The sequence below is a fragment of the Megascapheus bottae genome, chromosome 7 (genome assembly GCF_031878675.1).
Source record: "Megascapheus bottae isolate mThoBot1 chromosome 7, mThoBot2.hap1, whole genome shotgun sequence".
Classification (NCBI taxonomy): Eukaryota; Metazoa; Chordata; class Mammalia; order Rodentia; family Geomyidae; genus Megascapheus; species Megascapheus bottae.
Genome location: NC_143515.1, coordinates 20,186,258 through 20,258,346, shown reverse-complemented (window position 1 = coordinate 20,258,346; position 72,089 = coordinate 20,186,258). Strand labels below are relative to the sequence as shown.

Genomic DNA, 72,089 nt, shown 5'->3' with positions numbered 1-72,089 from the left:
ATTATGACAAATGAGGGAAACCATTGAGGCTATGTTTCTTTGGGTCTGGCTTACTTCACTTAATATGATTTTTCAGAAATACAAATTTGAAGTCATCATTTTTTATTTATAGTTAAGTTACCAAAGAAACATTTATTCCACTATATTTTCAAGGGTTTGGATCATTCATTTGAGAAATAATTATGAACATGGACTTTAATATGTCTGAACAAATATAATTGTTTATCAGACAAATATGTTGATGTTCTGCCTACAATTTGTCTTAAAAGGTTTTATTTGCTGAATTCTCAAAGCATAGACTCTAAAACATTCCCTCAACACTTGTTACCTAGACAAAACACAGCACATCATTCCTTAGCCACAAGTAGATCTGCAATTTTGCTTTTGTAACAAGTGATTAGAGATGATGAGGCTATTTTTGGTTTCAGAAGGCAATGAGCAGCTAAGTATATTTTAAATATATATTTAATTAAATAAGGATTACACAGTTATTTTAAGTATGTGTATTTACATATGTATATATTTTCTACAAAGATTTTCCACGACTTGTCCAATGTTGGCTGAAAATGTTCAATGTAATTTCTCATTTTTCATCAATATATTACAATGAAATTTTGTTGCTATGACCTTAGGCTCAATAATAATATCTGGAAATACCTATAAGTGACCTCCAGACCCATCACTCAATTGGCAAAATACCTAGATGGAAAGTGGTGACTATCAGTCACTGAGCATCAGAACTGCGTTGGATGTACAGGTATGCATTTATGTTACTATGATCTTACACTCAGTATCAGGAAATTCCTCCAAAGTATACTGCAGGCCCACTGCTCAATTGGAAAAAGTCTTAGATGGGAAAAAGTGATAAAACTCTAGCAACATTCATGCAGTAACAACACTTTCCTAGAGGCACAGTGATAATGTACTCTTTTTCCTGCTGACTTGTACTATGAGGGGCCTGGGCAAGAATTAGAAATCAGAATGTTATCCTGTCTACCGTGGTAAAATGCCCAGACAGGTGAGAACTCAGACAAAACTCTGATTTGTTTCTGCATTTTCTTCTACAGAATGCTACAGTTGTGGCTAAATTTTGCATTAACTTTGCATTAAATTTTCATGTGACTTAAGCTATTCTACTCGTTAATATACATTCCAAACCTCTATTTCTCTTATGAATGATACCTTAATGAGCTCAGATCATTTCTAACTTCACTCTCTTTTTTTTCCCAGATGGCTTTGAAAGCATCATGATGACACAGTTTATACCATCAGAGCCAGATGCAAACTGGACACTGGTGGAAGTTAGAGATTCCCCTGAGCCCGGGGCTGTACAATTTCATAGTTCCAGGCCTCTGAAAGGCCCATTACAAGGAAACAACAAATGCTTAAGGTGATAGAAGTGGATGAGAGATACCCTTAAGTATTAATGATGCCTTTCTGACATGGTTTTCATATAAAGTCACAGAGGTTCACCAGGTTGGATTGTGAATGCTGTGGCCATTGATCAGAGCTCAGTCTCAGACTTCTGGGACTTACAAACTACATTGCATGGCTCTACCACACTCCACTGTCCTAAGAAGGTCCAGAGATCCAGGACACAAAAGGCAGAGACCACTGTACCCTGTGCAATTTTGTGTCTTCCCCAGATTGATGGAGCTAAGGGACAGTGATCAAACTCTGCAAAAGTCTTGATGGTCAGGCAGAGTGTGTAGAACACACAGAGCAGAAGCTAGAAAAGACTCACTGGGCTTCCAGCTCCTGAACACAAAGCCTCTCATAAGGTTGGAGGCAAGGATGAGCTTGATGGAAGTATTGTAAGTTTCATTGGAAAGGAAAAAAAATCACAGAAGTCATTTGATTCTTAGATTGTTAGTTGGCTATAGTATTACTGAAGAGAGAAGTAAATTAAAAATATATCCCTCATGTTTTAATTGAAGTCTCCTGGTCTCTGTATTCAGATAATTGTTCTCCTGGTCTTCATACATTGTATTTTACCATATTGCAACATACTCTTCATTTCCAGTCACTCTCACATGGACCACAATATCTTCCTGCTAGGCAGACTCACACAATGTGCTCTGCTGCTCTGCAGACCAGTGGCCCCTGAAGCCGCTCAGCCCTCCAGACTGAGGAGAGGTTTTAGATTAGGGCTGTATCACTGTGGGAGGAAAATATGAACCTTGCCCACAGTAATAAACTCCAACATCCTCAGGCTCCACCCTGCTGATTTTCAGTGTGAAATCTGTGCCTGACCCACTGCCACTGAATCTGTCTGGGACCCCAGTAAATCGATTAGATATCTTAGAGATCAGGAGTTGTGGAGACTGGCCTGGCTTCTGAAGGTACCACTCCAAATATGTGTTTCCACTACTAAGCAGAAGGCTCTGACTAGGCCTGCAAGAGATGGAGGCTGGCTCTCCCATGGTAACAGGCAGGGAAAGTGGAGACTGGGTCATCACAACATCTCCACTGGATCCTGAAATCAAAATGACACAAAAGTGTAAGATCATGGATAAATGTTAGAAGACATACACTTATTACTATTTAGATATACAATGCCTCTTATTCATATTTATGATTTGATTTATAATCTAAGATATCAAAAGATAGATTTTTTGAAACACAGGTATTATCTGTGGCAGTATCCTCACCTACCAGAGTCCTTATCCAGGAACAGGTTCTAGCTCTATCTGGATTATTCCCCATTGTCCCAGACCTAAACCCCACTTGCCCTATCGTGCACATTTAACACATAGGGCATAACTGGACCCTGAGAGTCCAACGTCCCACCCACTCTCACTCCTCATCTCCCTTTGTCCTTACCAGGGAACCAGAGCATTAACAGCCACAGGAGCTGAGAGGAGGACTTCATTTCTAGGAGTGAAATGAGGAGTCTTCACTGGTCAAGGCAAGTTCAGACCTGAGCCTTTATCACAGACTTAGAGAGGGAGGTCCTCCCTAGGGAGCAGTATGCAAATATCCAGGTGGGGACAATAGAGTGAGAAGAGCCAAGGGAGGGTGAGGCCTGCTCTTCTGAGAAAAGGACCAATCAGATGAGTTCTGTGTTTGATGAGAATCACTACAAATCCATGGTGTCTTGAAGAGGGACCTTGCTGTGAAAGTCTAGAACTTCACATGATGCTGCCATCACACAATGGGCAGGTTTATGTCCTGGACAGTCTTTTGGAAAGGAATGTGGCGACAGCAGGCCTGGCTCTCCTGACTGCTTCAGTTAGTCTAGAGAAAGACACAGCACCCACCATCAACAGCTGGGATCGTCAGGGAGTTAGCCAACAGGAGCCCAGAGTTGAGGTGGATGAAGAGGCATCTGACACTAGAATTACCAAGTGTTCTGTTAGGGATGTTAGCTATAAGTGCTAGAAACTTTCTTTCCAAGGAACTTCCTGTTAAGACTTAGGGTTAGGAATCGTCATGGTGAACAAAGTGTTCTCTTACAGGTAGTGAACTAACTGAACTTATAAGGGAAAAAGAAAATGATCGACATGTTTATACTTAAAAGTGTGAATATATTCCGTGTATCTATTTTTAAAATCCACTTGATATTCTTTCACTTCTGCATTATAATTGTACAACAAATTGATTAAATGATTTATTAAAATTTCCCTCGAGAGAGTGGTGGAAAGGTGAAATTGATCAAGATGTTGCACCCAAACACTGAAGTGGTGAGATGAAACCCTTTGTGTAACTTTGTGTAACTTCGTAAGTATAATCATCTCTTTACCTTGTTTGCATAATGCTTTCACCAAACCATGAGAAACATCTACCTGCACAAAGACTCTTCTGTGGTGTTTCATAGCAAATGTCATGTTTCCAATTGAAAGCAGTTGGGTACATTCTACTGACAAACAAGCTTTGAAGAAGTTTTCCCTTCTATCTCTTCATTTCCTTTAACCCAAGCTCTGTAGAATGCGGTGGTTGAACATGTTCTTTAAATGTCACAGGTCTTAGACTTGAAACAAGTGTCAGCTAGTTAAAGGGAGAACTTAACAAAATCTACTATCACCCTCAACATTTCCTGTATATTTTACAGTTCCTGTCTAAGGGAACATTGACTCTCTATGCCCCCCACAACCCAAATACACTTCTCACAGTTCCTAATCCATGGCAAACCTAGAATTGCCTCCTTGTAGTATTCCTATTCTGATCAAATCACATAAACAAAGCAATACAGTACATAGCCTTTTCACAACGGGTTCTCTCACTAAACAGCCTACATTTTCAGATCCATCCATAGCTGTGTGAATTGAAAAACCTTTCCATCTGTCATTGACTGAGATTCTATTTTATGGAAGTTTCACAGGTTGCCTATAAATTTATCTTTTTAAGAAGATTGTTATTTTTTACCTGGGTTTGTAAGCATGAAGAAAGGCACTGTAATTTTCCACAAGCAGTATTGTGTGAGAACATGCTTGCTATTCAAATGAACCTATGAGCTGAAAGAAAAATACTCATAAGATCTTCTGGATGTCTGTACCAAGTTGCCAAAATGCCTTCCAAAGTACTACTTACTGTTTTAGGTTAGGAATAGCCAAGGATGAGAGCCATCAATGAGAATCCTACTCAGCATTTGACATTGAGAAACTTTCTGGGTTTTTTTGACAACCTACTAAGTGTATAGATATTTTCTGTTTTAATTTCCATAGAGTAAGCAATGTTGACGATCATCTTTTCACATGATCATTTGTTATGGTTACCTTTTGCCTATTTACCAATGTTGTTGGGCAATTCCTCACAGCTGAGCACTAAAGGTTCTCTGCATTATTTTTTAGTGTGGATTCATTGTACAATGGGATTGTGTTGTGATACTTACATACATGACAGTGCAATTTGATCCAGTTCAGTTTATTGACCTCTTACTCATTGTACCTTGACAATTCAAGTCTTTTATTAAAAGTGGGATTTACATTATTTTTAAATCCACAGTTCATACCAGGAAAGCTGGTGGCATCCATCTGTAATCCTGCCTGCTTCACATCTGTATTCCTGCCTGCTTCACATCTGTATTCCTGCCTATTCATAAAGCTGTGATGTGAAGACTAAATCAGATAAAAGCTAACCCATCAGGAAAATCTAGCAGCCTCTTATCTCCAATTAACCACCCAAATGTGGAAATGAAGATGTGGCTTAAAGGGGTAGAGCCCTAGTCTTGAGCACCAAAGTTCTGCTCAGAAACAGTGCCCAGGCTCTAAGTCCCACAACTACAAAGTAAGAAAAATACAGAAAAAAACTAAATGTTCAGACTTGAATTCTCTCTATTAAATCAATATTTACTGGATACATTTTTCAGGAAGCTGAGATCTTGGATGACTGCATTTCAAAATTCCTGAGAAGAAAATTCTGATAGATTTCATCTCCAAAATAATCTGGAAAAACCCTGTACAGAGACACAGTTCAAGTGGTAGATGGCTGCACAAGTAAGCCAAGGAAGCACTAAATTCTGAGCTCAAACCTTGGTACTGGTGTGTGTGTGTGTGTGTGTGTGTGTGTGTGTGTGTGTGTCTGTGTGTATCTTCATGTACATATCAGATGCTTGGATTATCTTGATCAGTGTATACTCCTCCCACCTGGGATTCCCATAAGATTCCATAACCCAGTATCTACAGGTAAAATATTTTTTTTACTTTAAATAAAAAGAGGCATCATGATGGCTAAGAAACAGTTACCAAGAGGGAAAATGACAGAGGGGCTGTTCTGTCCAGCACTTCCAGTGACTTCTGCAAAACGCCTACATTTGTGAACCACTCTCAGTGGGTGGAAGCAGCAGGAGGAGCAGCTGGGGTGCCCAGGCTCTCACTTCTGCTTCCCTGGGAGGTTTTTATTATGACCTGTATCACTGTGGGTGGGTAAGCACTATGCTGTTGACAGTAATATGTGGCCACATCTTCAGGCTACAGGGTGCTGATGGTGAGAGAATAATCTGTCCCAGATCCACTGCCACTGAACCTGGATGGAACTCCAGATGCCAATGTATTTGTTGTATAAATCAGGAGTGTAGGAGCTTCCCCTAGTTTCTGCTGGTACCAGACTAATCAACCACCTATACCCTGACTGGCCTTGCAAGTCATGGAGACTCTGTCTCCTGGAGATGCAGACAGAGAGGATGGAGACTGGATCATCTGGATGGCACATCTGGAAACTGAGATTGGAAACATAACAATGAATGTCCATACAACTAATGATGTCAGAAAAAGATTCCAATGAAATGGCCAAAATTATTGATAACACTGGACTGAATAATTTCCCACTTTGTTCTTCCTTACCTGGGAGGCAGAGCAGCAGGAGCCCCAGGAGCTGAGCAGGGGTCCTCATGTCCATGCTGTGTGCTGACTGGACTGATTCCTGCATGCAGTGTGAGCAGACTAAGAAGAAGTCACTGGGGCAGTGGGCGGTGCTCTCAGCACAAGCAAATTGGCAGGGTTTGGGCAGGGCTGGGCACAGCTGCAAGTCAGGCTCCTGTCTGCATGGCAGCACATGCTCAGGGTCTCCACATGTCCCATGTAAGAGCATCCTGACAGCACAGATTTTAATCAGGCAACCTGTTTTTCCAAAGGCGAAGAGACAAATTGTCTGATATGAAGGGAGTGATCTGTGTCTTGATTCATGGCTCAGAATAAATTGTCTTAAACTTCTATTTTTCCCTTTTTGGGCATCAGTGTTGGGGCTTGAACTGAGGGCCTGGTGGCTATCCTTGAGCTTTTTGGATCAAGGCTAATAACTCAACACTTGGTCCCCACAGTTCCATTTCTCATTTTCTGGTGGTCAACAGGAGATAAACTTCTCACAGACTTTCCTGCCAAGACTGGTTTTGAACTAAGAACCTCAACATTCAACCTCAGTCTAGGATTACTGGTGGCCAGTATTACATGCATGAGCCATCGGCCTCTGGCTACTCTTCTGTTTCTTATGAACATTCTATGTGAATTACCTTTGGGAAAAGGGTGACTCAAGGAAAACAAGTGCTGTTTCATACTTAGAAGGGATGAAAACAAGAAGAAATAGAACTCACAAATATTAGGTTGCCAACTTTCTCTACATATTCTAGTCATGATTAGCATAGAGATTGTAAGTAATCAAAATGATTTTTTTCTCAATCATTCCAACATCTTCTTGAGAACAAGAGTAACAGGAAACTTTGAACTGAGAAAAAATATTAATCACTAACAGTTAAGGGTGTATATTGTGGTCCCATGTGAAATGCCAATAATGCTGTTTCAGAATAGATTTCTGAAGAAAGTTTGGGCTTAATGGGAGGGCTGGTGTGGATTCTTGGCCTCCGTGTCTATAGCTGTCAGGGAAGGCGCATTCCTACTGTCCCAGAAACTTCCCAAGTCAAGTGTGAGGCACATCACACTGTGCCACTTGTGGAAATACCTAAGGCCACAAGGCATGCGGACACGGAGCCCAGACTTCTGTCGGGCAACACTGAGCATACTGGGATGAGAAATTCCCATGGCTGCCCTTCTTTATCTGGAGCCAAGGCAGCAGCACCCCTGGGAGCTGAGCGGAGCCCTCGTGGGCATGCTATGTGTCATTACCAGCACTGAGTCCTGCACCAGGTGTGAGTGTCTTTGCAATACTCAGGGCAGTGGGCTGTGCTCTGGGGGCTTGCAATTCAGCAGAGGCTGAGCATGGCTGGGTACAGCTGCAGGACAGGCGTATGTCATTAGCACAGCAAATGTCGGGGGATTGCAGGTCAGAGAAGAACAGCAGGATTTTCCCTGCAAACAACATGATTCTCCCACTAGCTCAGAGACTGTGTTCTATAAGCAGAATGCTCTACTGGGCCATTAAGTTCTGTGGAAAGACTTTCTTAAGCTTCCTAATTCTAATTTCATGCTAATTTCCCTTGGTGGACACAGAGATTAAGAAAACCAAGAGGTTGTTGCACAGTTAGAATATATTACATTGCCACAGTGTGACTGAGATGCCAGGAAGGACATAACTTACAATGGTTTGAATGATCTTAATAGGAATTACTTACAGGGCACTGGATAACTAAAGACGAACACATGTACCCAAAGTCAACAAAGTCATGAACTCTTCCTACCAAGTTCTGGTTTATACTTTAATTGCCTGTAAACCAGCCATAAAAACCTGTCCCTAGCGCGCCCCCTCGTGGCAAAACAGCAAACACAACTACAGGCTCAAATGCACTGCCAGGAGAAGCACTGTATCCTGGGAAAAGTATTTCTTTTTGAGACTGTGTCTGCTTTCATCATGAAATCTGCTGTCTCAAACAGCTGTTCACCTGTAGGGAGGATGGCTTGTTCTGCTGCGCTGTGGCATACAGGACAGCTCTAGGACAACTGACTCAAGTGGAATTACTGAGGGCAAAGATTCAGAGGATACTATATGCCAGCAAAAGAAACCATAGTGTAATAATGGTTCACATTAAGAAGTATGAAGCCTGTAGAACAGCCTTCACAACAGTGTGATGATGACAGACAGGAATCAGGTTCCTTTGGAACCAAGATCAGGTAGACCATTCAATATCAGGCTTAATGCCTCATGATGGCAAGAGAGCTGCAGTGGTGTTGGGAGCCAGAGTGGAATCAAACTGTCCTTTGATCTGTATCAGACAACCACACAAGCTCAACTAGTTACCAAGTTCTCTCATAAAATAACCCGAAAAGATTTTGAGGGACAGCTCTTATATTTCCAGTTAATAGAGGAACACAATCTTTTTTAAATAGCCACTCAAATCACCCAACACACACACACACACACACACACACACACACACACACACACACACACACACACACCCTGTAAGATCTCATCTGAGCTGACATCGCCTTAATCTCTCCTTTTGTCCTGAGTGAGATATTGGGATGCACTCCAAACCAGAACTGTGATATATAGGACATGTCACTCACGCTTACTTTGCTGTTATAAGATAGGCAGCTCTTTTTATTTTAAACTATAGCTGCTGTCTAATAGTCTTTTTATGACATTGCAGCTTATTGAATTTCATGTGAACTAGATGTCCTTATTTTGGGGAAGGAAGGAAGATATTTTTTATATTCCCTCCAGATTCCCTTCTAGTGGTGGACGACAAAGATCCACAAGAAACAATGATGGGTGAAAAGCATCACAAGTACAAGTGGAGTTTGTCAATGACTGGGGTCTAGACTCTCAAAATTCATCCAGAATGTTTATTTAGTATTATATTTTTATTTTTACACAGGTTGAATAGAGTTTTTTCATTTCAATTGTGTATAAACTGTAACTAGTTAAAATGGAGTATTAACTTTCATGTCCTTTTTGGCTTCTCCTTACCCAAGGGTAGCACAGACATTCTCCCCTGTGTGTGCCCTTGCATGCAAAGAAATACGTGCTATATGTGGCAGATATCAACAATGGAGGAAAAAGAATTTTCTGCATATTACCAAGTGCTATACCAGAACACCACCAATATTAACTCACTAGTAACAAATCAAATTCCACCGGGATTGATGCCACAACTCCAGCTCCAATTGTTATTCTTACACTGTATAAACAAAATAAAGAACTTGAGTATGAGCTTTCCAGTCAGCTCTCCAAACATCAAATCTCACTGTTCCATTTCCCCCAGAGGTTCTGCCATAATTCTAATCCTTTGCCTCCCCATGGGAAAAGGATAATCCAGGCATCTCATGGGTTCTTACCAACTTGAACACAGTAATTCCTTGATATGTTCCTCTAGTACAGATCTAGGGAATAATGCCTGCTTGTTCCACACTGAAGGGCACATTTGTAACTGGGCAATCCAAGCAGGTAGTTTCCTGTTCCAGAAATGGGACAGCAGTTTAGAACAATGTGCAGAGGAATTGTGATCTTTCATGCTCAGAAATAATTCTGCAGAGTTCCTCCAGGATGCTGGTGACCACAGCAAAACACACTCAACTTGCATACTTACATGGAGCCAACCCATGTGTTAGGTACACATAGAGTCACTCCATATGCACTCATCCTGCACAAGCATATACACTATCCATTGCAAGAATAAGCAGTGAACACTGTAGAAGCTCTATGGATTGTAGCAATGTCAATATCATGGCAATGATACATTAATACACAATGCAATAATACACAGTGTTAGCATTGGGGCAAGCTGGGGACAGATGCAAAAACTTCCTATTAGTTTTCTTTATGGGAGTTCATAAATGTTTGCAAATATTAAGAACCCATAATAGTTTTCATGCTTGGAAACCCTGAAAAAGTGATTTGCAATTTTCCAAATGGCAAAATTCAAAACAAAGCTTTCTACCTCCCTGTAGGGTTGGAATTGTAAGAGGATATTCTGAATAACTGTTTTTGAATATTTTTTCTTGTAAGTGATTGTACAAAGGACTTGCCAGTCAATACAGCATTTGATAAATACAGCCTTTTTTAAAAATCATTGTTCCCCCTTTAAACATTCTCACCTGAACTTTTCCCTCACTTTTCATAACTTTTGATTATATACTGAATTATTTGGCCATTTAGCAAAGCAATCTGTAATGCATTTTGGCTTTTACATGACTTCAAAAACTTCCCCCAACTTTGACCCACCCATTCCCTTATTTTTCCTCAATTTTCTGGTATAAACAGTGAATTCTTGCTTGCATTCTATCCCCTTCCCATCATTCTTCTATCCTTCTTTCCTTATCCTTCCCTCTTACAAATACCCATTTCATGGTATGTTTGATGAGAACAAAATGCTTATGAGTAAGAGATGAATTACATGATTCAATATTGGACAACCTGCATTTAAACCCATAGAACTGCAATCTGTAACACATAGTAGAGGTTGCACTGAAATAATAAATTACAAGGCATGCATCTACCCTTTATTAAATTTTTTTTACTTATGGACTTTCAAGAAATAGATATATCAAAGCCAGGAGTGGTGGTTCACTCCTGTAGAACTAGCTACCCAGGAGGCTGACATCTTTGGAGCAAGTTTCAAAGCCAGCCCAAGCACAAAAGGACCTGAGACTCTTATCTCCAATTAACCTCTAGAAAACGGGAAGTGGGCTTGGCCAAGGGTAGGGTGGTTACCTTGAGCTGAAGACCTCAGGGACAGTGCCCAGACCCAGAGTTCAAGCCCCATCATACACACACACACACACACACACACACACACACACACACACACACACACGCACGCACGCACATACAACCACTCATGCGCGTGCGCACGCAGAAATAGAAGATATATCAATGTCTATAAAGTAACTAACTGTGTATGGAAGCTTACAGTGATGGAAGTCTTCATGTGCATGTGTGTGTCACCGGAATACTGTTGGCATTTGTTGCCCTAAATGCCTATATAGTATATTTAGAAAACTTACATGTTAAGTGTGTAACATCTAAACGTGTTTAAATAAATATCACTGCAAGCACATTGCTTAGAATTGCAAAATAAAATACCAAAAGAAAACTTTTACAAATAGATCTTTTTAATGGAGTAGAATCTTGTAGCTGAACTGAACTCTAATAATTAAATGAAAAATACTTGTCCCCATCACCAAATGGGAAAATAACATATGAACAATTTTTCCCTATGGAAGAGCCATAGCTAAAACAGTATCATCAATAGTAGGTTAGTTGTGGTATATAATGTGATAAAATATCACATGGCAATGAAATTAAACATCTGGATATTGGCTATTCCATTCTTCTAATATTTAGGTAGATGGTGGTAATATGGAGACTCATCTAAGAAATATCCTTACAATGTACATTTGTTCCAAGGAGGAGAGCTTTTGTTGTATAACCCCAAAAGTCATCAAAAATGATAAGCTATTGGGGTTGTTATTTTGGCCCGGTGGTAGAGTGCTTGCCTACCATGCACAAAGACCTGGGTTTGATTCCTTGGTACCACATGCATAGAAAAAGCCACAAATGATATTGTGGCTCAAGTGGTAGAGCCACAGTACAGTTTATGACCAGTGAGTGACACAGAACTTCCTGTGAGTTTGGAGGTTGTGTGAGGGACTGGATATTGGGGTGGGCTTCTATAGGGCTTAACAAAAAAGCAAATTGTCAAAGAATTTGAACTAATGTTCACTTCCTCTAATCAAAGAGGATAGTCTAGTGATTGAAACCAAAATTAGGATAAACCTAAAACCTTGCATTAATCCTGATCCATTGAGAAACAATACCTCCACAGAAGGATAAAAACTGTTGTATTGCCCTGAGATCACAAAGAGAGGAAGCTTGTGAAGATGGAGATGAAAAGTATCATGACCAACAAAAACGTGCCAGAAAGTCCTCAGAGTCTTGATGTATTATGAAAGACCCTACGAAAAAGGTAAGGGTCAATTCAATTCCTTGTCTTCTGTGTCATTTGGAGCTTTATAATATCACAACAATAATCAGTGTCTCATTAACAAGAATCACTTTGATAACCAAGCAAGAGTGATATCCCACTTTAATATGTTTCTGTGATCCCCAGAAATTAAACCCTTGACTTAGCTCTCCTTCCATCATTCTGACAGAATGGACAATTCAAGAATCAGCTTTCCCTACAGGGATGGGGATGAATAATGATAGGGTTGACATGATGTAGTGAACTCATGGACTGATTTATAGAATGGTAACTTCTATAACTATTTTAATAAAAACACAACTTACAAGGTACCAGTTTTATGCATCCACATCACCCAGTGGCTGCAAAAGCTTCAAAGCCTAAATTTCATGGACTCTATGTGTCTTCTCCTTGGATCTATCCTGTTTAGAGTGCTTCTGTAGGAGGTGGTCTATTCCCAAGATCCACAGTGAGGCCACCCCTGCTGTAGGGGGAGAGAATTCAACTGTTCCTCTGTTCTTGTTTGTCTTAAGGTTTGAAAGCCTTGAATATGATTCAGTTTGGCTTCTTCTGGTAGGTCCACAGAGATAATATCATAATTATAAGAAAGAGGTTAAATGATATTCTTGGAACAAATTACATGTCCTTGTGCCTGAGTGAACTGGCTGCTCTTGCTGCTAGTTGTAAATATGAATAGCAGCAGACAAGTGCACATTCTGGAATGTCAAATCTGTTCACACACTGTTGGGAAGTCCTATGAAGGAGATTCCTGCAAAGCATCTAGAAACAGGTCCACAATGCCACTCCTAATGAAGCTATGGAAAGACCCCCAACACCAATGGCTCCCATTCCAGGCCACCTCATCAGAGATTAGAGTTTTCCCATAACTTGAAAGGACTACAACAGTGTCAGCAGCTGCCTAAGACCTGGACATTTGGCCTGTAGCCTTTCATGTGTGGACTATATAACCCCCTGTGTCTCCTGAAGCTTCATGTGCTGATGGCAGGCTGCATGTGCTATTTTTATCCCAATCTACCATTTAATCTTCAATATAAATTCAATGTACATTTTCCCATTACAAACTCTCCTGATATTTATGAAATACCAGGAGAAATGTGTGACCACAGAGTACACTGTAAACATGTTTATAAATTAAGGTCACTCATCTCAATTCAGATAATGGGGAAACACAAACCAATTTGGTGGTTATCCTCCAGAAATCTCAAATGTAATCTACAGATCAAATCATAATGGTAAACACCAAATACAGTTTCATTCCTTTTATAGTCTTTTGAAGAAAATAAAATCAAGATAACTATTGACACATTAAATATAGCATCCTTGGTGGTTTGTGTAAATGAATGTTGCATAATTACATTCTGTATGTGTGCTGATGCATATGCTTTTCTAGAAAAGTTTACAACTACTTGTCAAGGGTTGGCTGAAAAATATTTAATGTAATTTCTCATTTTTTATTTATCATATTACAATGAAATTGCATTGCTAGGATTTTAGACTTAATAATAATATCTAGAAATACATTCAAGTGAGTTTTAGGCCAATCACACAATTGGCAAAATTCTGATATGGAAAATAATGATGACAGCTCACTGTCAATCACCCAGCATCAGCACCACAGTGGAGGCACAGTAACAATTTACATTTTCTTTTCAGTGATTCATAGACTTGCACAATGAGGAGCCTCAGTGAGAAGTAGAAATTGGAAGGGTGCCTCTCTGTATCCTGGTAAGATGCCCAGACAGAGGGGAGAACTGACAATCACCTCTGGTAGTTCTGAGTAGATAAGATTGGTTGGAAACTTCCAAAGGTTACATGAATGCATTCCATTTGTCTACACAAAGATCCAGATTGGGGACCTGGAGCATGGCTTAGTGGTAGAGTGCTTGCCTGGTATGCCTGAAAGCCAGGGATCCATTCCTCAGTATCACATGCAGAGAAATAGCCAGACGTGGTGCTGTTGTTCAAGTGGAAGAGTGCTAGCCTTGAATCAAAAGTGTCTAAGAACAGTGCCCAGGCCCTGAGTCCAACCCCAGGACTGCAAAAAAAAATATATATATATATAATAAAATCTAGATTGTATTTCTCCTATGAGTATTACCTCAGTGACCTCATAGTACTCCAACTTTATCCTGCAATTTCAGAGATTAATTTGAGAGCACTGTGGAGAAACAGCTTGCACCATCTTCGGAGACAAATACACATTGGACACTGGTGGAGACCAGATCATTCGCAAGTCTTAGACTATGCAGTGTCACATTTCCAGGCCTATGAAAGGCTCATTACAAAGAAATGTCAGAGATGTAATGTGACAGAAGTGAATAAAAGATAAACTAACTATTAACGATGCCCTCCTGCAATAGACCCTTGTGCAGAGTGTAGCATTGCATGTGCCCTAGTTTGATAAGGTCAAATACTTGTCAAACTCTGCTAATGTCTTGATGGACAGGCAAGATTTTAGGAACATATATAACAGAAACTAGACAATGCAAAACTGGACTTCCCAGCTCTGAACAGAAAACATAGCATGTGCTATGGGTTTGGGGCAAGACCTCATGCTTGATAAAAATATTATAATTTTTGTTACAAAGGAAGTAGAATCATGGTAGATATTTGATTTTTATATTATGGGTTGTCCATGATGCTATTTAAGTCACAAAGAATATTTTCAATGAATTCCTCATGTTCTATCTGAAGTCTCCTGGTCTTTGTACTGCCATGATTATTCTCTTGTTCTTGTTAGACTGTATGTTGGCACATATTCTTCTACACTCAGAGTCAGTCTCACATTGACCATTGTCTGAATCTCCTAAGCACACTCACACAATCTGCTCTGCTGTGTCCCTAGACCAGAAGCCCATGATGGCAGCTCACTCAGCCAGAAGGGAGATTTTATTACAGGGCTGCATCACTGTGGGAGGATCATGTATATATTGCATGCAGTAATAAACGCCAACATCCTCAGCCTCCACCCTGCTGATTTTCAGTGTGAAATCTGTGCCTGACCCACTGCCACTGAACCTGTCGGGAATCCCAGGTACTAGGTTGGAAGCCAAGTACATCAGAAGTTATGTAGAATGGTGTGGCCTCTGCAGATACCAATTCAGAAGGTTATCCCCATCACTATCTAGGAGGCTCTGACTAGACCTGCAAGAGATGGAGGCTGGCTCTCCCAGGGTGACAGCCAGGGAAAGTGGACTCTGGGTCAGCACAACATCTCCATTGGAATCTGAAATTATAAGAAGACAGAAGTGCAAGGTTGTATATAAACATTGATTAAGTTTATGTATTTTCCTTATTACTCACATTTTATGGGTTCATTCAGAATTACAATAATAAATACTAAAAATAGACAGTTTTCTAGTATAAATCAGAGTCCTCAGTCAAACAAAGGGTCAAGCTATTTTTGAAAAATTCCTCATTCTCCTAGACCTCAACCTCACTTTCCCCAACATTGATAACCATACCTACACATGTAACACAGATAGGGCACCACTTTTCCTTGAGAGCTCACCCTTCCACCCATTCTCACTCCTCATCTCCCTTTGTCCTTACCAGGGACCCAGAGCATTAACAGCCACAGGAGCTGAGAGAAGGACTTCAGTTCTAGTAATGAAATGAGGAGTCTTCACTGTTCAAGGCAAGTTCAGAGCTGAGCCTTTATCTCAGACTTAGAGAGGAAGGTCCTCCCTAGGGAGCAGTATGCAAATATCCAGGTGGGGGCAACAGAGTGAGAAGAGCCAAGGGAGGGTGAGGCCTGCTCTTCTGAGGAAGGTGACATCAGATGTGCTCTGGGTTTGGTGATAGCCAATAAAATCCAGGATGCCTGCAGCTCTTGGAAGAAGGACCCCACTGAGAAAACCTGAAACAGCTGGGAGTATGGGATGCACATGGGTCTTCCAGCCTAAAACAGCATCAGAGACCCCAAGATATGCAAGTTTATGTCCAGGACACTCTCCAGGATGAGAACGGACACTCTTCCGGGTTCTCCTGCATCTTCCTCAGGTAGTCTAGAAAAGGACACAGCACCTAATGTTGGCTGAACAGTTTGTCAAGGAATTGTCTAATAACAGTAAAATGATGAAATAAAGAGACTGGTGATTCTCAAAGTTACCAAGGTATGGGTTTAGAGATGTCATCTAGGAGTGATAGAACCTTTGTTTGCTTGCTTGCTTTTTATCTGTTGTTGGGCTTGAAATCTGGGACTGGGCGCTGTAACTGAGCTCTTGAGCACAAGGATACCACACTACCCCTTGAGCCACAGTGCCACTTCCAGTTTTCTAGTGATTAATTGAAGATAAGAGTCACAGACTTTAGTGCCTGGGCTGGCTTTGAACCGACATTTTCAGATCTCGGCCTCCTTAGTAGCTAGAATTACATGCATGAGCCAGCACACTCAATTAGCACCTCTGCCCATCAAAATCTTCCAATTAAGACCTAGGGGAAGAAATTGACAGGAAGAACATTATTTCCTCTTACAGGTATTGAGTAATCAAATGACCTTTTTTAAGGGAATGAGGAAAAGGTAGAAATGATTATATTTAAAAGTGTGATACATGCTCAATGTAACAATGTTTTAAGTCCACTAAATATCCTGTCATTCTTGCACACTATGTTTGTACAGCAAATTAATCAAGTGATTTCTTAAAAGTTCCCTCTGGAGAGTAATGGAAGTCTAAAATTGATCAAATTGCATTGTACTCATACACTGACATGCTGAACTGAAACTTCTTTGTGGAACTTTCCAAATAATTATAGATGTGCATATGTTTAATTCTGATTACCTTAAATTAGCATAATATCTTCAAATGCCTCTAGTCCCCAAATTACTTTAATCAGTCTTTTCTTATTTCAGAGATTTTAGTGTCTACTTCACCTGGGAAGAGATAGCACATGGAGAAGTAGACTGGTAATGATATCCTATGGAACAAACTGGCCATGGGAAGAAGTCCTGACCACTGTCCACGGGAAGGTGAAAGTTATTCTCATGGAGTGAATCGGTTCTCATAATAGTTGCTTGAATTAACTTAAGACAACTATATGCATGGCTACTTGAACTTGCAGCTGTTTCTTGATTAGCAAACCATTTTGTAAAAAAGATAGGACTGGCCTCACCTGAATATGGACAGTTTGTGAGAATAATCCACTTCCTGCACCTATGACTAATGTAAACAAGACACTTATTTATTCAGAGCTTAGGTCAGTTACTTTGCTAGAGTAAAGGACAGACACTGGTGTGTGTGTGTGTGTGTGTGTGTGTGTGTGTGTGTGTGTGTGTCTGTGTGTGTATGAGAGAGAAAGAGAGAGAGAGAGAAAGAGAGAGAGAGAGAAAGAGAGAGAGAGACAGAGATAGAGACAGAGAAATGTGGTTTCAATAATAATGTTCTTAATGGGCTGAGGAGTAAAATGCATCCCTTTACCTGTAAAACTTCCTAAGCCTAACAGGAATTCTATTGTTAACTGCTGATGTGCAGAATCACATTCAGGAGACCTGTTGTAGTTTTGTACATGTAGCCTGCTCTCAACAATTCTGATAGTAATTCTGAATTCTGGACACATTCTGAGCAGAAAGGAGAATAAGATTTCATCCACGTCTCATTTGATTTGCTTGAGATGTATCAGGGTATACAATTTGCACACAAAAATCTGTAGCTTTTCTGTATGGCAACAATGAGAAGAGAGAGGCAGAAATCAAGAAAGCCTGATTCCTTGAGTTATAGCCTCAAAAATAATTTTAAAAACCCTCAGAATTAACAAAGAAATGAAAGCATTAAAACCTAATGACAGCATAGAACTCCATATCACATCTTCCTGATCCATTCATCATCTGGGTGTGAAAAAAGAAAATAAAGCAGGTTCAAGGAAGTAGAAGACCCTCTAATGTTCCTGCATTGGATTAATTAAGTGAAAATGGTAATACTGCCAAATGCTAGCTACAGATCCATTGCAATACCCATCAATATCGTAACAACATTCTTTTTTCTAGATTTTACAGTGTATTAATAAATGTAATAATGAAGTTATTGGAAAACATATTAATAAACATAATACAATATTGATGTTTCATTAATAAACTAAATTTTAATGAACATAATCATGAAGAAGAAATTATTGATAGAGAAACATACCCATCTCAACAAATACAATCCAAGTACATGGAAAATCTTCTACCCAGGAAACACTGGATGTAAACATGGACAGTCCAACAAAATTCCTTAATAAAACAGAAAAGGTGATCTAAAAGGTCCTATACAATAATAAAAGACACTGGATAGCAAAAAGAAAAATCCTTAACAGGAAGAACAGTGCTGAAAGAATATCAACATCAGACTTCAAACACTATTATAAAGTGGTAGTTATAAAAATAGCTTGGTAATGGCAAATAAATAAGCCTGAGGACAAATGAAATAGAACTGAAGACATGGAAATGATTTTATAAAATTATGGTCAACTAATCATTGATAGGGGGATGAAAGCAAGCAAGCAAGAAAGAACAAATAAAAGGAAAGAAAGAAAGAAAAAAGAAGAAGAAGAAAAGGAACAAAAAATCAGGATGAAAGAATCACAGCCTCTTCAAATTTTGCTGAAAGTATTGCTATACATACACAGAAAACTTAAGTTAGATCCTTATATATTACCCTACACCAGAATCAATTCCAAATGGATCAAAGACTTCATAAGATCAGGTGCCCTAAAAATATTACAGATACTGACCAGGGAAACATTATGGTTGCTTGGCACAGGTCAAACTTCCTAAATAAAGATCCAGAAACACAGCAGTCTGAGTTAGTTTTTGACTTTATAACATGTTCTCAGTAATGCTGCCACTGCTGGTTCTGAATTCTGGACAAATCCTGAGTAAGAAAGAAAATAATATCACATCTATCTGTAGCTGTGCTTGCTCCCTTTGTGTAAAGTTTTTTTTGAGAAGTGTTCCAAATTTAGTGCAAATACCTCATTTTCCATGGACTGAGACTGACTGAAGCTCTTGCTATGTTATAAGTTACTGACAAGAAGAGGCACATGTGAACCTGGTCTTAGGCAAAGCCTTCCTGGATATATTCTGAGAGTTGGGCCATGACCTCACTGGGTCCTTAGCTGTGAACTCCTCTCATCATAGTCTCTTCAGGACATGCATTTCCCACCACTACTCTCCTCTCAGATTTCCTATAATATTCTGAATGAGATGATAGCTCTTCTAAATGCATAACCTCAAATGGGATTAGAAGCCTTAAGAGACTCCATTCTAAGCAGCTGGACAGAGATGAAATGAGAGACATGTGAGAATTTCATACACATTTCTTATTTTTAATTATATGTCATTATCTATAAAGATTTGTACATAAGTGACCATTAAACATGTCTATGTATACATGCAATGCATATTGAGTGCTATAACAACTTTCATCTTCTCAATCTAACTCCTCCCTTCCTGACATACATATTTCTATGATTAAAAATACTATCTGAGAAATTCAATGTGAGTGCATGGCTCTGTATATCTAGATGGTACATTAAAGACACTTTTCTGATGATTCTGACAAATTAATGTAACATGAGTCCCTATTTATCTGTACCTACTACATGTTTCTATAAAAGTTTTCAATATATCCTACTTTTCACAAGCTTTTGTATGTTTGTATTTCTTTTTTATGAAAATAGGAGTTTTATTTTTGTGTTTGTTGTTCTTTTCTCATATATTTTATTGTAATTAATAGAAGGGTTAGATTATAATCACTAGGTAGAAGATGCATTACTTCACAAATATTGATACCCTTTCTCAGATATTTTTGTATTTCTATGTGTGGACTTATTTGAACTTGGCTGAAAGCCAATGGTGCTTTGTCCATTTGCTCTGAATAACACCCTGAGATCAAGCAACAGGAAAAATATTTCTGGTTTAGGAGAACAATTCCTAAACAGATATACAGAATTTTTATTCTTTTGCCTTGATATTTATTCACCTAACTAAAATTAATTATTCCAGTCTACTTTCAAGGATGAGATCATGGCATTGATTTTGACATTCAGGATCAAAGATAAATGAATCATCTGATTATTAGAGAATGCACTAGTTGTTAACATGTTATATGAAATAAGGGTTTTAATAAAATACTTTATTTGCAGAAGAAATCAGAAACCTGACTATGAGAGACTGATGTGTAATGTGATGAACTTGACAAGTATATTATTTAGATCATTGCACAATGTGTGCACATAGCTAAATATCCTATTGCACTTAAAATACAATTAAACTGTGGCAACAAAAATTATACTAAAAATGAATGTCTATAATTGTTCACAAAATTGTTTTTCAAAAAATCATCTCAAATCTATTTTAACTTTCTTTAAAAAGTCTGCTATGTTGTACCTATTGTGGCTTCTTTTTCTCCATCTGCCTGAAAATTTATTTTTTAAGATTTTATCAACATTGATTTTTACATCATATTTCAAATGACTTGTTTAGCAAATAAGTATGGGAATCTCTATATAAAATCACTGGTACATAAATTTTGGAACATAATCACAATTAAGCAAAGGGTTTGTTTGGATATTAGATCCAAACAGTACAAGAACAGTGACTCAATATTGGGTACCCACGGTTATAGACAATGTCTTAGAGAGAGAAAAATAACTACATAGATATAAAAATCAATGATGGGCTATTACTGACTTCAAATTTATAACAAAACTGAACCACAAATGAGTAGATATGGTGTCCTTTGTAAGTCAGAAGATGAATTGTCAGATGTGTGCTGCTGTGGAGGAGCAGGAGGACAGAGAGTGAGGATGTGCAGATGCCTCCATGTCCTTCCTTCAATACTTTCCAGTGACTTTAATATACTGGCTGCATGTGGGAAGCTGTGTCAGCAGGTGGAGGCAGCAGGAGGAGCAGCTGGGGAAGCCCAGACTCTCACTTCTGCTTCCTGGGAGGTTTTTGTTATGACTTGTATCACTGTGGGAGTACTACTATAAACTTGTTGACAGTAATAAGTGGCCGCATCTTCAGGCTGCAGGCTGCTGATGGTGAGAGTGAACTCTGTCCCAGATCCACTGCCACTGAATCTGGATGGGACCCCAGAGTGTAAATTCTTTGCATAATAGATGAGGAGCTTGGGAGCTTCGCCTGGTTTCTGTTGATACCAGTGTAAATTACTACCAATGCTCTGACTGGACCTGCAATTGATGGTGACTCTGTCTCCTGGAGATGCAGACAGGGAGGATGGAGACTGGGTCATCTGGATGGCACATATGGAACCTGGGAGTGGAAACACAAAACAATTATCCTCCTTGCTATCCACATTACAAGAGGTTTTCCTGAAGTTCCAGACAGCCCTGGATGTACTAGGCTGAGTCAATGCCCAGCACTGTCCTTCCTTACCTGGGAGGCAGAGCAGCAGGAGCCCCAGGAGCTGAGCAGGAGTCCTCATGTCCATGCTGGGTGCTGACTGGACTGACTGCTGCCCAGGGTGTGGGCAGACTCTGAAGAAGTTGTCAGGGCAGTGGGCTGAGCTCTGGGCACATGCAAATGAGCAGGGGCTGGGCAGGGCTGAGCACAGCTGCAGGGCTGGCTCCTCTCTGAATGTCACTCAGCATAGGTTCCACGTCCCCAGATTCCCCAGCTCAAACCAGGAGAGCACATACTCCCCCAAAGTTCACAAGGTGTAACCAGTCTCTCTACCATGGGTAAACTGAGCTACCTTTCTCTTCATGGCTCAGTAAATGATTTCTCTGTACCTTAATGACAGTCTTTGTGAATGATGAGTGGAATTGGAATGAGTTAGATAAATGAAAGGGTATTTCCCATTTAGGATAAGAAGAAAATCTCAGGAAAAATTCATAAACATCTTGGATTGCATGACTCGTTCTCCCTAAAAACATGCTTATATATGCTTGCACATTCTAAGATTCAGTCAGGTTCTTCTTCTTATGTGCCCTTTGGGATAAGTTATGTGTCTTTTAGATATATTATATTCATAAACTACTTTGATAAATGGTAACTCCTTTGCACAACTATTTTAGGAAATGTCAAAGATAAATTTAGTTGATAAACACAAAAAAAGAATTAAGAAAGCAAGAAGGAGAAACTTTAGCAACGATTTAAATGACACACTGTATGTAGTCTGAAATCTGGGAGCTGACTGCAGATTTGTGCCAGCAGAAAGGACCAAAACTCCTTCTTTATCTTTTTGAGATTGGGCAAAATGCCCCATAGTCTCAAGAGGGTTGCAGTGTCTCTGCAAATATTCATCAAATACAATTCTCAGATTTCAAAACAGTCTGAATAACATTTCAGAGGTAAAGGCTGACCTTCCTTCTTGTTTCTTGATTACCAAGAACTTTCTCAAAATAACAACCTGCCCCCTCACTCCTGATATGTCTAATTTTTGAACTGATCACAGAAGATCAAAACTATGTTTCCTTCCCATTATGAAAAATACTCATTTCTACACCTAGGAGAACACAGCTGATGCCCTACAAAGAAAATGAGAGGAAGGATGCTACTGAGGACAGTTTATTAAAGAATTTTCCCATTTTAAATATCGCCTTGATTACAATTTAACTGAAGAACGAGAAAGAAAGCAGAGTGATCCGCAAGAAATATACACTGGTAAGGTTGGAATAAGCCTGTGCCTCATGGTGAAAATGAAAGCAAACTTCTAATTACTCAAAAAGAACCACAGATCTCTGCTTGGTTTGGGAATATGGCCTGTGAATTTAAGGCCATGAAGACTTTCAGAATCAGAAATTATTATTGAGAGAAACTTGAGAAGAATTTCCCGAAGATGACCCTCAGAAAACAGAGATGCAGAGAGGAATCCAGAGGTGCTCCAGTCAGGAAACAGTGGAGGAGATGGGCAGGGCTGTATGATGTACTATCAGAACTGTCCCCTGCTGGCTCTCCTAGCAGCTGGAGTGAGGTTGCCCCCTGCTGGTGGGGACAGAAGTTGGTCCTTGTGCCTCTGAGGCAATGATGTTGCTGATAGTCAGAATAACCACAGTCCAGAGCCCCCAACCTCCCCTCAGTAGGCATGGTGCCACAGAGAGAACAAGCTTAGCATCTGTTGGTTTCCACTCAGGGTGCTGTTAGTCTTCTTGCTGATCACCTTCCCTGAGGACACAGGGAGGAACTAGAGACAGGACCCCCCAAAACTGTGCACTGACATGGAAGTGTGAGACGTAAAATCAGTACTGATCAATCTGATTACTTAGTAAACGCCATTCTATTCAGATAACCAAACAGGCCAATACCTTCATCCACAAGGAAACCTTCACGCTCAATGCAGACACACTGATGGTGGAACCCGAGTCCTTCCTCACCCTGGTGAGAGCAGTAGGAGGGAGATTATCAAGATGAGGACACCATGCCCAAAGCTCAACTCCTGAGGTTGACTCTGCACAGGGAGAGCTGGTTTGGTGTATTTGTTTGTCTAGACTGCCATAGGGAAACAAAATAGCAAGAGAAATGCTACTGAGATAATGGAATTTCTTTTCTCAAAGTTCTGGAGGTTGGGGAGGTGCAAGAGCTGTCCACCCAGATTGTTCTTTCTTCTCATGTCCTCCCAAGTCTTGATGCCTGGAAATTGGGCATGAGACAGAGTGCCTTGCCATCTTTTCTTCCAACAGCACTGGTGATATGAAATCGCTCTATCCTGTACGACTTCTCTTTTAAATGTATCTTTCAGGAGCTGTATAAAAGATTTGCCGCTCAACAACGCAGTTTATAAAGACAATGTATCTTGATAAACAGTATTCCTTCCATCATTCTCTCCCATCCCTCCCTAACACATCTTTTATGTCAGCTTCCTTAATTCTGTAGAATATGAATTGAATTTCATGACTGCACTCTCTCCCTCCCAACCTTCATATTCATTTCCTCTTTGCAGAACACTTCTCCAAATATACACACACTGTGGGACACAACTCTTTAGAGAGGGCTTTTGTTCCTATAGAGGAGGCAGGGATAGATGTGATGCCAGGCTTTTGGGCTCAGAACCAACAAGGGCAGAGGCTTTCTTCCCCAAATCCATCCTTCTAGAAGGTGTTGCCTAACTGTGAGTTTCTGTTATGGGCTGTTGATTGTTCAGGGTTCTAGTGGTATCTCTGGTGACAGCAGACAGATTTCTATTTTCATTGTATTCTCAGATAGGCAGCTCTGTGTGAGCAATGTGGAGCCTGCCATCTCGTGGTCTGACTGTGACATTGCATCTCTTAAGATTACAGACACTGGATTTCACTGATGCTCTGCCCAGCCACCAATTCTTCCATTTCCTCTACATCTCCCTTAGCATAAGTTGTGCAAAGGAGTTCCATTATTAAACTGCCATACACACATACAATTTATTTGGTGATGATTACCACCTCATACTTTATTCCCCTATTATCTTCTTTTGATGATTTTTTTTAATACTGATGGCTATACTGTACTTCAGTTACGTACACTCCATCACCCTCTCCCTTCCTTCTGCCCCTCATAATGGATTTCTTCTCCAAACACAAACATGGTTCTTCTTTACATTCATCTTAGTCTCTCTGTCCGTGGTCATCTTTCTCATTTCTCTCTATCCCTCACATCTGCATGCACACACAAGTGTACACACGCATGCACACATACTGTAATTCTCCAATACTGTTACCAAGAGGTAGAAAGATGTGTGTCTTTAGCTGATATACTGAAACATCAAATTAATATTTCCAGGGATAGAAACATTTGTTTCAGCCAAGAAACATTTGCTTTTTTATGCAATTAGTTACTTAATTGTAATTGTTTATTACCTTTAAGTACTTGGACAAAGGCAGTTTAGGAATCCAAAATAGCTTGATCGATGTCATCTCTTTCAACATCCTCATCATCTCTTGGCCATACAAAATTGTCACTCAGCCAAAGCACTATGGGTGGTAGAACAGCACATCAGGCACACACGTGTCTGATTTGCACGTATCAAATAATGTTCCGCTCCTGTCATCCCTCAGTATGAGCATTCCTTACCCCTGTTACCCAGCCCAATATTTTCCAACAAAATATTCCGCAATGACAATGCCTAGATCTGAGCTGTCTAATCAGTCATCAGTCACATATGGCTCTTGAGCCCTTGAAATGTAATGAGTGCCATGGAAAATACTTCAGCTAAAATTTTTTTAAAACAAATTGAAATACACATAAACAACTAGTATTCATTATGTGAGACAGTATATATTTTTTCTGATTGTGAGATTTGAACTTTGGGCCTAGGTGTTGTCCCTAAGCTCTTGAGCTCAAGACTACCACACTAACACTTGAGCCACAGCCAATTTTGAGACAGCACATTTTAACATCAATATTCATTAATGGTATTGTAACAACCAGGCTGGTAATTATTAGCATAGCTGTCTCACAGTCGCTTGGCCTTCAGGCAACCACTGATAAGAGTGACATTGTTGTCCAATGCACTGCCACTCAGCTGTTCAAGGCCCTGGGCTTTCAAATGGAATCCTAGGAAATATCTTTACAATTTTTCTCTTTGAACTACTTTAGGTAGTTTTTCTTACCTGGTCATACATTTTATTACTTTTTTTTAGCAGCACTTGGGTTATCCTCAGGTTTTCCTCAAGGCTGACACTCAACCACTTGAAGTATCTCTTCACTACTGGTTTGTGATGATTAATTGGAGATAAGATTCTTAGTTGAGTACTGGTGGATCACATCTATAATCCTAACTATTCTGGAGGCTGAGATATGAGGATCATGGTGTGGAATTATCTCAGCATTAAAGTCCATGAAATGCACAGGTGGAACTGAGGCTGTAGTTCAAGTGGTAGAGTGGTAGCCTTGAGCAAAAGAAGTCAGGATGGTGCCCAGGCCCTAGACCAGGGACCTTAAAAGGAGTCTCATGTATATTTTTCTTCCTAGAGTTCAGAATGGCTTCAAAATACAATTCTCAGATCTCAGCTTCCAGTGGAGCTAGGATTACAGATGTAAGCCCTATGTTCTCAGATAACTTTTATCACATTTATTGAAACTATATGTTTTAAATGAATTTTGGAACATGAAAGAAATCTCAAGTCTTCCAGAGTTGTTTTTTTAATGAAGTTAGCTTTTCAAATACAAATTTAATCTGAAAACTCTGCTCTTTATTAAGTAGGAATTCATGGTTATATAATTTGCTTTTATCAGAATAAATTTTGAATCTCATGAGTTGTAATATTTAATGTTTTCATGATATCTTTAATATGGTTTTCAGTTTCTTCTTGTACCAACTTTAGAAAATAAATGTGGTAACATTGTCAAAAAACCACTGTTTATTGAACTTATGTAGCTGTAAAACCTGTGTATATCACCTTTATAACAGCAGTAAAGAGTTAAAACTAATTATGAGTTTATCATTTATATTTGCAAAAATTTCAGGATTCTTTTTGCTACTGATATGTACTTTCATCCTTTTTCATCAATGAAAACAATCAGATTTTTATTCTCTAAATTTAATAAGATGTTTTAAACTAATCCATATAATTATGGTCACAGAAAGAATATTACATAAAAATATGTATTTGATTTAGTTGGAGATATAATGTGCTTTATACCTTGAAGGTCTAATTTGTCTGTACTTTTAAAGAAATAAAGATTTCATCCTTTTCATTACAGAACTACCACTATTCTACGTTATTGATAATAGCCTAGTAGAATATTCTCTAATTTTATAAATCAATTTCTCTCTTTTATTTATTTATTTATTTATTCACTTATTTATGTATTTATTTTTGCCAGTCCTGTGCTTGAGCTCAGGCCTTGAGCACTGTCTTTGTACTTTCTCAAGGCTAGAGCTTTACCACTAGAGTCACATAGCACTACTTCCAGCTTTTTCTATGTATGTGATACAAAGGAATGAAACCTGGGTCTTTGTGCATGCTAGGCAAGCACCCTATCACTAGGCCAAACACCAGGCCCTATTTCTCCCTTTTAGTCACTACTTTTTCCCAATATCCCTTTTAATCACTGTCCATTTCCAATATCTACAGTTCTGCTGTTGTCTTCACACATGATGAGTGACAGTCACGGGGACCAGGCATGAGAAAGTGTCCTCAGTGGCCTAGAGATAGTAGCATGCACAGATCCCCTCCCAAGATCCTGACAGATCCTCCCCACCTCCACGATACTAGCCAGTGCCTTTATGGAGAACTCATCAGCCACTTCCTTCTCAAGTTTTTTCTCTTAGAGAACAAAGAAGAGGCTACCAGGTTGTTCTGGCCAGTTTGCTTTCTGCTTGTTCAGGATGGATGACTGCACTTGTGATTAGGCCTTCACTGGACTGCTTCTCTAGGATCCTCAGGCATTTCTACTGGAGCCAACTCTAGGTTTCTCGTGTCCACTGGGGCTTCTTTGCAGCTGCTGCTGTTGCATTGCAGATGTCAGCCTAACACGGGTACTTAGTGCTTTGGACTGTCCCTAGCTTCAGGTTCCCAATGAGTGTCCAGCTCTGAGATGCGTGGCAGGGTCCTTGTAATTCAGGTGGGTGATTGAGTGAGATCAGCAGAACTTAGCATACTCATATTTTTATAAATACATATATATAGTGAAGAAATATATATATGGCCAAATCCTTACTACATATGTTTATTTGCTATTATTTTGTCTGCACAGGTAAACAATTACATTGGAAATATAAACCATATCTTTGAAGTTAAAAAATTCAATAAAACAGAGATTATTTCCTTGGGTTGTTTGTCCTGATCATTTAACTATCTTTAGACTGTGAATGGCATGATACATAATTGCAATAAAACTACTTTCTATAAAATTAACTTTAGGTAACTGACAATACCATGTGAGTGTTCTTTTTTCCAGAGACCACAGAACATTCATTCACTTTAAAATCACACACTATTAAATTTTCCCTCTCTAAAACATCAGCTGCCTTAAATATCAAAAGAACTTCCATTTTCTGGCAAGAATATCATTAGGACTTAGAATAGTTCTTCAAAATTGAGCACTGCAAAATTATAAAATGTATATAATAAAATGTTATACTAATATCACTAGGAAGCAATGAACAAGGTATAGACTGCATGATCTAAAATTCCAGACTTCATTAATGATCATAGTAGTTGCACGAGGGACATTAGCTAATCACATTGCTTATCATAGCTGCCACATTTGCACCTAGGAAAAAGATTTTACCTGGACACAAAGTCAAGTGAAGAAAGTAAGCTGAGCTTTGGAGGTTCACAAGCCATGATATCTCATCAGGCCATTTTCCCATGGGACATTTGCTGAGATCTGATGCAGGAGAAAGGCTGTGTGGGGACCCACGTAGAAATCCCCCACTGACGGAATATTTTGCCTCATTCCTGAAAACTCATCCTCAATGTATATCTCTTACATGGGCTATGGTTCTGTCTCTGCTGTGCTTCAGTGATGCATGTGCTGCTGGGTCTTCTGGTCATCAGGTGCTGTATGTTCTGTCTCCATGATAACAACCATGGAGGCTGTGGGGCCTCCTCTAAAGTAATGTATTTCACCACTCCGCATGTTGATGTTGTGTTGAATGGGGATCGGCTATCATGATTCCCTGCCACCACTCCATAAGGAAAGCAGTGTAGAACGCTACTCCACTATGAGTATGGAGGGGGAAGGTAAGTGCTACATAGAGGAACTAGGATACTTGGAATAGGAAAACCTTATTTTTTAAAACAAAACAGAAAAATATTTGGTACTTCTTGTGCTCAGGATGTGTACTTTTTGAGCAAGTCCAATCAAATCCCTTTGCATCAAATATTTCACAACACATAGGATTCCATTAGACGAGAAAACTCCACATGCTTTTGATATTCTAGGGATAAATCCTAGTTTCTTGTATTTTCACACCCACAGGCTTTTGACACACTATGCATTTGTACATGGGAACAGCAGTTCTAGGTTTAGTGCCATACAATAGCAGAGAGGATTGTACAAGGCTCTTTGCAGGTTTTAGTTCTCATGCCATCTATCTCTGTTCTTTTCTGATGACTACTCACCATTGAAAGTTCTTCCATGCCTGAGAATGAGACTGTACTAAGGCCTTTCCACAGGGTTGTATACATACTTAGCATGTGGTTAGTTATTTATTCAGTGGTTATGACAACAATGTGGTTATGTCTAATACATTTAGGTATTGTTCATTTTTTTTTCCTTTTTTGAACAGAATCTCGTTATGTAACCAAAACTGCCTGGAAATCTCAATATAGCTTAGGCTAATACTGAGCTGGTGAATCCACCACTACAACCAAAGATGAGACTTATTTGAAAACACTTCTTTGTAATATTACCGAATACAATCCAATTTGTAGTGTTCAAATGGGATTGGCAAATGACAGAGAAGCAGGTGGGATCAAAAGAGGATTAACTCGATTAGATCATGAAATATCATAGCAGCAGCAGCTGAACAAGACATGTGGTTGCCTATGCCACTCCATGGCTTTCACTGGAATATTTCTGAAGGGCAGCAAGGTAGTCATGGCTCAGAGAGCTCAACAATAAGTTGCTATCCTGACTTCTCTAGCTTCTTGCTCTGACAATCACTCAGGAAAGCTGTTGTGCTGCTCCTGAACAAAGCTACAATTGCAGCTGTGCCCCCCACCTCCAAGCAGGGTGGTTTTTGTTCAGGGCTGTATCACTGTGGGAGGAGCATGTATACTTTGAAAGCAGTAGTAAACCACAATATCCTCCACCCTGCTGATTTTCAGTATGAAATCTGTGCCTCATCCACTGCCACTGAACCTGTCTGGAATCCCAGGTTCTTGACTGGAAACCCCATAGATCAGGGGTTGTGAAGACTGGCCTGGTTTCTGCAGGTACCATTCCAAATAGGTGTTTCCATCGCTATAGACCTGCAGGACATGGAGACCGTGTCTCCCAGGGTGACAGGCAGAGAGAGTGGACTCTGGGTCAATATAACATCCCCCCTGGATCCTAAAATGAGAGACAGGGTTAATTGCAAGAGGACATGGTTATTTACAAGCATCAGGTGCGATTTTCATAATCTTTGCTTATTTCAGGTTATAATTTTTTAAATTTTTATGAACATGTTATGTAAAATGTTCATAAAATACATTATGAAAGAACACAACACACACACACACACACACACACACACACACACACACACACACGCGTGTAAGAAACAAAGGGGCTCTAAAATTTGCCACCCCTTCCCGTTATCAAGTTCTAGGCAGAACATATATCTTTGCTCTCCCTGGAATCTTCCTCACTCACATAGATCCACGTATCCCATGTGCATCCAGGAAGGCAGATCTGCTCATCTCATGTGTGGACACAGCACACACGGAGAGCAGTGGACACAGAGCTCAACCCCTCCCTGGTTCCTTCCCCAGCTCCACTGTGCTCTTACCTGGGATCCAGAGCATGAGCAGCCGCAGGAGCTGAGCAGGGCACCTCATTTTCACAGGAAGCAGTCCTGCTCAGTGCAGGCAAGGTGAGAGCTGAGCTCTTATGTGGGACTTGCAGGGAAGCTCCTCCCTTGGGAGCAATAGGCAAATGACCTGGTGGGTGCAGTGGAGAGAGACACACTAACAGGTAAGGTGGAAAGACACACCAGGAGGGTGGGGCCTCTCCTGAGAGTCATGACATTCACTGTTATCAAGAAGAGCAACAGAGATCTAATGAGTGTGTCCTACAGAGGGACATGCCTCATGATTCCTCCTGCTCTTGGCTTGCTTCCTAATTCTTCCACACCTTCCCAGGTACATTTTACACTGTTGTTTGAGAAGGATGAGTTTCCATAAATACTGAGCCAGCTTTCTTTATTTTCTAGATATTTACTTAAAAGTTTAGGTCTAGTAGTTTGATTTTGTTTAAGATAAACTACATATAATGCAGAAAGCAGAAATATGAAATGTGCAGTGAATACAGTTTTGCACAGATATAATTCAGACAAACCATGAAATTCTGTATCAAGTTCCTTAGATGCATGTTTTGCCCTCACTAACCATAACAGATGCTGTTATCATTGTGGCAAATTCCTGACATAGGCCACAATAGTTTGGGTTTTCCTAAACCATCACATAAGCTGAAGAAACAACCTTTCTTCCGTTTTAGCTTCTTCCTTGTTTCTGAATTATTATTTTTGAGACCATTGTATTCCCCTGGGTTCAAAACCCTCCCTGAAGTGTCCTGTGGTTTAAAAGGCTTCAGGGTACACCAGAATATGTATACACATAGCAATTTCTCTTCATCTAACTTTGAGGTATAGGGTCATGAACTCAGAATTCTTTTTTTTTAATTTAATTTTACTCTCAGAATGATGTACAGAAGGGTTACAGTTATGTAAGCAAGTTAGCCAGTACATTTCTTGTCAAACATAGTTACCCATTCATGCATTTTTCTCCCAGTTTCCATCTCCTCAGCCCGCCTCATGTTGTAGCACTCATTTCCAACATATTACCTTGTTATTATCACTGTTACATTGGTTTTTTTCCTTTGTCTCACCATTGTGTTGTCTGCCTTCACTTCCCTAATTCAAGTACACATACATAAAATTCACCAGGTACCAAAATCAGATACAGTGACAGCAGAGGATAAACCATAGGAGGGAAAACAAATTAAAAAGGAATAATTTCACATAGTACATTAAAAATCAACAACAGAAACCACGAAGAAAAGCCTCTTGTTTCAATATCTGGGAGTTCATTTTGCTTAGCATCATCATTTTGTTTTGTTTTGTTTTGTTTGTCTGTTGTGGGACTTGAACTCTGGGCCTGAGTCTTGTTCCTCAGCCATTCAGCTCAAGGCTACCACCCTATCTGTTTAGCTACATCACCAATTCAAGCATCATCTTATAGGGTCCTATGCTCATAGCTATTGAGCTATTGTGATCTTCTGCTAGGTTAAATCCTAAACATATACTAATTATTACAAATGCAGAAAACTATGAAGCCTATGTTTCTTTGGTTCTGACTTACTTTCTTTAAAATGATTTATTTAGTCTTTCTATTTCCTTACAAATATAGCGATATCATTCTACCTGATAGCAGCATAAAATTCCATGATGTATATATACTGCATTTTCTTGATCCATTTTTTATTGTTTTTTTATTCTTTTTAAAAGTATGGAATGCTTCACAAATTTGCATGTCATCCTTGTGCAGGGGCCATGCTAATCTTCTTTGTATCGTTCCAATTTTAGTATATGTGCTACCTAACCATGCACTCTTGATCCATTTTCTATTGAGGGGCATTTGGTTGGGTTCCACATCTTATAAGCTGTTAATTTTGGGGAATTGTTGTACAGGGGATTACAGTAATATTTCAGGTAGTGGATACATTGCTTTCTGAACATTGATGCCCCTTCCCATGTTTTCCCGCACTCCATCCTCTTCCGATCATCTTATATTCCCTATTTCAAATAAACAAATAAATGTATATATAATATACCAGATACCAAAGTCAGATACAGTGAAAATATTAGATAAACCATGAAGGGAAAAAAGAGAAAAGAAATAACTTCACAAAGTACCTTAAGAACAATGATCACAAACATAAATTTCTTGTTTCCATATCCTAGAGTTCATTTTGCTTAGCCTCATTTTATATGGCCTTATGTTCATAGCTTTTCGGCTGTTATGATTCTCTACTAGGAGAATTTTACAAATGAGGGAGAACATTCCTTTGAGTCTGGCTTACTTTACTTAATATAATTTTTTCCAAGCCTTTCCATTTCATACAAATGGGGCAATGTCATTCTTTCTGATGGCAGCTTAGAATTCCATTGTGTATAAGTACCACATCTTCTTGATCCAAACATTTTGTGAGGGGCATCTGGGTTAGTTCCCTTGCTTAGTTATGGTAAATAATGCTACAATGAACATGGTTGTGGTAGTAGCTTTAGTATGTCCTTGTTTATTGGCATTTGGGTAAATGCCCAGAAGTGGATCCTTTATCTCTTAAAGGACCATAATTTCATCTTCCTTTATCATTCTCTTCCTCTATGTAATATGAATATGTATGAGGTGGGAATTGCCTCCCTGATGAGATTTAGCAAGATAATAGAACTCATGCTAAAAGAAAAATTATATCCCAAATCCTGCTGTCACATTGATGGACACAAACTACTGCATATCATCCTCACTCTGTGTGTGCTTCAATTTAGTTTAGCTTAGTACTTTTTTTCTCTTGTATTGGAATGTGAAGTCATTTTTTCCTTCATCTTTTTTCATCTTTATTATATGTTTATTTCTTCATATTATGAACACAAATGAACACTTGCCTTAGTATCTTCATCCAGAGTAGGTAAACGCAAAAAGATGACACAATGATAGCTTAAAGCAAATGCCATCATGATTTGATGAGCTTGTTTATCAACAATGATGAGTGAAATAAAAATAACTGAAAGGTGGAACATATGAGAATTTACTGTGGCAATGTTGGTCTATGTGCTGCAGAATTCTAATAGCACGGATGGGTCTTTTTTCAGTCCAAGGTGTGATGGTACTAGTTGTTGGGAAAGGCTGGGTGTGGGCCCCACTTCTTGTCTTAAGCTGGGAATAGCGATGTCAGCCAGAAATAAGTCTCCTCGATAAACAATGTCTTCCAGACAGGTAGCAGCTTTGTGGTTATCTTTCTGCAGTTTATACAAACTAGCAGCCTCAATGCAGCTGTGGATTCTTCACTGGTTAAAAAATCTATCAAAACCTCAATGTCTTTTGCTCTCGGGGCAATCAGTTCAGCAAAAAGCTGAGCAAACTCGAGTTCATGGCATCTTGGAGCTGCATGAGGCAGTTTACCATATTGTTCCCACACCTTCCATCATCTTTATATGAGATTTGTTCAGTTATAAATAATTCTTCAAGTTTTTAACTGTATCATTGTATCACTCCTTATCAGTTCACAGGAATTATTCTTCTTTTATAGTGAAGGAAAAGTACACTGTGTCCATTATTTATTTCATTTTGTCCATAATAATGTATGTGGAATCAACATACAGTTGCAATATTCACTACATTTTTTCTACCCATTATTCTGAGTTTCAAATGACCACTTCATTATGTTTAGTAGTATTAAAATTTATAAACATTTTTCCTTTGAGGGCTGGACATGGTAACTCATGCCAGTAATGTCAACTAGCCTGAAAGCACAGAATTTATGATTGGATTCACATCTACCACCTGGATGGCAGGGAAACTCTAGCTCAAAAATCAAGTTGAAGTAGACGGTGTATATATCTGCAGCTAGACAGGTAGTGAAATTAGAAGCATTGCAACAGAAAACCAAGCTAGGTTAAAATCACAAGACAAAATGTGAGTGAGAATCTAAAGTAAAAAAGAAAAAAAAGAAATGTTGGGATGAGTTAATTTGTAGATTTGATGTATTTGCTTTCGTAGATTGCTAAAGGAAACCAAAATACCAAGAGAAATGTTACTTTGATAATGGAATTTCTTTTCTCAAAGTTCTGGAGGTTGGGGAGGTGCAAGAGCTGTCTGCCCAGATTGTTCTTTCTTCTCATGTCCTTCTCCCAAGTCTTGATGCCTGGTAATTGGGCATGAGACAGTGCCTTACTATGTTTTCTTCCAACAACACTGGTGATATGAAATTCACTCTATCCTGTACAACGTCCCTGTTAAAATGTATCTTTCAAGAGCTATATAAAGTGATGGTGGGATGACTTAAATTATAGAGCCTACTTAGCAAGAAACCCTGAGTTCAAACACAACTAAAACCAAAAAACCCAATAGAACCAAATATCTTACTTGAAATTCATCATTTATCATTTACTATTATGCATATAGCATACTGGATAAAAACATGCTTTCAATTCCCTCTATTGCCTATAAAGTCAATATATTTTTTCCAGTCCTGGGCTTAAACTCTGTCCTTGGACTTTCTCAAGGCTAAAGCTCTAGCACTTGAGCCTGAGCACCACTTCTGGCTTTTTTCTATGTATGTGGTAAAGAGGAATTGAACCCAGTGTTCTGTGCATGCTAGGCAAGCACTCTATTAGTAGGCCAAACTCGCAATGAGTATTTAACATTTTATCACTCAAGTTGTATTAAGCAATGCAATGTTCACTCTCACCATCTGTACCTAAAATTGTACTGAAGTTCTCCAAATGCAATAAGAAAAGCTAAAACCAAAACAGAAAATAAAAACACAAAAGGCATGAACCAGAAGGATGAAGTAGCAAAATGTCTTTAATTGCTGATGGAATTTATGCATAAAATGTTTTGAAATCAAAAAACAAATGTTAGACATAATAAATTAGAAGTATCTCTGTGCACAGTGTGAATATATGTTAGAGGTTAAAAGATGCAAAAACAAATACAGTGCATTTAGATGTTTGTAGTCTTGACTCTAATTTTAATATTTCAACTTTCAGCCCAGCACACTCCGTCCAGAGACTGAGACATATAAGATCGCTGTCCTGTGATTCTAGAGCAGATCCTGCAAGTAGAAGCATGAGGAGTAGCCTCTCACTTCTGCTTCCCTTGTGGTTTATGTTATGACTTGTATCACTGTGGGAGGAACATCAAAAGCCTGTTGACAGTAATAAGTGGCAGCATCTTCAGGCTGCAGGCTGCTGATGGTGAGAGTGAAGTCTTTCCCAGATCCACTGCCACTGAACCTGGTTGGGACTCCATCTTCCAAATTGTCTGCACTATTGATCAGGGGTTTAGGAGCTTTCCCTGGATGTTGCTGGTGCCAGGCTAAAGCATATCCAATATCCTCACTGGCCCTGCAAGTGATGGTGACTCTGTCTCCTAGGGATGCAGCCAGGGAAGATGGAGACTGGGTCATCTGGATATCACATCTCACCCCTGTGGAGAAACAAAAAAGCAAACATCCACACTATCCATCAACCTCTAAGATTTCTGTGAAGAGTATAGCATCACGAATAACACTTAACTGTGTTATTCCTCAGCATGGTTCTTTCTTACCTGAGATCCAGAGCAGCAGGAGCCCCAGGAGCTGAGCAGGGGTCCTCATGTCCATGCTGTGTGCTGACTGCTGGACTGACTCCACCACAGGGAGTGAGCATTCTTTTATGATGTCTGAGGGCTGTGGGCTGTGCTTTGGCACATGCAAATCAATCACCATGGGCTAGCCTGTGCGGTCTGTCTGGTGAGTAGAAGAAACTTTTGCTGTCTTCAAGATTCACTCTAATTTTCTTTATTCTACATTCTATGTTAATGACTCTTAGAAGAGAGATGAATTAAAGGGAGAAAAGGTTCTATTTCATTTCCCCGATATAAAACCTGAAGACTGGATGAAAATAAACCTCACATTGTCTTGTTTTTATTTTGCTAGGCACTGACATTATAGCTTGGCTACAAAAAATAAAGATCTACATCTTTATGGTTTCCAGACTTTCAGGCCTCAGTCTCCCCTAAACCGATGTATAAGCAACTGACAATTTCCTGTTAAAAGTAATAGTTCTAGAGTAGGTCTTCTTCATAAGTATGTGCTTCTCAGATTATTATAAAACACTCAAAAGAACTGATGGTCATGGATAAAGCCATAATGTACTTCTGGGACTGAAGAACTTCAGATGGGGCTGCAGCTTGGTGATAACCTAATTATTCCTGATTTGAACATATGTGCACGTAATTTTTCTTCCTTGTGTTATATGACAATACATTTTCACACATTGAGTCATTGCGCTAAAATAAGTGCTCCTTACACAATCTCACAGAACCCTTTCCACTCAACATTCCTCAGTAGCATGAGGCCCCAAAACCACCCCTTTGCTCCTGTTGCTGGAGCATTCATCCTTCCTGTTTCTGAGGATTTACAGTGACATAAGGAACCTTGGGAGAAACAGTGGATCTTCATTGCAAGGGCAAAGAAGCTTTGGGTACAGAACTCACTGGAAAAAGGTCCTCTCCTAGAGTCTTTATCACCTAAGGCAACACATGTTTATTGGCTCTGAAGTGGCAGGCCAAACCCACTCCAGAACCCACAGAAAGCCTAACCTTTGGTACCTAAGAGAGACAATATAGACATCTCAAAATTCTCATACTGATTTAATACTTCAAACAGGTGATAAGATTCTAATCAGAGAGCCAAACATGCAGACACTCTCCTGTCCAAGAAAGCATAAGTATTAAATACACACCCAGTGAGAATATGGCCTATATTCTTTCGCATGAATGACCTAAGGTACACTTCATTCTCTTCTTATAGCTCTTTCTCCAAGTACACCCTGATTTGGTGCAGGATTTCTACATACCAACTTGGAGGACACACTTCAGTCCTTAGGAGATGGACTGTGTGGACACAGAGGAAGCAGGGATAGAGGCAAGACTAGGTTTCCAGCCTCAAAACCTAGCACAGAGTGGTTTTCCACAAAGGTCAACAAGCCACCTGTGCATCCCACATGTGCCTGGTTCTTGCAGGGTTTTCATTCAAGCCTATGGGACTCCTTGTTGGTAATAGCACCCCATCAATCTCTAATCAATCTCTACTGTTTCTACATAGACAACTCATTTATAGACAGTGGAGTTTGTTTGCCATCTAATGGACTTTCTGTGGCATTGCATCTCACAGAATTTTAAGAGACTGAATCTCAGTATCTCTTGACAATGGATCTTTCCACTTACTTAAGAAGCTGGATCTGTTTTTCTTACTCACCAGGAAGGATTCTGTAGGAAAGAGCAAATGGTGCTTCCTCCCAGTAATTCAGACACCTAGTTGTGGAAAAAAACAAAAAAACTAGTAATCAATATTCAATTTAGGAAAAGACAATAGTCACAAGACAGTTAAGGGCTGGATAGTGTGATCCATGAGAGATGGACAATAGTGTGGTTTTGGAAATCCTCCCTAAGTGCTGGGCGCAGTGGCTCATGCTTGTAATACTAGCTACTCAGAAGGCTGAGATCTGAGGATCGAGGTTCAAAGCCAACCCGGGCAAAATTGTACCTTGAATCTTATCTCCAATTAACCTCTAGAAAACAAGCAGTGTAGCTTGGCTCAAGGGTAGGGCGGTAGCTTTGAGCTGAAGAGCTCAGGGACAGCTCCAAGGCCGAGTTCAAGCTCCATGACCCACAGAAAAAAGAAAAGAAAAGAAAAGAAAATGCCTAATACTGTAAGGTGTAATGGAGGGGTGGGGGCTGAAGCTATAGTCTCCTGTTCTGAAGATGCCATGAATGCCTCATTGTTCCAAGACCAAAACCTGCTTCAAAACTTGTTCTTTATTTATGTAGGCATTCACAACTATGAACTCTGTTCCTACTATACCTTTTGCTACATTTAGTAAATTCAGGTGTCGTTGAGTGCATTTTCATTTGTCATAATATTTTATAATAGGACTATTGATTGCTACTTTGTCAAATTTTGAAAATAAATGTGGGAGGTTTTGTCCTCTTTTTTGTGAGCTTTGTAGTTTTCATTCCAACATTGGTTCACAATTTCCTTCTACTTGATTTCCTCTCCTTATATTTACCAAGATCTGATGTGGCTTATCACAGAGAATGTTCCATGTGTACTTGTCAGAAGGAGAAAAATTCTGTTCTGCTTGTGGTGTAGAATGGTCTGTATATGTACTTCTTTTTGGTAAAAAAATTTAAATAAAGCTAGTTGCTGTGGCTCATGCGAGTAATCTTAGCTATTCAGGAGACTGAGATCTGAGGATGGAGGTTCAAAGCCAGCCTGGACACTAGCTAGTGAAATTCTTATTTCTAATTAATCACTAGAAAATGGGAAGCAGGTCTGTGGCTCAGTCCAAAATGTGTCTCATACAAATCTAGTTTAATAGGATTGTTTAAAGAGCACCCGATTGTCTGGAGTTGACTGCACATATCCAAGTCTTTAACTGTGCCAACCAAGATCTGAGCTCTTATTTAATGGAGCTGTAACCAAATAATGCAAATTCAGATCTAGATCATCACCTCGTATGAAAACAGCAGATAGAACTACAGTCTCAAATGACATGACACTAGAAAAATCCTATTGTCTTTCTGCACTCTGACTTGCCTTTATCACAGAATCTGATGATCTAAACAAGCTGTGCAATTATAGGAGGAACAGCTTGGTCTGCTGCAGTGTGGCATAAAGAACAGCTCTGTGACAGCTTACTGCAGGATGGAGTTAATCAGGACAGAATTCAGAGGAATCATCTCACTACTCAAGCACAAGAAACCACAGTGGAGCACTGATTCACACAGAAGTCTGACAAGTATGGAAGTGCAGGCTTGGGCAGCAACTTGATAATGGTAGAAAAGACATGAGTCCCTTCTGTCTTCCTGTTTCAACATGATCAGTTAGATTATTTGACCTCATTATCTCAAGAAAGATGCAGTGTTTCTGTCAAGTTCTCTCTGCTGATTATATATTCCTCTAATCCCTATTTCTTTTCCAGGGCATGGAGACACTAGCCTAATCTTGCAACATACAGAACTGTGATCTGCATAGCAAACTGCTCATTCTTACTTTGCATTGTAAGATAAGCAGCACTTTCATTTATTGTGGAATTGGTTTGCTTTCTAATCATCTTTCTGTGACACTGCAACTCATAGAGTTTCAGAGATTAGAGCTCAGTAGTTGACAATCTCCACTTTTACTTGTGATGCTTTTTTTCCTAACTGTATCTTGTGGGTCCTTTCCATCCATCTCCAGAATGGATTCTGTAGGGCACATAAAACAATCCTTCTTCTCAATAATTGATACATCGAGTTCAACATGAACATGTAAAAGACAACCTGAAATTCTTAAAAATATTCATCGCAAGATATTTAAAAATGGGCTACTAAGATATATTTGGAAAGTTAAAATAACAGGGTTTTGGAAAATATTCCTGAAGAACTCTAGGGCCTAACATCAGGGTGGGTGGGATAAAAGATGAGGTCTCCTATTCTAGTGCTGTCAGGGCAGCATCTTATCTCCTGTGTCACAAACCTCCCAGAGCTAACTCAGATAGGCATAGCTGCTGTGGCACTTGCACATGGTAGCACTGAGGCCACCAGACATGTGGATCAATAGCAGCTATTGTAATCCAGGGTATAACCTAGTGATTGATCACCTTCATCTTTTAGAACCATACCTGCCACAGTGTTGTGAAATGAGGATGGCATCCATCTCCCTAATTTCTGTCTGAGGTACACTTTTCTCTTTCCAAATAGAGCTCAAGTGGTCTTGTGTCCTTCCTTTGCTTGAAAGTGTATTAATGGGGCCTCTTTCATATAGGAAAACTACCAAATGTTGAAGTATTGATTTGCTACTGCCAAGATATTTCCTTCCAAAAGGTTTCTATAGGACTGTTACATTTTAATTGTACTCTTTATGAAATATATTTGTATAGAAATGGCAAAGTTCACAATTGTTTTCTAAAACAAAAGCAGAATAATTTTTCTTTGGTCTAGCTTTTGCTCATTGCTACTATGATAGCATAATTGATATTATATGTTAACGGAACAGCAACATTCTACAACCCCTTCTTTTTGTATGTTCAAATGTGGTCATATTCTCTGTTGGTGGTCACACTCTGAACTCAGATTGTTTTGTATTTGTATGTTGGAACTTTAAATCTCATTCTGAGCCCAGGTTGGCCTTGAACTCCTTGTGATTTTGCCTTACCCCACAATGTGGGTTTTACAGGTGTCCATGTCCCCTGCTTATGATAGCTTAAGACTTGGATAGTTAAAACATTCAATATACAGTACAGCATATAAGTGTTGGCCATTATCATTGTTTTGTCAACAATTTATTTTCAGTATGCATGTGCACATTTTATTTGCATTTTAAAGGATTCTGGTGCTTTACAATCTAAAGTATATAAAACATAAGATCAACTGTGTAATGACAAAATTATATTTATTTTCATGTAGATCTGTGGTAAAATATAAGCCGGACATGTATGGCTCCTTGAGTGAAATCCCCAGATCCAAGACATACACACACACAGAAACACACACACACACACACACACACACACACACACACACACACACACACACACATGGTAGAGAGGCAGAAGAGAAGGCATGATGAGAGGGAATTGGAAATAAAATGATTGTTTTTTTTATTAAAGTGATTTGAATGAGATTTCTTAAGGTCATTTAGTATTACATATTAATTTTTAAATGCATTGAATAGAGTTTATCCATTTTAACTCTGGATAGATTGTAAGTATTTGAAACTAAGTGGTCAAGTGCTCATTGGCTTCTCCCTTAGGATAATGCTCTCCTGAATCCACCCTCATCCTGCAGAGGAATACATGGTCAGTAAAGGAAGAAAACAATAGTAGAGAAGAAACGAAATGAGTGTCTTCACATTACCAATATTATACTACTTAATATAGATCACTAAGAATAAATCATGAGTGCTAAACCAAACAGCATGAGTATAGTTTCCGCAAATTCAGCTTCAATTATTTTTCTTACACTGTGTAAACAAACTATAGAAAGTTCATCTAAAATTTCCTCTCAGCTCTACAAACATCAGGTCTCACTGGTCCATGCTCCTAAAGGTTTTGCTATAATTTCTTCCTCTGACACTGAATGAATGAATTTACAACTAGGCAAGGGAAGCAGGTAGTTTCCTATTCAAAACTATAGCACTAGGACAGCAGTTGAGTCCAATAAGCAGGTAGCATTGTATTTTCATGCTCAGAAATAATCCCGAAGATAGTTATAATTATGCTCCTAGCTTATTACCACTGAAACAGTCTGGAATCCCAGGGAACATGGTGAAATCCAATCGTGATGAGCGACAGAGAATGGTCTGGCATCTACAAAAAACAGTTCAATTAACTATTTCCATCATTGTGCAGAGCTCTGCCTAGGCCTGCAGGAGGTAGAGGCCAGTTCTCTATGGATAGCAGGCTGGGGAGTAGAGTCTAGGTCTTCCCACCATCTCCACTGATCCTCAAGTAATGAGAGGGAAGCTCATGGCTCTGCACAACTATTGGGAGAATTATTATTTCTCATCAGTCACTTATTTACTACCAATAAGAATGGGTGGATATTGTTTTATATCACACAGCAGAACATTTAACTTCACAAAGAATGGAGACTTTTCCAAGGCAAAAGGAAACTCTAGAATTTGCTGACCTTATCCTCACATTTTTTGGTCAGACACGTTTCACAGAAGTACAAGTTAATGCTGCTTTGGGAATTTTCCTCAGTCTAACAGGTAGAATCTACAAATGCTGATCCTAGAGGACAAGATCTCATGGCCTGTCACTGACACACGACACATGAGCAGGCAGCAGTGGGACCAGAAACTATACCTTCAGACTTTGTCTTCACTTGGGCAGAAGTAAGTGGGTATCTTAATTCTGGTCTCTGTAGCCTACGATCAAACTCTCACGTTGTTGGCAGTTTCATGAGCTATACCTTCAATCCCTCTCTATGAAATTCTCAGGTGAAATTAGTCTGAAACTTTGTCACAGTCCTGACATAGACCCCAGGATAAACGCAATAATGATCCTGTCACTGGTTTTAAAATACCTCACTAGTAAAATCATTCATTTTCTTTTGGTGTGTAAATTCAGGTGATAGCATAATTCAGAATCGTTGCGCTATAAACTATGTTCCCTCCTCAAGAAGGGAATATTAAGTCTTATTGAACTTAAGCATGAAAAGAAAAACTATGATATAAAAAACATAAATCCTCTCTTTCTAAACAAAACCATGAAGTGACTTTCCAAGCCTGAATGCCTGTGAGAACACTGTCAGAATGTGAAGTTATTAGGAGGAGCAGCTGGGGCAGCCCAGCCTCTCACTTCTGCTTCCATGGGAGGTTTTTGTTATGACTTGTATCACTGTGGGAGGCAAATCATAATACTGTTGACAGTAATAAGTGGCAGCATCTTCAGGCTGCAGGCTGCTGATGGTGAGAGAATAATCTGACCCAGATCGACTGCCACTGAACCTGGTTGGGACTCCCTCTTCCAAATTATCTGCACTATAGATCAGGAGTTTAGGAGCTTTCCCTGGATGTTGCTGGTACCAGGCTAAAGCATATCCAATGTCCTCACTAGCCCTGCAAGTGATGGAGACTGTTTCTCCTAGAGACGCAGCCAGGGAAGATGGAGACTGGGTCATCTGGATGTCACACCTGACTCCTGTGTGGAAACATGAATACAAATATCCATATTATTAATCAAGTTTTAAGAAGGTTTCACATTGAGCTGAGTTATTCCTTAGCATGGTCCTTCCTTACCTGGGATCCAGATCAGAAGGAACCCCAGGAGCTCAGCAGGGGTCCTCATGTCCATGCTGGGTGCTGACTGGTCTGACTGCTGCAAAGGGGAAGCAGCAGCCTATGAAGAAGTGCTGAGGGCAGTGGGCTGTGCTGTTGGCCATGCAAATCAGCTGCCTCTGGGCAGGGATAAGCACAGAGGTGCAGCTGCCTCATCTCAGTGTCTGCAACCATTCTGAGTCTCAGCGGACCTAGCTCATCAACAGGATATGTTGAGGACACGGAAGAGAATCACCATGATGCTTTCCTGTGGGTTAATCAGGTCAACAATCCCTTTGAGAATCAAATTTCTTTCTTTCTATTTCTTTATTTGAGACAAGACCTGTCCACTAAAGTTTAGTTCCAGAAATTTACAGAGACATTTTGCACAAATTTGGCACAATTTTCTATTATCCAGAAGAGAAAGTGTTGGAATTTCTCTGATTCACTGATAATATCTGTGTAGTGACTTAACAGCACTGTAATGAAATCCATAGAAGTGAAATAGGAAAAGGAATCTGTTACATTGATAACAAAATACTTCATCTCCTGTATTGTACTACTCAACCTTCTTTTTTTCCTGAATTTCTGACCTGCAAAAGCAAGTTCTAAAAAATCTTTTTTTTCCAACTGAGCTTGTGTATGCTTTCAAATGCCCATGCTTGTGGTCCTCATATTATTCTTTCTGGGTTTTAAATGTCTTTACCCAAGCTACTGTGTTTAGAAGCAGAGATTATCCTTCAAAAGGAAAATAAATTCAAGTTATTTCAGGAGTCTACTGTGCTGGCTCAAGCTGTATATCCTCCCTTCAGTTGTGGTCTTTTCTAGTTACTAAGACAACATTGTGCTCCATACCTGGGTTAAAGTTACTGGGCCAAGCAGTGTGAGTAAATCCCTAAAAAGGAAGATCATGTTCTTGATATCCATGAAGAGTGTTTTGTATCCAGCAGATTTAGGAGCAATGGTGAGGAGAGGTGTTTGTGTACAGGAGGGAGAAATAGCATTGTTGACTACAGGGAGGATGCTAACCTGGAGTGACGCAAGAGGACACGCATATGTGTGCGATTTGCCTGTGCAGTTGTCAGGGCCCAGGAAGTCACTACTGCATGGGTGCAAATTGTCTCATCTTATCAGCATTACCACAGTCTGAGGAGTGTGTAAACAAATGTGGGGGGGGGACAGAGAGGGCGGTGGGGTTTAATATGCCAGTATAAATGGAAGTGTCACCAGGAATTTCCCATGTTCCAGAAGAACTGTTGATCACATGGCTAAAACTAAACTATGAAGGATAATTAAAGTTAATAATCTTACTCTTGAGGTAAAAAAGTGTAACCTAATTAGATAAAAATTTTGCCCAACTTTAGTGACATATTCATAGATTTTATACAGATTATGTATGGAAAAAGGAAAATAATAGATTTTGTCTAAGATTTTATTTAATTATAACCTTAAGTTGTGGACACAAGTGGAGAAATCCTCATAAATTCACATATGTGTATGTAAACATACATACACATATATATGAATGTGTGTATGTAATAATACATGCATGTATATGAATAGATGAAGATATGTGGATTGATAATTTTTCCTAGCCTAGAGTAATGATTCTCTAGTTTCAATAACAGAAAAAACTACCACTAAGGGACATCCAAGCTCTTCTCTCATAAATGAAACTAGTGACTCTTGCAGAAATAATTGATACTTTATCAAAAGTAGAAGAGCACAATGAGTTTGGACCATTTTCTGCCACTAACTATGAGTTCCTCATGAATGAGGAGAAGGAAAAGGTGGAGAGAATTCAGCAAACTAGAAATGCCCACTGGCTGATTCTGACACATTTTTGAGTATTAAATAAAAACTAATATACTCCATTAAATAAATTGTAAATTCTTGGATTAGTAGTGATATTTTTTAAAGAATTTATTAATGTTGATTTTTACATCATATTTTAAATGACAAGTTTAACAAACAAGTGTTCAAGGAGGGAATCTATTTACAATCACTGGGACTTAGTATTTAGAACTTAATCAAAATAGGCTAAGGGTTTGTATGTCATAGAAACATATTAATTTATGAAATAAAACATTGTGTCTATAGTCATAGGTTTTTATGTCTATATACTTATGTTTATATTTCCATTACCATGTCCATAGCTTTGGGTATGCAGTTATTGAGTCCTCACTCTTGTACTCTTTGGGTTTAGTAGCCACATACGAAGGATACCATGCGCCTTTTGTTCCTTAGGTCTTGACTTGTCTCACTCAAGATGATTCGTTCTAGATTCATCCACTTCCCTGCGAATGCCATTATTTTATCTTGTCTGTTGGCTATGTAGAATTCCATTGTGTATATATACCATATTTTCTGTATCCATTCATCTGCAGTAGTAGGGCATCTGGCTCATTTCCATCGCCTGGCTATTGTGAATAGTGCAGAGATGAACATAGCTGAGTAGGAGTCCTTATAATATCTTGGGTCATGATGTTTAGGATAGATGCCCAGAAGTGGTATGGCAGGATCATAGGGAAGGTCAGTTTTCAGTTCTTTAAGAAACCTCCACACTGCTTTCCAGAGTGGCTGAACTAGTCTGCTTTCCCACCAGCAGTGTAGTAGGGTTCCTTTTTCTCCACAACCCCGCCAGCAACTGTCATTGTCTGAGTTCAAAATCTTGGCCATTCTTGTTGGGGTAAGGTGCAATCTTAGGGTTGTTTTGAATTGCATTTCCTTTATCTTTTTTGCCAGTCCTGGGCCATGAGCTTAGGGCCTGAGAACTGTCCTTGGACTTTCTCAAGGCTAGAGCTCTACCACTTGAGCCTTAGCACCACTTCTGGCTTTTTTCTATGTATGTGGTACCAAGGAATTGAATCCGGGTCCTCGTGCATGCTAGGCAAGAACTCTACCACTAGGCTAAACTCCAGGCCTGCATTTCCTTTATGACCATAGATGATGAACATTTTTTCATATGCTTTTCTGCCATTTTAATCTCTTCTTCTGATAAGTCTGTCTTTAGTTCCCTTGCCCATTTAGTGAATGGTTTATTGGGTTTGGGGGGGATTAGGTTCTTGAGTTCCCTGTAGAAACTGGATATTAAGCATTTGTCAGATGTATTGTTGGTGAATATCTTTTCCCAGTTGGTTGGCTGTCTCTATAATTTTGTGACTATGTTTTTATCTCTACAGAAAATTTTTTTAGGTAGTCCCATTTATTGTGTCCCTCTCCAATCTGTTGTGACCCTGGGATTCTCTTCAGGAAACTTTTGCCTATGCCTATAAGTTCCAGTGTCTCTCCTACTTTATCATGTAGCAGTTTCACAGTTTCTGGTCTGACATTGAGGTCTTTGATACACTTTGAGTTAATGCTTGTGCATGGTGAAAAGCTAGGGTCAAATTTTATTTTTCTGCATGTGGCTGCCCAGTTTTGCCAGCACCAATAATGGAATAGGCTGTGTTTGTATCACTGTATATCTTTGGCTCCTTTGTCAAATACAAGTTGACTATAGGTATGTGGTCCTATTCCTGGGTCTTCTATTCTGTTCCACTGATCGTCTGGTCTGTTTTTGTGCCAATACCAAGCAGTTTTTGTTATTATGGCTCTATAGTAGAGTTTGAAGTCTGGTATTGTAATACCACCAGCATTGCTCTTTTTGCCTAGAATTGTTTTGGCTATTCTAGGTCTTTTCTTATTCCATATAAATCTTTGGATTATATCTTCTATTTCCATAAAGAATGTCTTTGGGATTTTGATGGGGATTGCATTGAATTTGTATATCAATTTTGGCAGTATAGCCATTTTCACTATGTTGGTTCTCCCTAACCATGAGCATGGGCTGTCTTTCCATTTCCTAGTGTCCTCTTTAATTTCTTTCATTAGGCTTTTATAATTTTCATTGAATAATTCCTTTACATCTTTGGTTAAATATATTCCTAAGTCTTTTATTCTCTTGGGGGCTATTGTGAATGGGATCATTTTCTTGATTTTTCCTTCTGTTTGTGTATTGTTGGTGTACAAGAAGGCTACTGACTTCTGAAGGTTGATTTTGTATCCTGCCACTTTGCTAAAGTAGTTTATTAATTCTAGAAGTTTGGGAGTGGAGTTTGTTGGGTCACTCAAGTAGAGGATCATGTCATCTGTGAATAGGGGTAGATTAATTTCTTCTTTCCTTATGTGGATCCCTTTGATGTCCTTTTCTTGCCTTATTGCTTGGGCTAAGGGTTCCAGTACTAGTTTGAAGAGAAGTGCAGAGAGTGGGCATCCCTGTCTAGTTCCGGATTTAGTATAATACTGGCTGTAGGTTTTTAATATATGGCTTTCACTATTTTGAGGATTGTACAACTTATTCCTATTTTTCCTAGGGCTTTCAGCGTGAATGGATGTTGTTTTTGTCAAATGCCTTCTCCGCATCCAGAGAAATTATCATATGATTCTTATCCTTAGCTCTATTGATGTAATGTATTACATTGATTGATTTGCCAATGTTAAACCTGCCTTGAATCTGTGGGATGAAGCCTACTTGATCATAGTGTATGATTTTTTAATTTGTTTCTGGATTCTATTGGCCAATATTTTATTGAGGAGTTTTGCGTCTGTGTTCATTAGAGAGATAGGTCTGTAGTTTTCTTTTTTTGTTGGGTCTTTTCCTGGTTTGGGGATGAGAGTAATATTAGCTTCATAAAATGAGTTTGGTATTGCTCCTTCTGTTTCTATTTCTCGGAAGAGTTTCAAGGGTATTGTTTCATCTTTAAATGTCTTGTAGAATTCCGCAGTGAAACCATCTGGACCTGGGCTTTTTTAGTTGGCATTTCCCTGATTGCTTCCACAATTTCATTGTAAGAAATTGGTCTGTTCAATTTGTTTACCTCAAGGTTGTTCCGTGTGGGTAGCCTATATTTATTTAAGAAATCATCCATTTCTACTAGATTTTCTTGTTTCTTTGAATATAGGTCTGGTAGTACCTATTCATTATGGACTGAATTTCTTGGGAATCAGTTGTAATTGTTCCCGTGGGGTCTCTAATCTTCTTTATTTGAGTCTCCCCTTTCCTTTTTTTGATTAATCTTGCCAGGGGTCTGTCTATTTTGTTGACTCTTTCAAAGAACCAACTTTTTGATTTATCAATTTTGTGTATAGTAGATCTTATTTCAATCTCTGATATTTCTGATTTTATTTTTGTTATTTCTGTCCTTCTAGTTGTTTTAGAATTAACTTTTTCTTGTTCCTCCAGGTGTTTCAGGTATTTTTTAGGTTATTTACATGCTCGTCTTCTGTCTTTTAAATATGGGCTTCTAGTGCGATAAATTTGCCTCTTAGAAATGCCTTTGCTGTGTCCCATAAGTTCCTTTGTAATGTTTCTTGATTCTCATTACATTCAAGAAAGTTTTTAATTTCATTTCTGATCTGATCTGTTACCCAGGAGTTATTCAGAAGTGTGTTGTTCAATTTCCAATTGAATGAATGATTTTTGACTTTGACTGCATTGTTTAGAATTAGTCTGACTCCACTGTGGTCTGATGGAATGCATGGGAATATACCAGTCTTCTTGTATCTGCTAAAGGTTTCTGTATGAACTATTATATGATCTATTTTGGAGTGTGTTCCATGTGCTGCTGAGAAAAATGTAAAAAGTTTTGCCGTTAGTTGGAAGACTGTGTATATCTGTTAAGCCCAGCTGGGCTATTGTGTCATTTAAGTGGATGGTATCTTAGCTTAACTTTTGTTGAGTTGATCTGTCATTTGTTGAGAGTGGTATATTGAGGTCTCCCACTATGATTGTGTTTGAGTCTATCTTGTTCTGTAATTCTAAGAGAGTTTGTTTGACGAATTTGGGTGCTCCCATGGTGGGGGAGTAAATGTTTATAACTGTAATATTATGGGCATGGATTGTACCCTTTAGTAATATGTAATGGCCATCTCTATCTTTATGTACTGATTTTACTGAGAACTTAATTTTGTCGGAGATTAAGATTGCTACTCCTGCTTTTTTGCATGGTGCATTGGAGTGGAAAATTCGTGTCCATCCTTTCACTTGGAATTTGTTTCTGTCTTTGGCAGTGAGGTGGGTCTCTTGGAGGCAACATATGGATGGGTCTTATTTCTTAATCCAGCCTGCTGCTCTGTGTCTTTTGATTGGATTGTTCAGCCTGTTCACATTTAGGGCGATTATGGAGAAGTGGTCAGTGTCCATTGTCGTTATTTATTTTTACTTCTAAGTTTCTTTCTCTCTCTTTTTCCCCTTTTGTGTTTAGTGAATTATAGATGTTTGCTTCTTGATGGGGGTTCTTGATGTTCTACAATTTGTTCTTGATTAATTAGTATTTTTTGAAATGCTGGTTTACTGTGCATATATTCATAAAGCTTCTCTTTGGAGTGAACTATTATGTTTCTCCCTCAAATGTAAATGCCAGTTTTGCTGGTTTATCAGTCTGGGCTGGCAATTGTTGGTCTTCAGGGCATCAATGATGTTTTCCCAAGCTTTTCTTGCATTTAGCATTTAGATGTTGCATGGAGAGATCTGCTGTGATTTTAATTTTTTCCCATTAGAATATAGCTCCTTCTTTGTTTTTGCAGCATTTAAGATCAATTCCTTGTTATTCGGGTCTAGTGTCTTTACTATGATATGTTCAGATGAGTTCCTTCTAGGATCTTGCCTGTTTGGAGTCCTGAAACCTTCAATAATGTGAGTATTTTCCCTTTTGAGGTTGGGGAAGTTCTCTGCTATGATTTTGGTGAATAGGGGTTGAATTCCTGTCTCCTGAAATTCTGCACCCTCTTCAATCCCTATTATACGAAGATTAGACTTCTTTGTTGCATCTGCCAGGTCCTGGAGTTCTCTTTGTTGGATTCTGACTGATTTTTCCAAGGTGGCGATTCTCTGTTCCATCTCTTGGGTTTTATCTTCCATTCCTGATGTTCTATTCTCCATCTCAGTCAATCTGCTACTTAATGCCTCCATTTTTGATCATGTCTGCTGAGAGGGTATTGAACTTTTCTTCCACTTCTCTTTTGAATTCGAAGAGTTCCTTGGAAATTTCTTGCTTTTGTTTTTGGAATTCAGCCTTCATTTCCAAAATCAGCTGCTTGATTTGAGTCATATTTCATGTCTATTCAGGTGTCATTTCTTGGGATGGTGACGTCTCTGGTCCCTGCGCTCTTGTTTCACTTTGGGCTTTGTGTGGAACTTTGATTATTTATGTATGTAGTAATTCGTCTTTGTGTTCTTCTAGGCATCGAGCACTCTTGTTGTAGTTCGCTCTGTGGTTGGTAGGTGGTGGTCTTTACTTGGATTGGGACTGGTGGTTCTCAGCCAAATTGATTCCTCTGCTGACTAGGTCAGAGTTTGCAGTTTTTGCAGGTGTTCGGCGGGATCCCAGAGGCTGTGTGCCACTGTACGACTAGCTTTCAGCCCAACCAGTGGCCTCACAGTGGGCCATGGGATGGGTCTCCGCGCTTCAGTCTCAGGGGGCTGGGCAAATGGCTGGTTTTCCTGCGCTGTTTCCAGATGTGGGCCCCCAGCCAAGGGTCTGGAGTTTGGGAGTTTCCAGGAGCTCTCAGGTAGGCCAGCTGATGTCCTCTCTGTTCCCAGGGGCAGGGCCCAGCAGAGGACCTAGGCTCCTCCAGAAAGGCGGAGCTGAGCCTTTCTGGTTCTCAGAAGGCGAGCTTGGCTACTGATCGGCCCTTCAATTCCCTGCTGTGTTTCCACTGCTTTCTCCAGGAGTCTGTGACTGTGGGGGGCCCCTTGGTGCTGTCTTCCTGGAGTTTCCCAGCTGGAGGGTGCCCTGCTGGCTCATGATTTGAGTGGGACAGATGCTGGTTCCCAGACTCCCTCAGACCCCACCCACTGTTGTAAGGCAGGGTCTCAGCACCCCCCTCACTCTCCAGACCCAGTGGCCTGGGAGAGAACCTGCTGGGAGAGTGGGGGCTGGGACACATCCACCTCCCTTGGTGGGGTGCTGGGTCTGAGCGTCTGCCCACCTGTCAGTCTCCAGTCAATGGTCTGGGGGAGGGGGCTGTTGAGGGAAGGGACAGGATTCTAAATTCTTTGCCCCACTGCCCTTCCCAGTCTTTCTCAGGCAGGGTGGGGGCAGTTCTATAGCTTGGCACCAGCTCTGCTTTCCCGGTGGGTTTGGGGTCCCACTGGACTACCTGCTGGGCTACTCACTGCTCTGCGTTTGGCTGCGGGTGCTCCACAGTGTTGGGGATTCATTCATTCCCCTCTGATATCCGCTACTGCCTGTGGTCCGCGTCTGGGTTCCCCTGCTTGCTGTTCTGGTCTGTGCTGTTTCCTGTGTCTGGCTTCTGCTGCTGGCTTCTGCGGTGGTCAGGGCTACCCAGCCCAGCGCCCTCCACCTGCCTCTGCTTTTCCAGGAGAGTGGTGGTGAAAGGGTCCTCCGGTTCCCGAATGCTTTGAGAAAGTTGGATGTAAGCTTTATCTGGATTTATTTTGAGGTTTAAGTTCTCCGTTGCTTCTTGAGTTTGTTGTTGTGGATTTCTTAAGGTATTTTGCTCGTGGGACTCCCTGGTTCTCTCTTTTTGTGGGAGAGAGCTAGGCAGTGTCCCTATTGTCTCGGCGCCATCTTCGGGTCCAGTAGTGATATTTTGATGAGGGATGCAATATTGATAAACCACCAAAACCACAGATCCTCAACATTTCAAAGGGGAAAACCAATCAGGAAGTAGAGAAATCCAACAGCGACCACCTTAATCTAGAATTGAAATGAAATAATCAGTGATTCAATCCTTGGTCCTCCATACATGCAGTATGAGAATAACACAGCAGCACTCTTGGACTTTGCTCACATGTATTCATTATTGAAAATACCTTGAGGGGAAAAATCCATAAACCTTTTTGTAGAGACATTCAATCTTGTAATCAATCTACAAGAAAATTGTGTCCAATAATTTATTTAATAAAAACCTATTTTGGAGAATGCAAAAAGAGAAATCACCAAAAATTCACATATCTATCTATGTGCAATTAATTGCATGTTTATACATACATATATATTAATAAATGAAAGGATGCATGGATGAATACTTTTTCCAATCCTAGAATAATGATGCTCTAGCTTTGATAACATAGTACTACCACTTAATGGTTCTCCAATCTATTATCTCATAAATTAAACCAATGATTTTTGCAGAAATAATTGATTTATTAAAAACAAGATAAGTGCAAGATAATTTTGGAGTTTAAGCCCCAGACTAGCAAAAAATAATGGTGCATACAAATATACATAATTCTGATTATCTTAAGTTAACATAAAATATCTAAATTCCTCCAGTCCCAGTATAATTTCGCCATTCTCTGCTTATTTATGTCAGAGATTTTTTGGCTTTTCTCTTTGGGTTCTGGGATCCAACCTAGGATGTTGCACTTGCTAAGCAAACACTTTGCCACTGAGCTACATCCCAGCCCTTCTGTAAGGGATTTTAGTCTTTACTTCACCTGAGAAGAAAGAACACCTGGAGAGGGAGCCTGGTATTGATATCCAATGGACAAAATTTGCCATTGGATGAGGAGACTTTGGGGAAGTGATTAGTTCATTTTAGGTGGTTTCCCCTGGAGGGTTAAAGCAGCTCTCATGGAGTAAATCAGTTCTCACCCTAGTAACTTATTATAAAATGAAAGCAACCATATGTTTGGCCACCTCAACTTGCAGATGGTTCTTTTTCTATTGTGACACAGACTAGTCAAACCCCATCTGAGTACAGACAGATAAGGATATTGCATGTAGGAATTTCTGCATCTAAAATTCTGAGTTAAATAAAACTCTTTTTTAGTTCAAATCTTAGGTCAGTTACTTTGTGCTAAAAAGGGACTGATGCAGGGTGTATTTTATGTATTTGTGTGTATGTGTGGGAGTGATTTAAATAGAAGAAATGATCTTAAATGATCTAACTGTGAACGAAAAATCATTTCTCTATCTGTGGTACTAATCTACTAAACACAGCTTGCTAATCCTTACAGTGATCATTGATTAACTTTCTGAAGTAGAGATTCATATATGAGATAATTTTGTAAATTTGTATTTATAATGTGCTCTCAGGGATGCTGTTGATGATTCTGAATACTAGACATATTCTGAATAGGAAAGAAAATAATACCTCCTCCATGTTTAGTTGTGTTTGCTTTCGTTTTATGTCAAGAAGTATTTCTGTTTGAGAAGTGTCCTTACATATTTCATGTAAATACTTCTCTTTCCGTGGACTGAGACTGACTAAAACTCATGCTATTGAATGGATTGAGTCCTGCATTAATTGCCCAGGGTCAAGCAAGACACCAAGAGCACACCAACAAGCTGGACCACATACCTAGGCAATTCCTATCTGGGCTGAAACCACTCTCTGTCCCCAGGTGGTAATAGCCCCTCAAAACCGATGGATCGTTCCACTGTGGGCCTGACCGTGAACATGTCCCTCAGCCCCACGAGACCAAAACCCGTTTTCTAACTTTGCTTCCTTGTTAAGCCTTATAGAAGCCTACCCCAAAATCTAGTCCCCAGCACTGTCTCCATTACTTCGGGAAGGTTTTGTCCCCTCACTGTTGCTCAATAAATAGTCCTCGCCTGCTGATGATCAAGTCCCGCCTCTTCCTTTTCCATTCTTCTCCATTTTTTTCACAGCTATGGTTGCAAGTTGTTGACTACAAGAGATACAGGTGACAACGGTCTTGGGCAAGGCCTTTCTGGATATATTCTGAGAATTTGGCCATGACCTCACTGGGTCATCAGCTGTGAACTCCTCTCATCCCAGTCTCTTCAGGAAGGCCATTTCCCAGCGTTCCTTTCCCTCTCTGCTTTCCTATGAATATTCTGAATTCAAGGTGACCTGATCTAATTTCGTATAAGATTACAAGCTAGGTTAGACTCAGTTCTATCTATTCACAAAATACAAAGACCCTGTGGAAAGAGATGAGAGTGTGCACAAGTGAGAACTCCATACACATTTCTTGTTTTCAATTCTCTTTTGAATGTTTTATACGTAGTCATACAAAAAGGTTACCCTTAAACATGACAGTTTATATAAGTACAAAGCATCTTGATTTAAGTCACCATTTTGGTCACAGTGCCTCATCCTTCCCAATCCAACTCCTCCCTTCCATACACATTTCCATACATAAAAATATATTTTAATACACATGAATTTATGACTCTCAGTATGTCCGCATGGTATATGGAAGGCAATCTTCTGGTTAAACTGGTATATATTAAAGTAATATTGGTCACTATGTAACTGTGCCTCTTATATAGTTCCATAATTGTTCTTCTTATTGACATGTTTTCATATTTTATTTTTCTGTATGGTTTTATTTAAACTCAGCTAGAAATACCACTGTGAGATCACGCAATATACAAAAAAATTAATGTCCAAACCTTCCCAACAGGGGCACAAAATCTTTATTATTTTTATCTTTATATTTACTGAAATATTTCCTACATAATCATTACTCCACTCTATTTTCAATGGGAGAAACAAGGATATTGTAAAATTATTATGAATTTGATAGTAGCAATAAGAATTTACTTTTCTGATTATTAAATTGAAATGCATGATTCACTGTTAACATGTAAGTTGAAATAAGTTTTTTAATATCTCCTTTCCAGAAGAAAAAATTCTCTGATGATAAGAACTTGATGAATGTTTAAGTTGATGAATTAACTTGTTAATCGATGATCAATCAGATCATTGAACAATATATACAAATACCCACACATCAAATTGTACTCCAAATACGATTATACCTGGGCAATCAAAAATTGATTTCAAACATTTTTCTTGATTTTTTTCCTTAATGAAAGTATTTTTCAAAAATCTTTTTCACAGGTTATATTGTATCACTTGTTTTAACCTGCTTTGATATAACTAGAATGCTGCTTCTTTATTGAGTGACTGCAAATATTTTAGCAGAGCCTGGGCTTACATGAGTAAATATAATGATTTTTGTAAGTCAGAAGAGGCATTGATGAGTGTGTGCTGCTTAAAATGAGCAAGACAGAGTTAAGGTGTAGTCATGTCTCCATGACCTTTCTCCTAATGCTTTCTAGTGACCTTCAAAGTCTGTTTGTATCTGAGAAGCTGTGTCAGCAGGTGGAAGCAACAGGAGGAGCAGGTGGGGCAGACCAGACTCTCACTTCTACTTCCCTGGGAGGTTTTTGTTACTACTTGTATCACTGTGAGAGAAGCCCTAAAATGTTGTTGACAAAGTAATGCACCCTCTATCTGGTGAATATAATGTAACCCTTCTATTAACTACAATCAAAAATAGATGGAAAAAATGTTGTTGACAGTGGTAAGTGGCAGCATCTTCAGGTTGCAGGCTGCTGATGGTGAGAGTGAACTGTGTCCCAGATCCACTGCCACTGAACCTGGATGGAACTCCAGACTCCAAACTATCTGCATTATAGATCAGGGCCTTAGGAGCTTTCCTGGGATGCTGCTGGTACCAGGCTAAACTGTGGGAAATGCCCTCACTGGCCCTGCAAATGATGGTGGTTAGGTCTCCTAGAGGCAGAAACAGTGACGATGGAGAGTGGGTCATCTGGATGTCACACCTGGCTCCTGTGTGGAAACATGAATACAAATATGTGCATTATGAATCGAGTTTTAGAAGAACAACTCACAATGGTTCACACTGACCTATGTTATTGCCCAGCATCGTCCTTCCTTACCTGGGATCCAGAGGAGCAGGAGCCTCAGGAGCTGAGCAGGGGTCCTCATGTCCATGATGGGTCATGAGTGGACTACCGCACTAGGGGAGGAGCAGCCTCTGAAGAAGTGCTGAAGACATTGGGCTGTGCTGTTGTCTATGCAGCAGGCTCTGGGCAGGGAGAAGCACAGAGGTCCAGCTGCCTCATCTCAGTGACTGCACCCATTCTGAGTCTCAGGGGACCTAGCTCATCAACAGGATATGTTGAGGACACAGAAGAGAATCACCAAGTTGCTTTCCTGTGTGTTGCTCAGGTCAATGATCCCGTTGAGGATCAAACCTTCTTCTTTATCTGAGACCACACTGGTCCACTGGATTGTTATTTCTAGACATTTATGGAAAGCATTCACTAAATACAAATTTGGCACAAATCTTTATTAAACAAAACAAAAAACTTAGAATTGTTCTGACTCACTGATAATCCTTATGTGGCAACATACCACCAATACAGACTCATAATGAAATCATTAGATGTGAAATAAGAAAGTGGAGCTCTTTCATTGAAAAGAAAATGCCCATACTTCTTTATTCTACTATTCAGCCTTATTTTCTCCTTCATTTTTGTGTGTTTTATCCCAGATGAACAAAAAAGCAAGTTCTTTCAGAGATTTTCTCCTTTTATTCCTGAATTATCATTTTTTTGCCAATTTAGCCTTGTGTGTAATTTCAAAGGTCCGTGCATTTGGTCCTCATATTATTCCTTCTGGGTTTTAAACATCTTCCCTTCAGCTACTGTGTTCAGAAGCAGAATTCTCCTTGAAAAGTAAGATAAACTCAGGTTGTCTGGAACCTGTTGTGTTGCCTACACTTACATATCGCTTTCACTTGGTGGTCTCTTCCAGTTATTAAGAGAATGCCATGCTTCTGAGGTAAAGATAATGGGCCCAAGAAGTGTGAGGAGACCCATCAAAGGGAACATTATGTTGGAATTTGAGAACCTACAGTCTTGGAGCCTGCCACACATGGAAATGTGGCTGGAGGAGGTTACATTGGGGCTTAGAAACAAGAATAAGGAGAGCTAATTGTCCATGCAAGGGAGAAATAACATTGTGGACTCCAGAGAAGCGGCTGAGATGGAGAGGCACAAGAGGACAACCATACGTGTGGCATTTACCTGTGCTATTCTCAGGGTCCAAGATGTCACAACTGTATGGGATGCAAAGTTATCTCATATTATCAGAGTTATCAGAGTCTGAGGAGTATATGAGTGAACATGGGGAGGAGTTGATATAAGTGTGAAGGAATTTCTCTTCATCCAGTAGAGCTGTTAGTCATATAGATAAATTCATGAGGCATAATTAGAGTCAATATTCCTACTCTTGAGTTAAAAAATGTAACCTAATTAGATGAAAATTTTTGTCTAACATTAGCAATATATTTCATAGATACAATATGGGATATGTGGTGGGAAAAACAAAACATGAAAAATTGCTAAGATTTTATTTATGATAACCTACTTTTGTAGAGGTAAGTGGAAAATCAATATAAATTCACATATGTATGTATGTGTGCATGCATGCATGTTTATATACATAAGTATATATGAATTCGATTATATACATATGAATAGATTAATAAATACACAAGTGGATCATTTTTCCTAGCCTAGAAGTAATGAAGCTCTAGTTCCAACAACAGATAGCACCATTACTAATGGACTTCTCAGCTATTCACTCATAAAATACCAGTAACCAGAAATAATTGATTTTTTATCAAAAAATAGGAAAATAACATGATCTGTTTGGGAAAATTTTGTGCCACAGACTAAGAATTCCTCGTGGATGAGGTAAAAGAAAGAATGAGGGTAAATCAACTAACAAGGAATGCCCACTGGCAAATTTTGAGAGATTTTGAATATTAAATAAAAAACTAATATACCCCACTAAGTAAATTATAAATTCTCAGGTTTTTTATTATTGTATTTCACTACACTTGAAAGATTTCCCAGTTTTATTGAAATATTTGTTCAAATCTTTCCTCTGTTTCTGTTTCTCTCTTTCTCTCTCTTTCTCTTCCTTTATAATATGTATATGCATTTCTTTCTGTTCTTCATTGTTACCTATAATCTTGTGAGGCTTGGAGATTTGTTTTGTTTCTTTTGGATTACAATTTTTCTATTGATCCCTCAAAAACACTGATTATTCCCCTATTGTCGATTGGAATCTTCATTGGTCTGTGAAGTTTTCAGTGAAGCTATGGTGTTTCCCATTCTCAGATTGACCTGTAGCCTTTTTCATATCTCTATTAAGATTTTATTTGTTCCATTACTTTCTTCAGATATTCCTTTTAGTTCTTTCAACAGAGATCATATACTTCAATAATGTCTAAAAATGATCTGGGAGCATGGCCTAGTGGTAGAGTGCTTGCTAGCATGTATGAAGCCCTGGGTTCGATTCCTTGGTACCACATAAACAGAAAAAAGCTGAAAGTGGTACTGTGGCTCAAGTGGTAGAGCACTAGCTTTGTGCTCAGCCTCTTAGTTCAACCCAGGACTAGAAAAAATGTCTAAAAATTATTAATATCTGTAATCCATAATTACTAATCCATAATTACTAAAATCTATTTTCAATTTAGAATTTGAATAAAGATGACATTGGTCTTTTAAAAAACTCTTTATTGTGATCACTGTTTGAATCTCTAATGGCTTCCCTCTATCTACATAGCAAGACATGCAACAGCAATGGGTCAGGTTTCTTACACATAGCAAGTGTGTCCTGCTTCTTCCAGTTCACTCTGGTGTGTGGATTAAGAGTGCAAAGTGCAGCCATGTCATCTCCCATCCCTTGTCTAAAGACCCCTCTTGGATCTCTGTCATTCACATGGGAGGTGAGGGTTCAGAGAAGAGCTCAGCAAGTGCAGGGTTCCATCATTTCTAGGAAACCTTGGTGAACCCTGGGGGTTTATCTTTTTGCTCCACCATGGCCAACACTTGCACTAGCCAATCTGTGGGCTTTTCCTGATCCATTCTTGTGGATGACTTCACATTTACTTGAAACCTTAAAGGATCTCAATGCACTCCACACAGCAATTCTCATCCCTCTTATTCGACAACAGGTGTTAGCCCTCACTGCCATCCACTTGGTGTTACACAGCACCTCTTACAAATGGCCCGGGATGAAGAGAACATTCTTAAGTAAAAGCTCCACTCTTTTTGTTCTTCCTCCCAGCTCTAGGGCTATCTCCACAGTAGACACTTCTCCATGTTTCTATCCTTCTGGAAATTTGGAAAACTGAAACCTTTCTTTTCCTAAGTTTATTAGTAAAATAGTTTCTTGGCTCCTTTATTGCTTGTTTCTGCAAGTAGGTTGAGGAAATTCTTTGAGACACCATAACTAGAAGAATTCTCCAAACTAAATTTAATAGCTAGCCTCTCAGGAGGGGAGATAATTTAGATGAACAGGTAATTTGCCAAGAAGCTATGACTTCAATCCTGTGTATCATAGTTATGGAATGATATAACCCCCAAAGATATTGAAATCTCATGCTTTGTTTTATTTTGCTCAGGGAATTGCAATAATAAGAATTTTAATGTATGACTAAATGCTTCTGCATTTTATACACCAGGCAAGTGTGTGTGTGTGTCTCTGTGTGTGTGTGAGTGTCTGTATGTTTCCTGGGGTTTGAAATAATGGCCCCACCTGTGAACTTGAGCCACAGTTCCATCTCTGGCCCATTATTTGGAAAAAACGTCTCTTGGAGCTTTGAACAATAATCATCATATCTCAGCCTTCTGATTAGCTATAATACAGGAATGATGAATGCTGCTGGCCTCTTGTCCATTCATAAGCCTTACAGAACTCCATGATTTGAGTCTGTACCTCTAAATACAGGGCAAATGTATCTCCCTACATTGTCAGGCATGGAGGGGTTCATACTCAGGCCTGGAACATGTTGGAGGCACAGAATGTCCTGCTTTACAATTGTCCTCAACTACACAACAGGCATGACAAATCTGGTTTACATAGAAATCTTTTCAATGTCTTGAAGAGTATAAATCCTATCTGTACCCATTATACTTATCTTCTGAACACAGCTTCCTACACAGCCAGACAGACCTCCCTGGTTTACATGCTGCTGTGCACATGAGGTGATCTTGAAATTTTGAGTTTGTAACACACGCCCAGGGATCCTGCACATGATTCTGAATGCTGAACAAATTCTAAGTAGAAAAGAAAATAATAGTGCATCCATGTTTGCTTGTGTTGCTTTCTATATGACAAGTAATTGCTTGTGTTGCTTTCTATATGACAAGTAGTCTGTTTGAGAAGTATCCCCAACATATCTCATACAAATACTACATTTTCCATTGACTGAGACTGACTGAAGCTCTTGATATGGACAATGTCTTTCTGGATATGTTCTGAGAATTGGGCCATGGCCTCACTGGGTCATCAGCTGTGAATTCCTCTCATCATATTCTCAGGAAGGACATTTCCCACCACTCCCTGTCCTCTCTTCTTTCCCATGGATATTCTGAATGGAATGAGATCTCTTCAAATCTCAAATGACATGAGAAGCCCTAAAAGACTCAATCCTATTCAGGTGGACAGAGATGAAAGAAAATTAATGAGATCAAAGATGGAGAAATGTAGAACTTTATACACGATTTTTTTTAATTCTACTTTTATTATCTATGGACTTGTACAAAAGTTACTATTAAATATGTCAACTTATAAATACAGTGCTTCATAATCACAGTCAAGTTTTTTACCTTTCTATCCTGTCCTCCATCCAACTCCTTTCTTCCACACACATTCCCATGTATAATTATACATATTAAGTTATTAAATATGAAATCATGGCTATATATGTCCATGAAAGACACTTTTCAGATTAGTCTTGTAAATACTATGGCAATAAGGGTAACTATTTTTCTGTACCTTTAATATAGTCCCATAAATTTCCTAAATATGTTCTATTTATTCAAATATATTCATGGGTTTGTAAAATTTTTTACGTGTTTATTTATTTAACTATGTCAGAAGCCTTAGGTGCTTTGACCATTTGAACGCTGAATAACTACCTGAGACTACATTGATCTTATGGTTATACAAAAATCATGTCCAAATATCCTAAAACAAAATCCAGATTTACATTACTTCTCTTTCCCTCAATCAACTGTTAAATCATTTTTCCATTCTACTTTTAAGAGATGAAATGAACAATGGTATTGGGAAATGATCACCAATTTGACATTAGCATCAAAATGAAATTACTTTTCTAATCATTCGATTAAAATTTTCCATGTGTGGTTCACATGTCAGTTGAAATAAATTTTTCAGAGATCTCATTTACTTAAGAACAAAAATTCCTTGACTACAAGAGATTGATTCATGTTTAAGGTGATGAACCTTCTTGTTAATTACAATGCCTACATCACTGCAAAATGTGTGCACATAAACAAACATCATATTGTAATTCAAATACAATTATTACCTGCAAAACAAACTGTTATCAAAGGATTCCAGCAACTGTTTTTTTTCTATACCAATGATTATTTCAAAAAATCTTTCCCAGGCCTATTTTGAGAAGGTGGCAGTAGTTTAATGTGAGTCGTTCTGAGTTCTTGTCAAGATACCAGTTCTAACATCATAGGAGAAAGTTCATACTCAAAGATCGATCCTAAGTAAGTTTTAGCACCACAGAGATCTCAGTCAGAGAAAAAGGAAACTACAGACCTACCTCACTAATGAACACAGATGCAAAACTCCTCAATAAAATATTAGGCAACAGAATCCAGAAACAAATTTTGAAAATTATACACTATGATCAAGTAGGCTTCATCCCACAGATGCAAGGTTGTTTTAATATTCACAAATCAATCAATATAATACATCACATCAATAGAGCTAAGGATAAGAATCATATGATAAATTCTCTAGATGCAGAGAAGGCATTTGACAAAATACAACATCCATTCATGTTGAAAGCACGAGAGAAAAAAAGGAATAAGAGGTACATTCCTTAAAATAATTAAAGCCATATATGACAAACCTATAGCCAGTATTAGACTAAATGGTGAAAGACTGGATCCATTTACTTTAAAATCAGGAACTAGACAGGGATGCCACTCCTCTTCTCTTCTCCACTTCTCTTCAATATAGTGCTGGAACCCTTAGTCAGGGCAATAAGGCAAGAAAACGACATCAAAGGAATCCACATAGGGAAAGAAGAAATTAAACTATCACTATTGGCAGACAATATGATCAAGTAGAGACTTGAGTTACCTAACAAGCTCCACTCCCAAACTCCTAGAATTAATAAATCACTTTAGCAAAGTGGCAGGATATAAAAATTAACCTTCAGAAGTCAGTAGCCTTCTTGTACACCAACAATACACAAACAGAAGGCCAAATCAAGAAAATGATGCCATTTGTAATAGCCCCCAAAAGAATAAAATACTTAGGAATTAACTTAACCAAAGATGTAAAGGAATTATTTAATGAAAACTATAAAAGCCTCATGAAAGAAATTAAAGAGGACACTAGGAAATGGAAAGACATCCCATGCTCATGGTTAGGGAGAACCAACGTAGTGAAAATGGCTATACTGCCAAAATGGATATACAAATTCAATGCAATCCCCATCAAAATCCCAAAGACATTCTTTACTGAAATAGAAAATATGATCCAAAGGTTCATATGGAACAAGAAAAGACCTAGAATAGCCAAAACAATACTAGGCAAAAAGAGCAATGCTGGTGGTATTACAATACCAGACTTCAAACTCTACTATAGAGCCATGATAACAAAAACTGCTTGCTATTGGCACAAAAACAGACCAGACGATCAGTGGAACAGAATAGAAGATACAGAAAGAGAACCACATATCTAGAATCAACTTGTATTTGATAAAGGAGCCAAAGATATACAGGGGAACAAACACAGTGTATTCAATTATTGGTGCTGGCAAAACTGGGCAGCCACATGCAGAAAACTAAAAATTGACCCTAGCCTTTGATATGCACAAGCATTAAAGTGGATCAAAGACCTCAATGTTACACCGGAAACCATGGAACTGCTACATGATAAATAGGAGAGACACTGGAACTCATAGGCACAGGCAAAAGTTTCCTGAACAGGGAAACAACAGGGTCACAACAGATTGGAGAGACTCGATAAATGGGACTACCTAAAAATAAAAAGTTTCTGCACAGATAAAAGCATAGTCGCAAAAGTAGAGACATCCAACCAACTGGGAAAAGATATTTACCATTAATACATCTGACAAGTGCATAATATCCAGTATCTGCAGGGAACTCAAGAAACTAATTCCCCTCAAACCCAACAAACCATTCACTAAATGGGCAAGGGAACTAAAGGGAGACTTATCAGAAGAAGAGATTAAAATGGAAGAAAAGCATATGAGAAAATGCTCATCATCCTTGGTCATAAAGGAAATACAAATAAAAACAACGGTAAGATACACCTTACCCTAACAAGAATGGCCAAGATTTTGAACTCAGACAATGACACTTGCTTGTGGGGTTGTGGAGAAAAAGGAACCCTACTAAAACTGTTGGTGGGACTTTAAATTAGTTCAGCCTCTTGGGAAAGCAGTGTGGAGGTTTCTTAAGAACTGAAAATTGACCTTCCCTACGATCCAACCATACCACTCCTGGGCATCTACCGTGAACATCATAATCCAAGATATGATAAGGACACCTGCTCAGCTATGTTCATCTCTGAACTATTCACAATAGCCAGGTGATGGAAACAATCCAGATGCCCTACTGGACATGAATGGATACAGAAAATGTGATATATATATATATATATATACAATAGAATTATACATTGCCAACAGACAAGATAAAATAATGGTATTTGCAGGGAAGTGGATGAATCTAGAATGAATCATATTGAGTGAGACAAGTCAAGACCAAAGGAACACGAGGCACATGGTATCCTTAATATGTTGCCATTAGATCCAAACAATACAAGAGCAAGGACTCAATATTTGCATACCCAATGCTATAGACATAGTATTGGAAATATAAACACAAATACATAGACAGAAAAACCTATGACTCTCTAGATATAATGTTTTATTTCAAAAATTTTTATGTATCTATAATGTACAAACAAACCCTTAGCCTAATTTTGATTATATACTAAAAATAAAGTGCCAGTGATTGTATATAGATTCCCTTCTTGAACAGTTATTTGTTAAACATGTCATTTGAAATATGATGTAAAAATCAATGTTAATAAATTCTTTAATAAAAATGTAATTAACAAAAAATAAAATAAAATCGTATTAAATGAAGTAAGCCAGACCCACAGGAACATATGCTCAATGGCTTACCTCATTTGTAATAATTAGTACACATCTAGGGCTTTCCTAGCAGAGGATTACCATAGTACAAAAACTAGGTACAACAGGTCATATAGGACGAGACTAAATGAAAGGATCTCTACGTTATGGAAACAGGAGCTGTATCTTGTATGATTGTTGTTCTTAATGTACTATGTTATTTCTCTTCTCATTTTTCCCCCTTTGGTTAATCTCATAATGTTACAGTATCTGACTTCGTCAACTGGCACATTGTGTATACATTTATTTGTTTATTTGAAGTAGGAAAGCAAAGGGAGGAAACAAGATGATTGGGAGGGAGTGGAGCAGGGAAATGGGGACAAAAAGATGAGAACGGATATCAATGTGTGAGAAGTAATGGACCTGCTGTCTGGTGAATATGACTGTAACCACTTTATACATTACACAAAAAAGAGTCCTGTTGCCACACACTTCATAGATACTTCGCTTTTATTTTTTTCCTGCAGAGATATACAATGAAACTGAAAATAGAATCTATTTCTTTGGGATAAAAAAGATTGAGTAAATAGATTATTCTGCTGATGATTTAAATATGCTTTTACTGTGAATGATATGATATGTAATTGCAAAAAAAACTAGTTCCAATAGTTTTGCCCATCAGTTATATCAGAAACTACTGCATATTCCAAAAATGGTTGTAGCTATAATATAGAAATAAGATTTAGTTTGGTAAATGACAGTGTCATGTGAGTGGTCCTCTTCAGATGTGGCAGGATTTCATTCATTTTAAAGTGATGCACTGGTAAAATTGCCCTCTCTAAAACATCATCTACATTAAGATGTAAAGAATTTCCATTCCCTGGTAAAAATATCACTAGGGCTTGGAACAACTCTTCAGAAATTCACATTGCAAAAATATGGAAAGTGTATATTGTGATGATATACTAGAAACATCTGAATGCAGTGAAAAAATATGGACTTCATGATCTAAAATTCCAGAATATATAAATGATCATATTAGTTGAACTAGAGGATGTTGGCTATTCTGCCCTCTTTTCAGAGTTGGCACATTTGCCAACATAGGCAAAAGTTTTACCAGGACATAGACAAAGACATGTGAGCAAAGAGAAATGAGCTGACTTTGGAGGTTCACAAGCCATGATCTCCCATCAGGCCATTTTCTCAGATCGGATTCAGGAGGAGAAAGGTTGGGAGTATAGGGACCAAGGCAGAAATCCCTCCACTTAGTGGCGTATTTTCCTCATGGCTGCACAACTCATCCTTAATACATATCACTTGCAGGAGCTGTGGCTCTGTCTCTGCTGTGTCTCAGTGATGCAGGTGATGCTGGGTCTTCTGGTCATCAGGTGCTGTGTGTTCTGTCTCCATGACACCAACCACAGCAGTTCTGGGACCTCCTCTAGGGTAATGGGTTTCACAGTTCTCTGTGATGATGTTGTGTTGAATGGGAGTGGCTATGAAGATCTCAGGTCTCTGCTCGTGATCCCTGGTCAGCTCTCCATACAGAAGAGTTGTGTAGACTTCCCTGCTGCCTATGGATGGGAAGGTAAATGCTAAATAGAAGATGTTGGAGGATAGGAAGAAAGTAATAATGTTTGAGCACCAAAGAAAAGTATTTATTACTTTGTAATATTTCTCTCCAGCCATGTGCTATTTGAGAAAGTCAACACAAATTCTATTGCATCAAATTGTTCATAACACATGGGATAACACTAGATGAGGGAATGTCCCCTGACTTTGAAACAATTTGTGACAACTGCCAACTTCTTGTATTTTCAGACTCACAGGCTTTTGGCACACAATGTACATGTACATATGAACAGCTGCTCCAGGTTTGGCTCCAAACAAGTTGTTTAGAATTCCATAAGTGAGAGGACTATACATTGTCCACAACTCTCTCTACCTTTCGGTCTCATGATCATGTGACCCTGACATCTTCCCAATGCTCTTTATTTCATTCAGTACTGTTCTCCAGAGAAAGTTATTTCATGCATGAGATTTAGACTGCATTAATGCCTTCACACATGGCTTATGAACGTAGACTGATGGTATTTATCCCAATTGCCATCATAATATACAAACATAAAAAAATCATAAATAGAGGACTTATACATTTGCCATGTTTGTTTTGCTTTGTTTTTGCATACGGTTTCATTATGAATCCTAGTCTGACCTCTAATTCACCATATAGCTTAGATTACTACTCAGCTGGAAAATCTCAGCACCTCAGGGTAGAAACAGAATTATTTGAAAAAGATCTCTTAATATTACTTAATACTATTCAATTTGTAGTGGTCTAATTTAATTAATACAATTGGGATTAGAATGAGGATTTCATTCAATTTACATGAATAATCATATCTCAGCAGCTGAATGAACAACATGTATTCTCCTGCTGCCTGGGGCAAGCCATGGGCTTTACCCAGTTATGCCTGAAGTGCAGTAGAGATGGTCATGGTACCCAGAGCTCAACTGAAATTTGTTAGGACCTCTAAAGCTTCTTGCTCTGACAATCACCAAGAAAAACTGTTGTACTGCTCCACAAACAAATAATATTAGACAGCTGTGCCATCCCAAGCAGGGAGGTTTTTGTTTAGAGCTGTATAACTGTGGGAGGAACATGTGTATCTTGAAAGCAGTAGTAAACTCCAATATCCTCAGCCTCCACCCTGCTGATTTTCAGTGTGAAATCTGTGCCTGACCCACTGCCACTGAATCTGCCTGGGACCCCAGAATATCGATTGGAAACCAAATAGATCAGGAGTTGTGTAGACTGGCCTGTTTTCTGCAGGAACCAATACAAATAAGTGTTTCCTTCACTATGTAGGAGTCTCTGACTAGATCTGCAGGAGATAGAGGCAGGCTCTCCCAGGGAGATAGCCAGAGAGAATGGAGTTTGTGTCAATATAGCATCCCCCCTTGACCCTAAACATGTGAGGGAAGTGGAAAAGAATGATTACAACATCAGGATTCATTTTCATAAAGATATTCTTGTATTACGCTATAAAATTGTTATGGTTTAGTTTTATGCAACATAATATTCTTTAAGTGTGGCCATATGTGACCATGGGTGTGCACCCACCCACCCACACATGCACACACACACATGCACACGTACATACACACAGTTGTAAGATACAAAGGGGATCTAAAATTTGCTACTCCTTCTTGTTATCAAGTCCTAGGCAGAGCAAAGGTCTTTGCTCCCACTGGAATCTTCCTCACTCACACAGATCCATATTATCCCATGTGCAACCAGGAAGGCAGATCTGCCCATCTCACATGTGGACACAGCACACATGGGGAGCAGTGGACACAGAGCTCAACCTCCCTAACTCCTTCCCCATATCCACTGTGCTCTTACCTGGGATCCAGAGCATGAGCAGCCCCAGGAGCTGAGCAGGGCACCTCATTTTCACAGGAAGCAGTCCTGCTCAGTGCAGGCAAGCTGAGAGCTGAGCTCTTATGTGGGACTTGCAGGGAAGCTCCTCCCCTTGGAGCAATGGGCAAATGACCTGGTGGGTGCAGTGGAGAGACACAGTGGCAGGTGAGGTGGAAAGATACACCAGGAGGGTGGGGCCTCTCCTGGGAGCCATGACATTCACTGTGATCAAGAAGAGCAACAGAGATCTAATGTGTGTGTCCTAGAGAGGGACATGCCTTCATGATTCCTCCTGCTCTTGGCCTGCTTCCTAATTCTTCCACACCTTCCCAGGTACACAGTACACTGTTGTTTGAGAAGGATGAGTTTCCATAAATACTGAGCCAGCTTTCTTTATTTTCTAGATATTTACTTAAAAGTTTAGGTCTAGTAGTTTGATTTTGCTTAAGATAAACTACATATAATGTAGAAAGCAGAAATATGAAATGTGCAGTGAATACAGTTCTATAATTCAGACAAACCATGAAATTCTGTATCAAGTTCCTTAGATGCATGTTTTTGCCCTCACTAACCATAACAGATGCTGTTATTATTGTGGCAAATTCCTGACATAGGCCACAATAGTTTGGGTTTTCCTAAACCATCACATAAGCTGAAGAAACAACATTTCTTCTGTTTTAGCTTCTTCCTTGTTTCTGAATTATTATTTTTGAGACCATTGTATTCCCCTGGGTTCAGAACCCTCTCTGTCACTTCCTGAGGTTTAAAAGGCTTCGGGGTACACCAGAATATGTCTACACATAACAATTTCTCTTCATCTAATTTTGAGGTATAGGGTCATGAACTCAGAATTCTTTTTTTAATTTAATTTTACTCTCAGAATGATGTACAGAAGGGTTACAGTTATGTAAGCAATGTAGTGAGTATATTTCTTGTCTATCATAGTTACCCCTTCCTGCATTTTCTCCCAATTTCCCTCCCCTCAGCTCCCCCTCCATGTTGTAGCACTCATTTGCAACATATTACCTTGTTATTGTCCTTTGTGATTTATCACACCATTTTGCTGTCTGCCTTCACTTCCCTAATTCAAGTAAACATATATAGAATTCACCAGGTAACAAAATTAGATACAGTGACAGCAGAGGATTAAACCATAGGAGGGGAAACAAATTAAAAAGGAATAATTTCACATAGTACATTAAAAAAACAATAACAGAAACCACAAAGAAAAGCCTCTTATTTCCATATTTGGGAGTTCATTTTGCTTAGCATCATCTTTTTGTTTTGTTTTGTTTTTTTCTCAGTTGTAGGACTTGAACTCTGGGTCTGAATGTTGTCCCTCAGCCATTCAGCTCAAGGCTAACACCTCTTGAGCAACAACACCAATTCAAGCATCACCTTATAAGATCATATGCTCATAGCTATCGAGCTATTGTGATCTTCTACTAGGCTAAATCCTAGACATATACTAATTATTACAAATGAGGGAAGCTATGAAGCCTATGTTTGGTTCTGGCTTACTTTCTTCAACATGATTTTTTCAGTCTTTCTATTTCCTTACAAATATAGCAATGATGTCATTCTATCTGATGGCAGCATAAAATTCCATGATGTATGTATACTGCATTTTCTTGATCCATTTTCTATTGAGGGGCATTTGGTTGGGGTCCACAGTTTATCAGCTGTTAATTTGGGGGCGTAACGTAGAGGGGGTTACAGTTACATGTCAGGTAGTGGATATATTGCTTTCTGAACATTGATATACCTTCCCATGTTCCCCCCCCCTCCATCCTCTCCCGATCCTCTTGTTTTCCCTATTTCAAATAAACAAATAAATATATATATATATATATATATAATATACCAGATACCAAAGTCAGATACAGCAAAAACATGAGATAAAACATAAGGGAGAAAAAAGAGAAAAGAAATAACTTCACATAGTACCTTAAGAACAATGATCACAAACATAAACTTTTTATTTCCATATCCTAGAGTTCATTTTCCTTAGCCTCATTCTATATGGCCTAATGTACCTAGCTTTTGGGCTGTTATGATTGTCTCCTAAGAGAATTGTTACAAATGAGAGAAAACCTGAAGCATATGTTGCATTGATTCTGGCTTACTTTATTTAAAATGATTTTTTTCCAAGCCTTTCCACTTCCTTACAAATGGGACAATGTCATTCTTTCTCATGACAGAATGGAATTCACTTGTGTAGGAGTACCACATCTTCTTGATCCAAACATTTTGTGAGGGGCATGTGGGTTGGTTCCCTATTTTTGGTATGGTAAATAACGCTACAATGAACATGGTTGTGGTAGTAGTTTTAGTATGTCCTTGTTTATTGGCATTTGGGTAAATGCCCAGGAGTGGATCCTTTATCTCTTAAAGGACCATAATTTCATCTTCCATTATCATTCTCCTCATCTGTGTAATTTGAATATGTATAAGGTGGCAATTGCCTCCCAAATGAGAATTAGCAAAATAATAGAAGTCATGCTAAAAGAAAAATTACATCCCAAATCCTGCTGTCACATTGATGGCCACAAACTACTGCATATCATCCTCACTCTGTGTGTGCTTTAATTTAATTTAGCTTAATATTTTTTTCTCTTATATTGGAATGTGAAGTCATTTTTCCATCATCTTTTTTCAACTTTATTATATGTTTATTTCTCCATATTATGAACACAAATGCACACTTGCTTTAGTATCTTCATCCAGAGGGGGTAAATGCAAAGGGATGACACAATGATGGCTTAAAGCAGATTCCATCATGATTTAATGAGCTTGTTTATCAACAATGATGAGTGAATTAAAAATAACTCAATGGCAACACCCATGAGAAGTTAGTGTGGTGATGATGGTCTATGTGCTGCAGAATTCTAATAGCAGGGCCCGGTGATTTTTTCAGTCCACATTGTGATGGAGCTAGTTGTTGGGAAAGGCTGGGTGTGGGCCCCACTTCTTGTCTTAAGCTGAGACAGAGCAATGTCAGCCAATGCACTCTGAATCTTTTCCAGAAGCAAGTCTCCCAGATAAACAATGTCTTCCTGACAGGTAGCAGCTTTGTGGTTGTCATCCTCCAGCTTATACAAACTAGCAGCCTGCAATGCAGCTGTGGATTCTTCACTGGGTAAGGAAGGTATCAAAACATCAGTTTTGCTATCTAGGCAATCAGTGCAGCAACAAGCTGAGCATTCTCGAGTTCACGGGTCTTGGAGATGAGTGAGGCTGTCTGCCATATTGTTCCTACACCTTCCTTCATTTTTATATGATCTATAATACATTATAAATAACTCTTCAACTTTTTAACTATATCATTGAATCACTCCTTATCAGTTCACAGGAATCATCCGTCTTTCACAGTGAAGGAAAAGTACATTGTGTCAATTATTTATTTCCTTTTGTCCATAATAATGTATGTGGAATAGACATACAGTTGTAATATTCACTGTGTTTTCTTATACCCATTATTCTGAGTTTTAAATGATCACTTCATTATGTTTAGTAGTACTAAAGTTCATAAACATTTTTCATTTGAGTGCTGGACATGGTTACTCATGCCTCTAATCCCAACTAAACTGGAAGTACAGATTTTAGGTTTGGATTTACATCTGCCACTTGAATGGCAGTCAAACTCTAGCTCAAACATCACGTTGAAGTAGGTGGTGCATGTTTCTGCAGCTATGCAGCTGGTGATATTAGAAGTATTGGAGTAGAAAACCAAGCTAGGTAAAATCACAAGACCTCATCAGAGAACGAATCTAAACTAAAAAAAATAATTATGGGATGACTTAATTTGTAGAGCCTAATAAGCAGGAAACCCTGAGTTCAAACACCAATAGAACCAAACAACCCCAATAGAACCAAACATCTTACTTGAAAGCTATCATTTATCATTTACTACTATTCTTATAATATCCTCAATAAAAATGTGTTTTCAATTGCCTTTATTGCCTATAAAGTCAATATAATTTTTGACAGTCCTGGGATTGAGCTGAGAGCCTAAGCATTGTTCTTGGACTTTCTCAAGGCTAAAGATCTAGCAGTTGAGCCTGAGCACCACTTCCGGATTTTTTCTGTGTATATGGTACAGAGGAATCAAACCCAGTGTTTTGTGCATTCCAGGCAAACACTCTATCAGTAGGCCAAATTCACAATGAGTATTTAACATTTTATCACTCATGTTGTATTAAGGAATACAATGTTCACTCTCACCATTTGTACCTAAAATTTTACT

At 39.0% G+C, this 72,089-nt stretch overlaps 1 non-coding gene and 3 pseudogenes across 1 annotated transcript; all 4 read right to left on the bottom strand.

The window, feature by feature from the left end:
* Positions 1–15,959: 15,959 nt before the first annotated feature.
* On the bottom strand, positions 15,960–21,750 carry LOC150060376 (immunoglobulin kappa variable 1-39 pseudogene; annotated as a pseudogene).
* Positions 21,751–32,389: 10,639 nt separating this feature from the next.
* Positions 32,390–32,496, bottom strand: LOC150060375 (U6 spliceosomal RNA). The gene has a single exon (XR_016536338.1). It is a non-coding gene; the product is annotated as a U6 spliceosomal RNA (small nuclear RNA).
* Positions 32,497–35,774: 3,278 nt separating this feature from the next.
* On the bottom strand, positions 35,775–36,272 carry LOC150060374 (immunoglobulin kappa variable 1-39 pseudogene; annotated as a pseudogene).
* A 6,692-nt stretch (positions 36,273–42,964) lies between these two features.
* Positions 42,965–43,494, bottom strand: LOC150060373 (immunoglobulin kappa variable 1D-13 pseudogene; annotated as a pseudogene).
* Positions 43,495–72,089: the final 28,595 nt, after the last annotated feature.